This window comes from Podarcis liolepis (genome assembly GCF_965112155.1).
Source record: "Podarcis liolepis genome assembly, chromosome: 4".
Taxonomy (NCBI): Eukaryota; Metazoa; Chordata; class Lepidosauria; order Squamata; family Lacertidae; genus Podarcis; species Podarcis liolepis.
The window spans coordinates 85,701,137-85,773,225 of NC_139558.1; the positions used below are offsets into that span (position 1 = coordinate 85,701,137).

The window sequence follows — 72,089 nt, forward strand, 5'->3', positions numbered from 1 at the left end:
ATGGACTGCAAGAAGATCAAACCTCTCCATTCTGAAGGAAATCAGCCCTGAGTGCTCACTGGAAGGACAGATCCTGAAGCTGAGGCTCCAATACTTTGGCCACCTCATGAGAAGAGAAGACTCCCTGGAAAAGACCCTGATGTTCGGAAAGATGGAGGCCACAAGGAGAAGGGGACGACAGAGGACAAGATGGTTGGATAGTGTTCTCGAAGCTACAGAAGTGCCTGGCGTGCTCTGGTCCATGGGGTCACGAAGAGTCGGACACGACTACACGACTAAACAACAACAACACAAGGATCATGTAGTTAGTACAACCCAATGTGGGGCTTGAACCCACGATTCTGAGATTCTCATGCTCTACCAACTGAGATCACTGCACCTTGCTTGATTGCCCTGACCAGAGATGTATAAGTGAATAGTTAGTTAAGAATCTTTCATTCTAGAGGCCACATTTCTTTTAGTATCTAATCTCATTATGAGTCTACTGATAGATTGGGGAAAGGAAGTAGATTAAATAAATTAAGAGAGAGAAAAGCAGATGATAAATGGCAACAAACGGTATTGATGGAATGATGTATTAAATGTAGACTTTGGGATGTATGCACATTTTGCAAGGAAATGAAGGCAAATCTGTTGGTTTCACAGAACTTGCTTCCAAATTCTTCATTCCAGTGGAAAGGAAACAAAAGGCTTGTGTGGGTTGGAGATAAGGACTTATTTGGGTAAGAGAATCCTCCAGAGCAGGTGTGGGGAAGCTTTGGCCCTCCAGATGTTGTTGAACTACAACTCCCATCATCTCTGGCCATTGGCTATGCTTGCTGGGGCTGCTGGGAGTTGTACTTCAGCAATAAGGCAAATACCTGATCTAGAAACCATGGTGGATTGGTCTAGCACAGGCTTCCTCAACCTCAGCCCTCCAGATGTTTTTGGTCTACAACTCCCATGATCCCTAGCTAGGAGGACCAGTGGTCAGGGATGATGGGAACTGTAGTCTCAAAACATCTGGAGGGCCGAGGTTGAGGAAGCCTGGTCTAGCGGTTCTATAAGCCATGATGGCAAAATGGAGGGAGAAAGCATGTCACTGAATGGCTATTGCCATAATAGCTATATGACAGTGTGGTGCATTATTTGTTGATTGAGCGATCAATTTCATAAAATTTATGATTGTTGGAACCTCAAAGCCATTTACAAAAAGAATAAAACAATAAAATCATCAGTAAAAAGGTTAAAACAACTGTTTTAAACATTAAAAAAAAATAAAACCAGACATTAACTAAAAATGGATGTGCTTTAACACATCAACATTCCACACACCTGAGTCGGCTTGTTTCAATAAAAAAGTTTTTACAGGTACCAAAAAGAGTTCTGTGAAGGTACCTGCCTGATGCCAAGTGTAGGTGCTGCCTTACTAAAAAGACTGATTTCCTACAAATGTGGTAAAAGTAAGAGTGCCAGTTTCACCAATCAAAGCAGTGAAGTGAATTGGTATGGGGTAAGCTGATCTCGCAGGTAAGCTGCTCCCAAGCTGTTTTTAACCAACTAAAAACCTTTTCAGAAATGATACTGATAATGTAGTAATAATCCTTAAGGCTTGGCAAACCACTGTGCCTGACTGCCTTTTCATTCCGAGTGCAACCAGTAGCAGTCATTTTTTTTTTTTGCCATTTAAATTTTTATTAAGGTTTTCCACAAAAAAAACACACACTCAACATCTCCATTTACATATCACATTGTTTGTCTTGTTTGGACCTCCCACAACTTTTCTGGCAATCATTCGTAGTTTAGACCTTATCCACACATTCCTTTATAACAATATTTCCATTATATTTTATATTTTTAATCTTCTTTACCTTCTGGCAATATTCCCTATTATTCACAAAGCTGTTTTAAAACACACTAGCGTTGTACCATCCTCACATATGTTTTCCAAATACTCCGTAAATTTTCCCCAGTCCTTTAAGAATCTATGATCTTTCTGATATCTAATTTTCCCCGTTAATTTGTCCAGTTCTGCATACTCAATTAATTTTGACCTCCATTCTTCCAAATTCGGGACCTCTTCCTGTTTCCACCTTTGAGCTATCAGTGTCCTTGCTGCGGTGATCGCATATTGAAACAATTTGCAGTCTCCCTTACTTATATCCCTTCTTGTTATCCCCAGCAAGAAGGTTTCTGGTTTCTTACCGAAGCTATATTTTAGCATTTTCTTTAGTTCCTTATATATTTTCTCCCAGAACCCCCTTACTTTTCTACAGTCCCACCACATATGCATAAATGTGCCTTCCTTCTCCCTGCATCTCCAACACTTGTTACAAGTCTTGTACATTTTTGATAATTTCACTGGTGTCATATACCACCTATAGACCATCTTCATTGTATTCTCTCTTAATGTGACACATGCGGTGAACTTCAAATTTTCATTCCAAATTTTTTGCCAATCGTCCAAATCTATATTATAACCTAGATCTTTAGCCCACTGAATCATAACTCCCTTCACCTCCTCATCCATTGTATGCCATTCCAGCAAAATTTTGTACATTTTAGAGATTATTTTACAGTCGTTGTTTACAATTTCTGTTTGAAATCTTGAGTCTTTTTCTTTATACCCTTTTTCTTTCTCTTCCTTTTTAAACATTTCGTTTATTTGTCGGTAGTGTAGCCAATCATAGACAAATTCTTTTACTTGTTCATATGGTTTAATCTTCCACTTATCCCCTTCCTTCCTCACCAAATCTGCATAAGTGGCCCAGTCACTTCTCATATTAATTTTCTTAACTCCCATAGCCTCTAACGGGGATAACCAATGTGGGACCCCTGTTTCCAATATATTTTTGTATCTGTCCCAAACTTCCAGTAGCGATTTGCGAAAGATGTGGTTTTCAAATGAACTGTATCCTTTCTTCTTTTCTTTCCAGAGATGCGCATGCCATCCAAACCTGGCATTGAATCCTTCCAAATCTAGGAGCTTTGTGTTCTTTAATTTAATCCATTCTTTTAGCCAGCAGAGACAAGCCGCTTCGTAATAAAGCTTTAGATCCGGCAGGGCAAAGCCTCCCCTTTCTTTTACATCTGTTAGTAGTTTGTATTTAATTCTCGGCTTTTTGCCCTGCCAGATATATCTAGATATCATTCTCTGCCATTCTTTAAAAATCGCTACTCCTTTTAAAATTGGTAACATCTGGAAAAGAAACAACATCTTCGGTAGTACTGACATCTTGATCATTGAGATTCTTCCCCAGAAAGACAATTTAAGCCTGTTCCATATTTCCAAGTCTTTCTTAATTCCCTTCCACACCGAAACATAGTTATTTTGGTACAGATCAATATTCTTTGGCGTAAGCCATATTCCCAAGTATTTCACTTTTTTGGCTATTTCTATTCCCGTTTTTTGTTGCAGGCGCTCCATCTCTATTTTTTCCATATTTTTTGCTAAAATTTTGGTTTTCTTCCTGTTAATTATAAAGCCAGCCACCTCTCCAAATTTTTCAATTTCCTCCAGTATCTCTGTTGCAGTTTCCGACGGTTCCTCCGCCATCAAAACTAAATCGTCGGCAAAGGCTTTAACCTTGTATTGATTTTGGCCCACTGTCACCCCCTTTATACTTTCCTTCTTTCTGATTGAATCCAATAACACCTCTAGAACCATGATGAATAGTAGTGGAGACAATGGGCATCCCTGTCTAGTTCCCTTGGAGATCTTTATCTCTTCCGTGATCACATTATTCACTATTAGCTTCGCTTTTTGCTCCGTATAGATTGCTTTTATCCCATTGAGAAAGTCATTCCCCATTTCCCTCTGTTCGATATTTTTTAGCATGAAGTCCCATGACACGTTGTCGAACGCTTTTTCGGCGTCCACGAACATCAGCATTGCTTGCTTCTCATTCTTGGCGGCCAGATACTCTAAGATATTTATGACGTTTCTCACATTGTCTCGCATCTGCCTGCCTGGAAGGAAGCCTGCCTGGTCTTCGTGGATGATTTCTTGTAGAACCTTTTTTAATCTTTCTGCCATTATTCCTGCGAACACTTTATAATCCGTGTTTAATAGTGAAATTGGTCTATAATTTTTTACTTGGGTTAAGTCTGCCTCATCTTTCGGAATAAGGGTTATAAATGCTTCCTTCCACGTCTCTGGGAGTTCTCTCTCCTTTAATATGGTGTTCATGACCTCTCTCAGTGGTTGCGCTAGGGTTGAGCCCAATTCTTTATAGTATCTAGCTGTAAAACCATCCGGTCCTGGGGCCTTTCCGTTCTTCAATTTTTTAATCGCCGTCATCAATTCTACTGTGTCGATTGGGGTGTTCAGCCTTTCCTGTGCTTCTGTCGGGATCTTTTGCACCTCCTTCTCATTTAAATATCTCTCTATTTTTCTCCTGTTGTTCTTTTCTTTTCTTTTATATAGTTGTCTGTAGAAGTCCAAGAAACCTTTCCTAATGTCTTTAGGGTTAGTTGTCTCTTCTCCTCCCATTACGATTTTGTTTATTGTGTTTTGCTCTTTCCTTTTCTTAGTCTGCCACGCAAGCCATTTTCCTGATTTATTTGCAAATTCGAAGTTCTTTTGTTTCAGTTTTTTAATATTCCATTCCACCTCCTTGTTTATCATCATTGCAAATTGAGTTTGAAGAGCCTTGATGCTTTGTTTAACCCTTTCATTGTTTGGTTTCCTGATTAACTTTTGTTCATTTGCCATAATTTGGTTTAAGATTTCTTTCTTTCCTTTCTCTCTGTTTTTCTTTTTAATCGAATTCTGTTGTATAAAGAAACCTCTCATTACTGCTTTTTTTGCGTCCCAGACTGTGCATATTTTCGTTCCTTTATTGCAGTTATCTACAAAGTAGTCTTTCAATTTCTTCTGTGCCTCCTGGACCACCCTTTGATCGTCCAGCAGGTAATCGTTCAGTCGCCATCTGAATGTCCTTTCTTCAAAGCCTTTAATTTCGAACTTAATGGGGCTATGGTCTGAGATAACTCTCGGTTGAATTTCCACTTGCAGAGTTCTTGGCGTTAGTTCGTTTGAAATCCAGATTTGATCAATTCTCGAGAAAGACTGATTTGGTTCCGAATAGAAGGTGTACTGTTTAACTAACGGGTGTCTTAACCTCCAGATGTCTATTAGATTGCAGTTTTTGACCATTTCAAAGAAGGTTTTTGGTAATTTTCCTTCTCTGGAATCGTTGTTTCTCAATCTGTCCATTTCTGATGACACCACTCCGTTCATATCCCCCATCAAAATTATCTTCTGGTCCGCATACTCCAACAGCTTTTCTTCCAGATTCTTAAAGAAGTCAGTCCTGTTTCCATTAGGCGCATAGATCCCGACTACTATTATTTTTTCGCCTTGCCAAGTAATTTGGATTGCCATGATTCTTCCGTCTTCATCCTTAAAAATTTGTTGGGCCTCGATCTTACTCTTTACATACAGGATCACTCCCCTCTTTTTCTCTTTACCTGAGGATATGAATTCATTTCCAAGCCTCTTATTAATCAAAATTCTTCTGTGTCTCTTTGCAACATGTGTCTCCTGCATACAGATTATGTCTAGGTTCTTCTTTTTCAGCAGTTGTTCCACCTTATTACGTTTCTTCTTATCGTTGAGTCCGTTAACATTCCAATTCCAAATTTTTAAGGCCATAATGTTTCCGATTCGTCAAGTCAGTCAATGAATTTACCAAAATAATTACAATCTTTCTTCCTCCTCTTCCCCACTCTCCCCGTCCTCCCCCCTTCCTCCTCCTGTCCTCCGTTGTTCGTCTTTTCTTCTACCCCTCCTGTTGCACCTTTAATTTCTTCTTCTTCCTCCGCAATTAATTCTTTATATTTTCTCTGGAACTTGCCTATTTCCCCTGGGCTGGTCAATCGATGTCTCTTATTCTTGTACATAAATGAGATCCCTTCCGGGAATTCCCATTTAAATTCTATACTGTTCCTTTTGAGCATTTGAACCAATGGTTTATAGGGGTCTCTCCTCTTTAACAATCTGATTGGTATATCTTTAAATATAATTGTGTAGCATCCATCAATAGAGAGTCTCTTTTCCCTATTTTTTTCCAGGACCAGATTTCTCATGTCTCTGTCCTTAAAGGTTATTAGGCAGTCTCCAGGGTATTTTTTCGCTTTAGTCGTTTTTACCTTCATTCTGAAGGCATTCTGGATTGTGTTTGCCACTTCCACTTCTTGAAGCTCTAACCATTGGGCCAGTTCCATAATTAATTTTTGTCTAATATTCTCATTGGGAGTTTCTGGTATCCCTCTCAGCCTTAGGTTAACTTCCCGTTGTCGGAGTTCATTCATGGAGATGGCATCCCACATATCTTCTTGCGATTTGTTAGTTTCCGTAAGCCCTAGCCTCAGTTTGTCTTCTTCCCGTTTCAATTCTCTTATTTCTGTTTTGGTCTTTTTCATTCCTTCTTCTAACATCTGAGTTTTCTTAGATACCTCCTTAATTTGTCCTTTCAGTTCATTTACCGTCTCATCCATCTTCTTGTCCAGTTTCCCTATTTTTGCATCCATTTGTTCCATTTTTGTTTCTAGGTTCTTTTCGCTCTGCCTAATTTCACCAAACATTTTTAGTATTTCGGCTCTGAAATCTGAGTCCTGTTTGGAACTCTTTCTTTCTCCCGGAGTCCCCACCTCGCCACTTTTTTTCTGGGTGTGCGACATTTCGTACAGTTTAGTCAAATTTAAATCCCTTTCTCCCCACAGCCCAAGTATTTACCCCGCCTTCAAAAATGACAAGCAAGTAGAAAAGCCGAGAATCAAAACGGCAGTAATGTCAGGTAAGGAAGCAAGAAAGCAGGCTGCAACTAAAAAAGGAAAAAAGGAAAAGATGGAATAACAGATGTCCTTCCCCTGACGCAGTCGCAGCTGCCCCTTGAGCCCGTCTATCAAATTGTTTTGGAACCTGTTTTGAACCTAATGCAATTTAGTTTTATAAGTAGTCTCGATAATCAAAATAAACAGGGTCCTTTCTTCCTGCCACCATTTAGGCTAATCCACCAATTATGAATATCAATATTCCGGGCCGGTGATTGTTGCTCCGAAAGCAAAAAACAAAAAGCACGAAAAAAAAGAAAAAAAAAAGGGAAGAAAAGAAGTCCACCCGATCTTTAGACTTGATTCTTCTCACCACCAGTTAGACTGATCCAAAACACAATCCCTGTCAAGTCAGCACACCTAAATGTCCTGGTCTTCTTGCCCTCAATTGGGCTAAATCCCTTCAATATTCAGTGGGGTATTCCAAAGTTCCAGAAAGCTCCAAAAAGAGAAGAAAAAAAAAAAAGAAAGAAAAAAACACGCAGGTTATGAATTTCCGAGAGAGGAAGAGAAAAAAAAAACAAGTTGTAATTTCATTCCCCGCCACCGGGGGTTGTCATCAGCAGCGGAGAGTTCGTGGGGGGGGGGGCAGAGGAGAGCGGCGAAGAGGAAAGAAAAAAAAAAAACTCTTCCCCGCTTTTAAATTGGGGTTCCTTTGAGTACCAAGTGCTTAAAGGTCCTTGGGTTTAATTTAAGTGAAGGTATCAGACTGGCAACGTGCCCAAAGATATTCCCTTTCTTCTGCTTCTCACTCCTGGCACACGGCCGCTGGGGTGAGCGTGATTCTGAGACAATGAACAATGGAGTCTCTGATACAATGTATTCCTTCGTTGCAGAAAGCTTTGAAAATGAAACTAATGATCCTTCTTGCCCCTTCGCTATAGTGAGGGCTAGGGAGTCAGGCGTCTCTGCAGCATTAAAGTGTCTTTTTGCTCCCCTCTACTTTCCTATATCACTGTTACTTAGTTACAAGCTTTCGGGAAAGTTTCCAAGGGGAGAGAAGTTTGACCGCTAGCGACACTTACGTTTTTCTCCGCTTTGCCTAGATCTCTGCGTCCGCCATGATTCCAGATAAAAAGTTGCGCTCCCTTTCAGCTTTCTTTTTGATCGAATTGTCTTAAACGTCTGGTCAGTTTATATCCTCCTTTTTTGCATTCGAATTTCTTTTTTTTTGAGAATCCAGCGCTTTTCCTTCAGGCTCGGGGCTTCGCTCTCTCAGAGGGAGTTATGGCTTCCCTCAGCCCGCTTCTCCCCCCGCCGTTCTCCTCGCTCCGAATTCGGAGTTACCTGATGGCCAGGAGGTCCGCGATTCCGGCCCCACGGGAACCAGTGTATCTGCACGCCCTCCAGATACTTTTCAGGGGTCCGCTGCGCCCTGCGACACCCCTATTTTCCTCCGAGAAGCTCGGGATTCTCCGCTAAGAAGGAATCCCCGCCTGAGTCGGTCTCGCGCTGGACCGGAAGTGGGCCAACCAGTAGCAGTCATTAAATGAGCAACCTAGTTTTGACAGATTGCATAGTGTCCTAACGAGGGCTCACAAAATATCCTGTTTTGCTAGGTTGTTACAGAAATTAGTATTTATTTTGTTTTGTTTTACTAAAAATAAAGCCCAACCAAACTCTGCTGTTATTAGAAAGCATTTCCTCAATCTAGCAAACAACGGCATAGTCTTCTTGACTCAAAAACAATATTTAAAAAGCAAAGCTCGCCAAGGCCACTGGGCTTCGGCAAGGGAGTGCTTTCCATTTTAACAGCCTGGCACTTCCAATCATCTGTTACAAAGACCCACACCTGGGGATGAATAACAAAATGTCAGCATGGGGTCAGTGTGGGGATTGTACACTTCTGCTTGCAAGGCAGGCATACCTGATAGAATCCCCTTAATTACTGTCACCCACCCTGCCTCTTAGTGAATCATATTCCCATTATTAAATATTCAAGGGAAGACTTCGCACTCAGCACAGCGGGACCATTCATTTTCTGGTGGAGGGAGCAATCATGGCAATCTTACTTTCCACTTCCAAAGGCGTAACCCAGACTCTTTTAGGGGTTTGTGTGTGTGTGTGTCAAGCAGCCTGCAGAGCCCCTGTACACAGCCAGGGGCCTGGATGTAACTAAATAGGTCTCAAGTTAAACAGCTCTGGAACAGCTTCTGACACTGTATGAGTGCCAGTGTGGTGTAGTGGTTAAGAGCGGTAGTCTCGTAATCTGGGGAACCGGGTTCGCGTCTCCGCTCCTCCACATGCAGCTGCTGGGTGACCTTGGGCTAGTCACACTTTTCTGAAGTCTCTCAGCTCCACTCACCTCACAGAGTGTTTGTTGTGGGGGAGGAAGGGAAAGGAGAATGTTAGCCGCTTTGAGACTCCTTCGGGTAGTGATAGAGCGGGATATCAAATCCAAACTCCTCTTCTTTTTCTTGAATCAGTTGACCAAATCTAGCCTGGCTTATGGCTTTGTGAGGCAAATAGCCCAGTGATACGTTGCAATGGGAACAAAGATGGCCCAAGAAAGTATAGGTAATGGGCGGAGATAATTTATCAGTATCCCTCCCCCTCCACTTCAGCTAGGTGTTCAGTGCAGTGCAAAGGGCAAGTGCAAGGCTGCATTTTGATTCAGTCAGAGAACCATGGGCTTTGCCAAAGCATCTTGAAGGTCCAGCCTGTTCCACCAAGAAGACCTGAGGTGGAATCAATGGACTTTGGGTGTCTGTCGGAGTGTTTAACCTGCACCTCCACCTATGCTTGACCTGTATTTTTGTACTTGGTGGACAGTCACCCTGTATAATATTCAGGGGAGGCCTTGCCAGCCATGCCATGGTCAGTGGAATGTCACCTTGTGTCTTTGTGGAAGCGAGTCTTCTTGGTTGTGGCACTGAACATCTTCTTTTACACAGTTCAGGTGATGTTGAACTCTGGTGCAACATAGAGAAAATTGGCAATGTTGTGTCTCTGGCAGCTGGCATCCAACAACATCTGGAGGACTCCATGTTGGCTACTCACAACCAAAGCTTTTTGCAAAAGTCTCGCAAAGACCCAGATTCCTGGATAAGATAAAACAGGCAAGTATTTATATGACAGGGTGGATCAGAGACATACACAGATGAATCTATCTCAGTTTTTCTAGCCAAATCCACTTCCACCAGACATGTCTACAGCAAGGGCTACAGTTCAGTGGTAAAGCAGTTGCATTGCATACAGAAGGCCACAGGTTCTGTCCCTGGCATTTTCACATAAGGCTGCAAAAGGCTCTTGTTTGGAATTCTGGGGAGATTCTGCATGCCAGTGTAAACAATGCAGAGCGAGATGTTCTTAACCTGTATAAGGCAGATTCCTTTGTTCTTTTCTGCCGGCCAGCTATATTTAAAACAAAATGTAGCATAAGCAGTTGGGATGTTTCTTGCACACAACCCCAACTCCTTACCTTTTTTAAAAAATAAATAAATGCATATATTGCTGGAAGAATGTGTCGATTTTGTATTTACAGTTACTCTTGTAGTGGCAGGAAATAATATTACCCATTTATTTGCACAACAGTACATTCGTACTTCCTGACACTTTATATAAAAGCTGGGGTTTGGGAGATGCTCTATTTCTATTATGTAAGAAAATGATTCTCTCTCTCCCCACCCAAACTGTTCCCTTCTTCTGTTATCAAGCTGTTCTGTCCTGCAAGCTCACAGGAAAGGCTGCAATGTGGTTGCTATGTGAATTTTGTGGATCGTGCAACCATCTGTGAATTTTAGCTGTTAAGAATATCAAAGAGAGCCGAGAAAGGAGGTGACTGCAATAGACCAACTGCTGGAAGTAAACATTTTGGCAAGAAAGAGTCTGTCATGGAAGACAGTACGCCTTCTCTCTTATCCAAGGATTGTCAATGTGAAGTTATGAAGGTAAGAAGGAGCCCTGGGGGGTGAGACCAAAGGCCCATCTATTCTGTTTCCTCAATGGCCAACCAGATGCTTGTGGGAAGGACATCACTCATGGTCCCCAGCAATGGAGGGATAATGTGAGGCACCAGAAGCATGGTGGGATGGTGTCATGTAGGGGTTCCATATTTTGAAGAGCAAATAAAAAGAGCCGACTTCTACTTTTAAGTAGGAAGTGAGAGCTGGACCATAAAGAAGGCTGGTCGCCGAAGAATTGATGCTTTTGAATTGTGGTGCTGGAGGAGACTCTTGAGAGTCCCATGGACTGCAAGAAGATCAAACCTATCCATTCTTAAGGAAATCAGCCCTGAGTGCTCACTGGAAGGACAGATCCTGAAGCTAAGGCTCCAATACTTTGGCCACCTCATGAGAAGAGAAGACTCCCTGGAAAAGACCCTGATCCTGGGAAAGATGGAGGGCACAAGGAGAAGGGGATGACAGAGGACAAGATGGTTGGACAGTGTTCTCGAAGTTACCAACATGAGTTTGTCCAAACTGTGGGAGGCAGTGGAAGACAGAAGTGCCTGGCGTGCTCTGGTCCATGGGGTCACGAAGAGTCGGACATGACTAAACGACTAAACAACAACGACTTTTAACTATGGATTGCTTAGGATGACCCTACCCATGAAAAAGAGGACATGTCCTGGAAAAAGAGGACATATGGCAAACCTAATCATTCATGCTATGATTTCCCTCACACTTATACGGAGCCAGTCATACGGAGTGGAACTGGGGAAATTCCCAACAGGTCTTGAATTGGCAGCATGCCTTTGGTTTGGTATTTCCAGCACTTCACTAACCTGAAGTGGTACAGCTGATGAAGAAATTGAGCTCTTGGGTTTTTTTTGCAAATTTGTAAACTGGTCCTGAGTCCTTAGATATTATTCCCCCCATGCCTCTACGTTGCCTGACAAGAAAACTTATAATAAAAGTGTTAAGAACAAAAGAATTGAACATAAAGAGGACATAAAAACAAAGCGATCGAAAAGATGACATCAGAGAAAATGTTCCTTTTTACCCGACCTTTGGTTGATTTGATTGACATCCAATGCCCTTTTAAAATGTGTTTTTTTCCCCTGGGGGGGGGGAGTTACTGGGTTGTTGTTTTTATTTTGATTATGTATTTTGTTGTTTTATATTTTGATTTTATTCTGTTAACCGTCCTGAGACCTCCGGGTATAAATAATAAAACAGTTGCAAAAAACAAACAAACTATAAAAGCTTGGAAGAATCAGCTTGGAAGAATTTAGGGTCTTCTTAAAGGCCCCAGGAGATACTGGGACAAGTGGGAACTTTGGAAGGAGGAGGAGGGGATTCCACAAGGAACGTGGAAAAATTTAACATGAGTTTTGCTGGCTTGGGGGTGGGATGGATCCCATCTTCAGCATTCACAGTACTTTTTACCGTACTTGCACCCGGAGAACAGCAGCATGCCCAACTTACACAAATTCACTAGGTGAAGATATTCCCATCACTTCATCTCCATGCCAGGAAATGCTTTAAAGGTAAAGGTAAAAGGACCCCTGACCATTAGGTCCAGTCGTGGCCGACTCTGGGGTTGTGGTACTCATCTCGCTTTATTGGCCGAGGGAGCCAGCGTACAGCTTCTGGGTCATGTGGCCAGCATGACTAAGCCGCTTCTGGTGAACCAGAGCAGCACACGGAAACGCCGTTTACCTTCCCGCTGGAGTGGTACCTATTTATCTACTTGCACTTTGACATGCTTTCGAACTGCTAGGTTGGCAGGAGCAGGGACAGAGCAACAGGAGCTCACCCCATCATGGGGATTTGAACCACCGACCTTCTGATCAGCAAGTCCTAGGCTCTGTGGTTTAACCCACAGTGCCACCCGCGTTCCTGGAAAAGCTTTACTTGCACATTTTAAACATATGTTTATTTTTGTACATCGTGCAGGAGCCATACATTAAGGAAAGTTTCCAATCCTAGACAAGTTGAACATTTCCTTCTGCAAAACTCAGGTTGTTTTTTTTTTAAAAAAACCTGTTGGAGAAGAAAACTGAATGCAAAACACATATATTCCATGCTTGTCTTCTGGTTCCATCATTTCTTACTGAAGCTGCCTTCTGTGACTATCTTAAGGTGTGCAGGCTTCAGAGATCAGAAATAATGTAAGATAAGAATTATTTCTGCCAGAAGTTCTTCCTTAAAGAAATAGGAGCCCCATGAGAGTGCACCATGGACGATTTAATTTATTTTTGGCAGCATATACATATTTAGGTCTGATTCAAATAACCAGCTCGGGGACTTCTTTTGAGATGGACTCTTAAAATACTGTCCCTAGGCCAGGAATTAGGAATGGTCTTATTAATTTCTTGTCCATTGTAACAATTTTTGTCAACCTCGGTTGTGTGTGGTTGAACAATTCACTAGTGAATTCAGATACTGATTTAATGTGGCATGGCCAGCAATCTCCCCCTTCCGAGCTTTTGTTGTGTGAAGCCTTCTGCATACAATGCTCTCCTGTGTGTCTGTGTAGGCGTCCTCTGCAGTATGGGGCTTGGTGAGAGAGACTCCCACATGTGGGCAGGGGCAGTGGGGACAAGAGAAGCTTTGGCAGGGAATTGAAATGCATCAGGCATACCCAACTTCAAGTAGGCTGAGATCTTATATGGTTTTAGCAGAAATGTAATAAAGAATTAAGTAAAAGCTGATTGGTAATGGGCCAAAATGAAAAAAATTAAGGTTAGACTGGTAAGATAAATTATAGAACCAAAATTGAGAAAGATGGAAAGAATTTGCTGAAATAGTTAATTGAACTAGAATACAGAAAAGGGAGGTGTGAGGAGGTCGATGAAACAAGTAAATGAAAGGCAAAGATATGGAATATTGGATGTGTGTTTTAGTGTTTCTGTTTCTTTTTGTTGTGTTGTTGTATTGTTTTTTGTGTTTTTCTTTTTATGTATTATGGTGTGTGTTTTGTAAAAAAATTTATTGTTTTCCTTTTTTCTTCTTTCTGTAATTTTTAAACTTCTAATAAATATCATTAAAAAAAACCCCAAGTAGGCTGAGATCTACTATCCAGCATTAAAAACTGGCAGTGATCTACCACACTATCCCACTGTCATTAGGTGCAAGGGGTAAGGTGTTGGTGGCCAGGAAAAACCCCTTTCTTTCCTTAGCACAGATCCACGGTCGATTTCTTTTTTATAATTTTTATTAATTTTAACATGTAAATTATAAAATGAACCACAAACTTATCACATATACAATCTTTTTAGACTTCCATCTGCACCTCTGATGATCCACCGTTTTGTCCACTTCTTATGCATTTCTTAACTTTATATTGCCTTTAAATCTTTTAACAAATCATCCTTCCCCTTATACATTTTTGCAATAATTCCAATAATACTCCTCACAAAACTTCTTGCAAACCTACGAACACCGTCTGGTCTTCACAAATACTTTTCAAATAGTCTGTAAATTTACTCCAGTCTTCTGTGAATTTCTGGTCCCACTGGTTTTGAATCCTTCCTGTTAATTTATCTAGTTCTGCGTAGTCCATTAACTTCATCCTCCAAGGTCCACGTTCGATTCCATCGCCTTTTTCCATGTATTGCCCAAAGGGAGGTAACAGCTGATCAAACCACAGGTCACTCTGTATGGAGGAGGAAAGAAAAGTGCCCTCCTTTTATCCAGCCTCACCCCGAATGTGCAACATCGGCAGCCCCACACCCCACTTCCCTTTGCTCCCGAGGGGGACTGCTGCACCCTCTGCCCGCCACACGAGCACGGCCCTGCAGCACCCAGCAAGGGCTGCCCAGCCGAGGACGGCAAAAGCGGAGGCACAACTCTCTCCCTCCTGCAGCCGCCTCGCAAACCCCATTCAGCCTTCTGGTGTGTGCTGTGGACCTCATGGGACTGTGGAAGTGGAGGCACAGTTCCCTCCCTCCCGCAGCCAAACCCTGGCTGCGAGGGAGGAGCAAAGGCTGCCTGGCCATAGTGTGACTGATGGAAATCCATCCATCTACCTGTCGATCATGATTGACACGTTGGACATCTCTGCCCTAGTATATTCAGTCAGTCAGTTTTATTGCACATAGCCAAAGGCTGCCACAGTGTACACAGAATCATTCAACAATTAAAAGAAAATATACTGGATTGATACAACAAACTTAAAAACATTTATATTATCTACTCTAAACAGAGCTATACAAGTACCTTATTATACAAGTTAAGACATTAAACAATAAAATTTATAAGCTAAAATTATCACATGGCCACTAATATATTAAAAAATAATGTTAATTAATACAATGTGCAATTATATTCGGAGTTTGGTGATAAAGATAGAATATAGCTTGATGTAGATAGGGTCAAATAAATTCATGCCCTAGTATATTAAATTTGCAGCAACAATCCCTCAGGGGTGGGGTGAAGTGCAGCTTGATATGCACCTCATGCAAATACAAACAATGGCTTAGTGCAAGCGCTGGAGGACCTCACCAGAGAGAAGATTGCAGCCACTTTGCCTCTCCTCTGGCTCTGCTGCTGTTGAGAGCCAAGCCATGGTTTGGCTTGGTTCACAGCAGCATAGCAACAGCAGGACTGGAGGAGGAGGAGGAGAAAAGCAGTTGCAATATCTCACCAGAGAACCCACATGCTGATGCTTCTGCACTAAGCCATGGATTGCTTTAGCATGACATATGAATCACGTGTGTAGAGCTACCAACAATGGATTTGCCAGAAATCTAGCTACCTCCAGAATTAGTGATCCCATGTGAAACTGGGGGGGGGGGGGACAACTTCTCCTGTACTCCTTAAATGGTGCCCTTACACCTGTCTTCTACTGTAGGGTTCAAAAACTAAAGAACAGACATGAAATGTGTTGGCCTGTCAGGAAAGAGAGAACCAAAGAAAAATAATAATTGTCCTCTCACTTCATAAAGGTTCTGAGCCTGGCTCCTACCATTAGAAAAGATTACAGTATCCCAGGGTACGTTGATTTTCAGACCCCCTTTTTTCTCTGGCAGCAATACTGCAGCAAAGCAAAGCCTCCTAGCTAATCTTTTCCATCAAAGGAAAACACTTTAGAGCCACAGATAGTGACTTGTTTTTTCCTACCTCCAAGAAGGACTTACATCACAACGTAAAGCAACACCTTCCTCTTATCTCTGCAACTTTGCTACCCAACTGATAAAAAACTATGACATGCATTTAAGAGAGCACATCTCTAGTTAAGAGGATGTTGAACCACTGGAATAACATTATAAATCACTTCACCTCTTTAGAGCAAAAAAAAGTTTAAATAGTTGACAGAAATAAAATGGTAACAGCTAGACAGGGTGGAAAATGCCATATTCTAATGTAGTCTGAAGAGTAGGCAGAGGTCGAATAAAGAAGGATGTGTGGTTTCTGTTTACTCTGTATATAGGTAAATTGCATTTTGCTGTGAATGAAGAATTGCTATCTTGTCTGCTGGTTTAATAAAGAGGAAAGTCTGGTACCCTGGAGTTGCCATTCTATTGGCTAAGCTCTTGTACTGGCAGGGAATGTTTGTGAATGTTCTGAGTTGAATGGAAGGTTGAAAAGCACAGCCTGTCTTTGAGGGAAGTGGCAGGTTGCTTTTGATGGGGGAATTCAAGGAACTTAGGTATGGTAGCTAGGTGCTATGGGCTGTATGCACGAAGAAGGGGTGTACCTAGGGGTTGACCAAGGTGGCCCCCACTGGAGACACAGGCCTGGTGTGTGTGTGCAATAATTGTGCTTCTGCTGCATCACCCTGGACTGGCTCCTGGATGGAAGGGGTTTTTCTGGGGTGGTATAGGCCACCCAGCAACACCCCTTGGCTGGCAAGCAGTGTGGTGAGACTGTGAGCCAGAGGTGCACACAGCCCCACCACCCACCTACCAGGTAAGGCACTCCACTTTCTTGAAATGGAGGGAGAAGGTTGGGGGGAGTTTTGTGTCCTGCAGCAGCTGCCAGAATGAACCAAGTCAAACTGGAAAGTGGGACAGAACTGAGGTGATGGTGGTGAATTTGTGTGGGGGTGGGAAGAGCAGGGGAAGTCCAGTACCTGACAGAACAACTATGGCGCTGGAAAGTGAAGAGACCTGGGTGCCCATTGTGTGCCACTGAGGTGCTTCATTTGGGAAAGAAACTGTGGGAGATTTGGAACTCAAGGCCGGGAGCAGGAACTCATGGAAGCTCCCGTTGAGGAAGGCTGCAGCTTGGTGTGCAAAAAAGGAAGATGCTAAGGGGATTGGGAGGGATTAGAGGGGTCAATCACTATTTTGGGTGGTTTTGACTGAGCTGGTGGCCAACACTCCATGCTGGCTTCCCTCCTCTGAAGGAGGTGGACGAGTGGAAACTATGGACGGAAGAAGCACTTTGCTCACCTGGGCTTCTTCAACTGGCCAAGTGAAGAGGAGCTTTTGCCTCAGAGCTGATAAGGAACTCAGCAATGCAAAGACGATTGTTCTATCACCAGTTATTTTTATGTTTTGCATACATTTAAACACTAGTTGAATTGTCACAGAAAGTACTTTTTGTATTCCATACCTGACAACTGAAGATTATAACCCATCCAATGTATGAAGTGGGTTCATGCCCACTGACTGATGCTGAAATAGAACTTGTTAGTCCATGGGATGCTATAAGACTCTCTCTCTTTTTTGCTCTTCTTCACGCAACCCTCTCAGGCAGAAACTTCTTAGGAATGTTTTCTTCCCTGCTCTTCCTCTGCCATTCTGTTCCATCTTTGATCCTCCAAGCTCCGCCCACATTCCACAGACGGAGCACACTGGCAGTTGCTTGGCAACATATCTTCCTCCTCTTCTAATTCACATATAGCCTACTTCCCATCTATCTACTAACCTGGTAACAACTGTTTGGAGCTTCCCTTTCAAGGATGAGATGCCAGAGGTGGTGCTTCAAGAGATTCTTTCCTCTTTCTGGCAAAATGAGTGGCAGCCTGGCATGGCTGCTCATTATGTTCTTGAGGAATCTCCTGATTGAGACTGGTGGCCAGACACCACCTCAGGGCTTTAGGTATGCCTCTTATGAGGTGACCATCCCAAGGAAACTGAGCTTCAGGTATGGACTACAGGAAACCCTGGATGTCAGCTACCTGCTGCAGGTTGAGGGGAAGGGCCAGGTGGTGTATCTCAAGCAGAAGAAGGGCATTGTTCCTAAACACTTCCCCATCTTCACGTACAATAAGGAAGGGGACCTCCTGAGTGACTATCATTACATCAGGGATGATTGTTTCTACAGTGGCTTCATACAGGACAAGCCTCTCTCTTCAGTCACTCTCAGCACTTGCTCAGAGGGACTCAGGGGCCTGTTACAACTTAAGAATGAGACATATCAAATTGAACCTGTCCAGCCATCTGCTACCTTTCAGCATGTGGTGTATCGACTGGAAACAGTGGACGGTGCCATGCACATGAGGTGTGGGTTGACGGAGGAAGAGCAAGAGCGTCAAGAGGCCATGATCCAGGAGGCAGAGCATGTGGCTGTCAAAAGTGCTCCAGCAGGACTCTGGTGGCCACACAAGAGACATGCAGAAGTGGCATTTGTGGTGGAGCATGAACGATATGTTAAGTTTAATAAAAATGAAACTGATATTGCTATGAAACTTCTTGAGACCATCCATATGGTAAATTCATTTTTTGAGCCATTTTTAGTTGAAGTGTCTATAGCAGGACTGGAGATATGGTCAGAAAAGAACCTCATAGATGTTGATGGTAGAATAGGTGCCACACTTAAAGCTTTTAGTATATGGAGCCGTAACACTCTACTTAACCATCTAAAGAATGATGCTGCTCACTTAATTGTATACAGGTCGTATGGAAGTACTATTGGACTAGCATATGTAGGACAAATTTGTAGTAAATATTGGGCCACTGCTCTTGAAGTATCAATATATTTCAATTTGTTTGATTTTTCTGTGCTATTTGCCCATGAATTTGGACATAATCTTGGCATGCCCCATGATAGTTCGGACTGTAATTGTGATCGACGTGCCTGCATTATGTCTGCTTGGCACTCACGGACTGATAAGTTTAGCAACTGCAGTTACCATAGGTATTTCAATCGAAAGGACTCACCTTGTTTGTTGATTCCACCAGACCCTGATCAAATCTATAACCTCGAATACTGTGGGAACAAAGTAGTAGAAAAAGGAGAGCAATGTGACTGTGGTACAACTGAACAGTGTCGATTGGATTATTGTTGCAGGCCAGATTGCACGTTGCGTCCATGTGCCAATTGTTCTTCTGGATTGTGCTGTGACAGGTGCAAGTACCGTCCCCCTGGATCCATTTGCAGAAAGAGTATTAGTATGTGTGATCTTCCTGAATTTTGCACTGGAACTTCAGACCAATGTCCAGAAGACGTTTATGTACAAGATGGTGCCCCTTGTGGTGATGGAGTCTATTGCTATCATGGTCGTTGTAGTACTCCGAATGGGCAGTGTGAAAAGATATTTGGCAAGAAAACCGTACGAGCTTCAGAGGATTGTTTCAGAGGACTGAATGTTCGAGGTGATCGCTTTGGCAATTGTGGCCTTGAACATGGTATTTTAAAGAAATGCAATGCTGAAAATATTCTATGTGGCCGAATGCAGTGTAGTAATATCCATAGTGTACCGACCTTGGAGGAACACCAAACCATCATTCAAACCACCATTGGCAAAAGTAACTGCTGGGCTACAGACTACCACAGTGGAATGGAGGTAGCTGATCTTGGAGCAGTGGAAGACGGTACACCTTGTGGCACTGGCATGCTGTGTATTAGTAGGGAATGCAAGAACGTGTCCCTCTTGCAGTATGATTGTAATGTCACAAAGTGCCATAACAGGGGAATATGCAACAACCACAAACACTGCCATTGTTCTTATGGTTGGGCCCCTCCTGACTGTCTAAAGGAAGGATATGGGGGCAGCATTGACAGTGGGCCAATTTCAAAAAACTGGAATGGTGTGATTGGAGGTAATATTGTAGGAAGTGTATTAGTCCTTTCCACGGTGACTGCTGCTGTTGGCATGGGTGTGTATTACAGGTTTGTGCTAAGCAACAGTGTTAGAAGAATGAGTTTAAGAATCTCTCCCTCAGAATCAACAGAGGAATGAAAACCACACTAGATCACAGAAGCGACCAATGCAGAAATTTTCAAAAGGGTATGATTGGTATAATGAGCACTATTACATAACATATATTCGCCTCTGTAAGCATTGGTTCAGTTCATCTGAAAGGGAAATATTCACATATGAAAATATTTGCCTATACTTTCACTTTCTGTTGAGAGCCTCTTTGTTGTTCAAGACAGAAGTCCTATCCTATGTTGAGTGGGTGAAATCTGTCCAGTGGAATGGAATGTTATCATACAGGAGCATTACCATGCTAAAGAAATGCATGGAAGCAGTGCTGGTATTTTGAATATCTCAGATTTTCTCTCAAAGTAACCTTGGTTGTACAGGGATAGAATCTCAACCCAATCCTCTCAAGCCATTGAAATGCAATATTTGTACGTTTGTGAAGTGAATCCATGTCTGTCTAGAAAGCCATTGCAAACGTTATACTGATAACTGTGTTGGCAGAAATGTTAATGTTGAAATGAGACAATATATTAAAAATATTATAAAACCACCAGGACATAATATTTCAAAAAGCTATGATGGAAATAATGCTGAATGTTATGTAAAATATTTGAGGGTGCAATCTTTTTATTAAAGTTTTCTGTTTAGCAGCTTGTTGATAAAAAATTGTCACACAGGGTAATCTTTGGTTTATCCACAAACCACTTTTGCTGCAGCTGATTCCCAGGAAGACTGTGGGATAGAGAAACAGCAAGCTTTTTCAGTTCTGCTTATAATACAATTTGCAGAGAAGAATTCAAGAAGCACCTAATGCCTAACGTTGCCCTGAGTGAAGTTCCACCCCCCTTCTCCGTTACTTTCCTGTTCATCTGACTTCTCCTCCTGCCTCTGACTGTGACTGGTATGAGACAGTTGCCTCTGAGCTCTCTGTTTGACTATTCTCAGCGAATGCCTGGTTTGGGGAGAGAGAACGGGTTCTGGGATACTCTCCAGTGACATCATCTCATTCAACTGCTGCTCAGCCTCCTCCTGCTGAATGCTATCCATGTTCGCCTCCTCCTCCTCTCCCATTTCCCCCCAACTCCCCCCCCCCAACTTCCTTCCCCTCATCTCCCTTACAGGTATGCTCTGTGCCAAACCACTCCTGGAGGTCTATGCTACCTGACCGTTCCTTCTCTCTAGTCAAAGCCTGCAGCGGTGGTCTCCACCATTCTTCCTCCTCTGCCCTGTCCATGACACCACTGGGAAGAAATGGGGGAGTGAAGATCTACATCACAAACAAGGTGGGGAAATCAAATCAGCCTTACCTGGGTGGTTGCCTCACCTTGCCCCATAGGTGGGTTGGCCCTGTTCAGAGACATACTGGCTCCAACATTGGACGTCATACAGAGCCAGTGTGGTGTAGTGGTTTAAGAGCGGTGGACTCTTCCCAACTCCTCCACATGCAGCTGTTGGGTGACCTTGGGCTAGTCACACTTCTCTGAAGTCTCTCAGCCTCACTCACCTCACAGCATGTTTGTTGTTGGGGAGGAAGGGAAAGGAGATTGTTAGCCGCTTTGAGACTCCTTAAGAGGAGTGAAAGGCGGCATACAAGTCCAAACTCTTCTTCTTCTCTTCTTCTATTGTAGCTAGTAAATGTTAATATCCTTATGTGCTACGAATTTGTCTAAATCTCTAAAAAGCAACCAAAGCTGGTGACCATCACTGTACCTTTTGAGAACAAATTCTATAGTTTAAGTATGCACTATGTAAATGGTTCTGTCTGTCATGAATCTTCCATCCTTCTGCTTCGATGAATGTCTTCATGTTCTAGCCTTGTTTCTCCATAGAATCATGGGCTGGAAGGGTCTCAAGGTTCATCTAGTCCAACCCCTTGCAATGCAGGGATCTCAGCTAAAGCGTCCATGACAGAGGGTCATCCAACCTCTGCTTAAAAACCTCCAAGGAAGGAAAGTCCACCACCTCCCGAGGGAGACTGTTGCATACTCCTCTATCATATTCTCTCTTGCATGCCTGTCTTTCTCACACCATCAGCAACTCACACCGAGCAGTGCTGATCATGTGGGAAAGACCAGGAAAATTGGCTCCATGCTCATGGCAACTGCCATGGGTGCCAGTGAAGTAAAATCTGGCTTCAAAGGAGATATGAGCTTCATAAATCCCTTCAGCTGTCCTGAATCTTCCATCCTTCAGCTTCACTGAATGTCTTCATGTTCTAGTCTTGTTTCTCCATAGAATCATGGAGATATGAGATTTATAAAACCCTTGAGCTGGAGTCATACTCAGTGTAGACCTTTTGCAATTTATGCCCATTGCTTTCCTTCGACTCTGAATTTCACTTAGTTGCCTACAATGCCCAGCTTACCCATGATCCCCTGGGCTTTTGCACCCTGGCATACTGTTGTCCAGGATGATTCCTGCCTTGTAATGTATATAAGAAAACCAAACTATTCCATAAAGAAGCTTAGCCTTAAAAACAACAACAACAACCTTGGTTATTCTTACTTTGTTTGCCAGTTTCCCCACTAGCACAATATTCCATATTTTGTTATACCAGTAGGCTGTCATCCCCCCCCCCCCACCATCATGTAATGGTCAGTCTGGCTGATTCTAATAAGTAGCAAATTAGAGTGTTGCTTTTTAGATCTTTGTAGCTTTGGGGAGAAAAATTCCACTAGCTGAAGATCCAGCTCTATGTGCTGATTAGTTCTATCTTTCAATAAGATCTTCTGATTTTGGGGGAAGTTTTCAGAAAATTTTCAAGTTAATCTGAAGTGAGCTCAGAATAACTTGCCTATCTCTAATTGAAGCATTCAGACACAACACAACTGTGAGGGAGAATATTATGGGAAACCAGCTTTCACCCAGGTCAAAAGGTAGCCCTTATTTGCCCTCTGAGCTTATACAGGGTTTACAAATCCCCCTGTATTTAACTCCCAATACACGTAAAACACCAGTGCATATAAATGCAAAATATTTTTTGCACCTCACAGATTAAATATTTTATAAATCTTATACTGGAAAACCAAGTAAAGAGTATTCTAGATTATCTCAAATTCTCAGAGCAGATTTTGAAATAAATTGGGGTATTCCTCAAAATGAACTATATTTAGGGAAGCCAAAACACTTTTGGATAAAACTAGAGGGTAAGATGCACTCTGATAATGCTAGATCCCCTTTCTAAAATGTTTCACATGCCCCTAAGAGTACCTTACTTATTTAAGGATGGGAAGATCAATAGTTCAGGGGTGTACACCATATATTGTATGCAGAAGATCCAGAATGAATCTCTTGTTGTATCTCCAGTCAAAAGGGGCGCATGGAATCTCCCACTGAGGGAGGATGCAGTTTGGTGTGCAAAAAAGGAAGATGCTAAGGGGATTGGGAGGGATTAGAGGGGCCATTCACTCATCCAGATGGTTTTGACTGAGGTGGCGGCCAGCACTCCCTGCTGGCTTCCCTTCTCTGAAGGAGGTGGACGAGTAAAAACTGTGGCTAGAAGAAGCACATTGCTCACCTGGGCTTCTTCACCTGGCCAAGTGAAGAGGAGGTTCTGCCTCAGAGCTGAAAAGGAACTCAGCAATGCAAGGTGATTGTTCTATCACCAGTTATTTTTATGTTTTGCATACATTTAAACACTAGTTGAATTGTCACAGAAAGTACTTTTAATGTTCCATACCTGACAACTGAGGATTATGACCCATCCAATGTATGAAGTGAGCTCATGTCCACTGACTGATGCTGAAATAGAACTTGTTAGTCCATGGGGTGCTATAAGACTCTCTCTCTTTTTTGCTCTTCTTCCTGCAACCCTCCCAGGCAGAAACTTCTTAGGAATGTTTTCTTCCTTGCTCTTCTTCTGCCATTCTGTTCCTTCTTTGATCCTCCAAGCTCCGCCCACATTCCACAGATGGAGCACACTGGCAGCTGCTAGGCAACATATCTTCCTCTTCTAATTCACATATAGCCTACTTCCCATCTATCTACTAACCTGGTAACAACTGTTTGGAGCTTCCCTTTCAGGGATAAGATGCCAGAGGTGGTGCTTCAAGAGATTCTTTCCTCTTTCTTGGAAAATGAGCGGCAGTCTGGCATGGCTGCTCATTATGTTCTTGAGGAATCTCCTGATTGAGACTCGTGGCCAGACACCACCTCAGGGCTTTAGGTATGCCTCTTATGAGGTGACCATCCCAAGGAAACTGAGCTTCAGGTATGGACTACAGGAAACCCTGGATGTCAGCTACCTGCTGCAGATTGAGGGGAAGGGGCAAGTGGTGCATCTCAAGCAGAAGAAGGGCATTGTTCCTAAACATTTCCCCATCTTCACGTACAATAAGGAAGGGGACCTCCTGAGTGACTATCACTACATCAGGGATGATTGCTTCTACAGTGGCTTCTTACAGGACAAGCCTCTCTCTTCAGTCACTCTCAGCACTTGCTCAGGGGGACTCAGGGGCCTGTTACAACTTAAGAATGAGACATATCAAATTGAACCTGTCCAGCCATCTGCTACCTTTCAGCATGTGGTGTATCGGCTGGAAACAGTGGGGGGTGCCATGCACATGAGGTGTGGGTTGACGGAGGAAGAGCAAAGGCGTCAAGAGGCCATCATCCAGGAGGCAGAGCATGTGGTTGTCAAAAGTGCTCCAGCAGGACTCTGGTGGCCCCACAAGAGACATGCAGAAGTGGCATTTGTGGTGGAGCATGAACGATATGTTAAGTTTAATAAAAATGAAACTGATATTGCTATGAAACTTCTTGAGACCATCCATATGGTAAATTCATTTTTTGAGCCATTTTTAGTTGAAGTGTCTATAGCAGGTCTGGAGATATGGTCAGAAAAGAACCTCATAGATGTTGATGGTGGAATAGGTGCCACACTTAAAGCTTTTAGTATATGGAGCCGTAACACTCTACTTAACCATCTAAAGAATGATGCTGCTCACTTAATTGTATACAGGTCGTATGGAAGTACTATTGGACTAGCATATGTAGGACAAATTTGTAGTAAATATTGGGCCACTGCTCTTGAAGTATCAATATATTTCAATTTGTTTGATTTTTCTGTGCTATTTGCCCATGAATTTGGGCATAATCTTGGTATGCCCCATGATAGTTCGGACTGTAAATGTGATCGACGTGCCTGCATTATGGCCGCTTGGCACTCACGGACTGATAAGTTTAGCAACTGCAGTTACCATAGGTATTTCAATCGAAAGGACTCATCTTGCTTGTTGATTCCACCAGACCCTGATCAAATCTATAACCTCGAATACTGTGGGAACAAAGTAGTGGAAAAAGGAGAGCAATGTGACTGTGGTTCAGCTGCACAGTGTCAATCAGATCAGTGTTGCAGGCCAGATTGCACGTTGCGTCCATGTGCCAATTGTTCTTCTGGACTGTGCTGTGCCATGTGCAAGTACCGTCCCCCTGGATCCATTTGCAGAAAGAGTATTGGCATCTGTGACCTGCCTGAGTTTTGCACTGGTACTTCAGATCAGTGTCCAGAAGACGTTTATGTACAAGATGGTGCCCCTTGCGGTGATGGAGTCTATTGCTATCATGGTCGTTGTAGTACTCCGAATGGGCAGTGTGAAAAGATATTTGGCAAGAAAACCGTACGAGCTTCAGAGGATTGTTTCAGAGGACTGAATGCTCGAGGTGATCGCTTTGGCAACTGTGGCCTTGAACATGGTATATTTAAGAAATGCAATGCTGAAAATATTCTATGTGGCCGAATGCAGTGTAGTAACATCCATAGTGTACCTACCTTGGAGGAACACCAAACCATCATTCAAACCACCATTGGCAAAAGTAACTGCTGGGCTACAGACTACCACAGTGGAATGGAGATAGCTGATCTTGGAGCAGTGGAAGACGGTACACCTTGTGGCACTGGCATGCTGTGTATTAGTAGGGAATGCAAGAACGTGTCCCTCTTGCAGTATGATTGTAATGCCACAAAGTGCCATAACAGGGGAATATGCAACAACCACAAACACTGCCATTGTTCTTATGGTTGGGCCCCTCCTGACTGTCTAAAGAAAGGATATGGGGGCAGCATTGACAGTGGGCCAATTTCAAAAAACTGGAATGGTGTCATTGTAGGTAGTATTGTAGGAAGTGTGTTAGTCCTTTCCACAGTGACTGCTGCTGTTGGCATGGGTGTGTATTACAGGTTTGTGCTAAGCAACACTGTTAGAAGAAAGAGTTCAAGAATCTCTCCATCATAATGAGCAGAGGAATGAAAACCACTCTAGATCACAGTAGTGAACAATGCAGAAAGTTTCAAAAGGGTATGATGGATATAATGAGCACTATTATATAACATATATTTGACTCTGTAAGCATTGGTTCAGTTCATCTCAAAGGGAAATATTCACATGGAAATCTTTGTTTATACTTTCACAGTATTTTGAGAGTCTCTTTGTTGTTCAAGACAGAAGTCCTATCCTATGTAAATGGGTGAAATCTGTCCAGTGGAATGGAATGTTATCATATAGGAGCATACCATGTTAAAGAAATGCATGGAAGCAGTGCTGGTATTTTGAATATCTCAGGTTTTCTCTCAAAGTAACCTTGGGTGTACACAGAAAGAATCATAACCCAATCCTCTCAAGCCATTGAAATGCAATATTTGTACGTTTGTGGAGTGAATTCACATCTGTCTAGAAAGCCATTGCAAACGTTATACCAATAACTGTGTTGGCAGAAATGTTAATGTTGAAATGAGACAATATATTAAAAATATTATAAAACCAACAACACATAATATTTCAAATAGCTATGATGGAAATAATGGTGGATATTTTGTAACATATTTGAGGGTGCAATTTTTTTCAATAAAGTTTTTTGTTTTAACAGTTTGTTGATAAAATGTGTCACACAGCGTAATCTTTGGTTTATCCACAAACTATTTTTTGGGAAAAACCTTTTCAGATATTTTGAGACCATCTCTGTACTTTAACGTGGAATATACCAAATCCCCCCCCCCCCGGCATGGAATAAGGGATGGGTGAAGAGCCACATCAGGGACAAGCAGGGAATGAAGTTAGGGTACAGTCGGCAGCTGTGGTCGATTCCCAAGAAGGCTGTGAGATAGAGAAACAGCAAGCCTTTTCAGTTCTGCTTATAATAGAATTTGCAGAGAAGAATTCAAGATGCACCTAATGTTGCCCTGAGTGAAGTTCCACCCCCTTTCTTCATTACTTTCCTGTTCATCTGACTTCTCCTCCTGCCTCTGACTGTGACTGGTATGAGACAGTTGCCTCTGAGGTCTCTGTTCGACTATACTCAGTGAATGCCTGGTTTGAGGGGGAGGGTATGGGTTCTGGGATACTCTCCAGCGACAGGATCTCATTGAACTGCTGCTCAGCCTCCTCCTGCTAAATCCTGTCCATGTTCTCCTCCTCCTCCTCCTCCTCTCCCCTTTTGCTCTCCTCTCCCTTACATGTATGCTCTGTGCCAAACCACTCCTGGAGGTCTATGCTACCTGCCCATTTCTCCTCTCTAGTCAAAGCCTGCAGCGGTGGTCTCCACCATTCTTCCTCCTCTGCCCTGTCCATGACACCACTGGGAAGAAATGGGAAAGTGAAGATCTACATCACAAACAAGGTGAGGAAATCAAATCAACCTTAACTGAGGTGGTTGCCTCACCTTGCCCCATAGGTGGGCTGGCCCTGTTCAGAGCCATACTGGCTCCAACACTGGACATCATACAGATGTGGTGTCGTGGTTAAGACACATAATCTGGTGAACCGGGTTCATTTCCTCGCTCCTCCACATGCAGCTGTTGGGTGGCCTTGGGCTAATCACACTTCTCTGAAGTCTCTCAGCCTGACTCACCTCACAGAGTTTTTGTTGTTGGGGAGGAAGGGAAAGGAGATGGTTAGCCACTTTGAGACTCCTTAAGGGGAGTGAAGGGACGCGGGTGGCGCTGTGGGTAAAACCTCAGCGCCTAGGGCTTGCCAATCACATGGTCGGTGGTTCAAATCCCTGCGGCGGGGTGAGCTCCTGTCTTTCGGTCCCAGCTCCTGCCCACCTAGCAGTTCGAAAGCACCCCTAAGTGCAAGTAGATAAATAGGTAGCAGTTTCTAGCGGGAAGGTAAACAGCGTTTCCATGTGCTGCGCTGGTGCCGGCTCGCCAGAGCAGCTTTGACACGCTGGCCATGTGACCCGGAAGTGTCTCCAGACAGCGCTGGCCCCCGGCCTCTTAAGTAAGATGGGTGCACAACCCTAGAGTCGGCCACGACTGGCCCGTACGGGGGGTACCTTTACCTTTAAGGGGAGTGAAAGGCGGCTTACAAGTCGAAACTCTTCTTCTTCTTCTTCTTCTTCTTCTACTACTACTACTACTACTACTACTACTACTACTTCTATTGTGTCTAGTAGATGTTAATATCCTTATGTGCCATGAATTTGTCTAATCCTCTAAAAAGCAACCAAAAGTGGCCATCACTGCACATTTGGAGAACAAATTCTATAGTTTAAGTATGCACTATGTAAATGGTTTTTTCTGTCCTGAATCCTTCAGCTTCATTGAATGTCTTCATGTTCTAGCCTTGTTTCTCCATAGAATCATGGGCTGGAAGGGACTCAAGGATCATCTAGTCCAACCCCTTGCAATGCAGGGATCTCAGCAAAAGCATCCATGACAGAGGGTCATCCAACCTCTGCTTAAAAACCTCCAAGGAAGGAATGTCCACCACCTCCCGAGGGAGACTGTTGCATACTCCTCTATCATATCCTCTCTTGCATGCCTGTCTTTCTCACACCATCAGCAACTCACACCGAGCAGTGCTGATCATGTGGGAAAGACCAGGAGAATTGGCTCCATGCTCATGGCAACTGCCATGGGTGCCAGTGAAGTAAAATCTGGCTTTAAATGAGATATGAGATTTATAAATCCCTTCAGCTGTCCTGAGTCATACTGTCGGCACATATATTTTTTCTAGAATCATGTAATGGTCAGTCTGGCTGTCTCTAATAAGTAGCTAATTAGCGCTTTGCTTTTTAGATATTTGTAGCTTTGGGGAGAAAATATTCCACTAGCTGAGCATTCAGCTCTATTGGCTGATTAGTTCTATCTTTCAATAAGATCTTCTGATTTTGGGGGAAGGTCTCAGAAAATTTTCAAGATAATCTGAAGTGAGCTCAGAATAACTTGCCTATCTCTAATTCAAGTATTCAGACACAACTGTGAGGGAGAATATTATGGGAAGCCAGCTTTCACCCAGGTCAAAAGGTAGCCATTACTTGCCCTCTGAGTTTATACAGGGTTTACAAATCCCCCTGTATTTAACTCGCATTACATGTAAAAATGGCTCAAGACTTGTGCATATAAATGCAAAATATTTTTTGCACTTCACACATTAAAGATTTTATAAATATTTTTTGCACTTCACACATTAAAGATTTTATAAATCTAATACTGGGAAACCAAGTAAACAGTATTCTAGCATATTTCTAATTAACAGAGAGCAAATTTTGAAATAAATTGGGGTTTTCCTCAAAATGAACTATTTTTAGGGAAGCCAATACACTTTTTGATAAAACTAAGAAATATCAACAACCTCAGATATGCAGATGACACAACCTTGATGACAGAAAGTGAGGAGGAATTAAAGAACCTTTTAATGAGGGTGAAAAAGGAGAGCGCAAAATACAGTATGAAGCTCAACATCAAAAAAACTAAGATCATGGCCCCTGGGCCCATCACCTCCTGGCAAATAGAAGGGGAAGAAATGGAGGCAGTGAGAGATTTTACTTTCTTGGGCTCCATGATCACTGTAGATGGTGCCAGCAGTCACGAAATTAAAGGACACCTGCTCCTTGGGAGAAAGGTGATGACAAACCTAGACAGCATCTTAAAAAGCAGAGACATCACCTTGCCAACAAAGGTCCGTATAGTTAAAGCCATGGTTTTCCCAGTAGTGTTGTATGGAAGTGAGAGCTGGACCATAAAGAAGGCTGATGGCCGAAGAATTGATGCTTTTGAATTATGGTGCTGGAGGAGACTCTTGAGAGTCCCATGGACTGCAAGAAGATCAAACCTCTCCATTCTGAAGGAAATCAGCCCTGAGTGCTCACTGGAAGGACAGATTCTGAAGCTGAGGCTCCAGTACTTTGGCCACCTCATGAGAAGAGAAGACTCCCTGGAAAAGACCCTGATGCTGGGAAAGATTGAGGGCACAAGGAGAAGGGTACGACAGAGGACGAGATGGTTGGACAGTGTTACTGAAGCTACTACCATGAGTTAGACCAAACTGTGGGAGGCAGTGGAAGACAGGAGTGCTTGGCATGCTCTGGTCCATGAGTTCACAAAGAGTCGGACACAACTAAATGACTACACAACAACAAGATGCTCTCTGGTAATGCTAGATCCCCTTTCTAAAATATTTCACATGACCCTAAGAGTTTTCATTTCCCTTACTTATTTAAGGATGGGAAGATCCATACTTCAGTGGTGTACACCATATATTGTACGCAGAAGATCCAGAATGAATCTCTTGTTGTATCTCCAGTCAAAAGGGGCGCATGGAATCTCCCATTAAGGGAGACCACAGTTTGGTGTGCAAAAAAGGAAGATGCTAAGGGGATTGGGAGGGATTAGAGGGGCCATTCACTCATCCAGGTGGTTTTGACTGAGCTGGTGGCCAGCACTCCCTGCTGGCTTCCCTTCTCTGAAGGAGGTGGACGAGTAAAAACTGTGACCGAAAGAAGCACTTTGCTCACCTGGGCTTCTTCAACTGGCCAAGTGAAGAGGAGGTTCTGCCTCAGAGCTGAAAAGGAACTCAGCAATGCAAGGTGATTGTTCTATCACCAGTTATTTTTATGTTTTGCATACATTTAAACACTAGTTGAATTGTCACAGAAAGTACTTTTAAAGTTCCATAGCTGACAACTGAGGATTATGACCCATCCAATGTATGAAGTGAGCTCATGTCCACTGACTGATGCTGAAATATAACTTTTCGGTCCATGGGGTGCTATAAGACTCTCTCCTTTTTTGCTCTTCTTCATGCAACCCTCTCAGGCAGAAACTTCTTAGGAATGTTTTCGTCCCTGCTCTTCCTCTGCCATTCTGTTCCATCTTTGATCCTCCAAGCTCCACCCACATTCCACAGACGGAGCACACTGGCAGTTGCTAGGCAACCTATCTTCCTCCTCTTCTAATTCACATATAGCCTACTTCCCATCTATCTACTAACCTGGTAACAACTTTTTGGGGCTTCCCTTTCAGGGATGAGATGCCAGAAGTGGTGCTTCAAGAGATAATTTCCTCTTTCTTGGAAAATGAGTGGCAGTCTGGCATGGCTGCTCATTATGTTCTTGAGGAATCTCCTGAGTGAGACTGGTGGCCAGACACCACCCACCTCAGGGCTTTAGGTATGCCTCTTATGAGGTGACCATCCCAAGGAAACTGAGCTTCAGGTATAGACTACAGGAAACCCAGGATGTCAGCTACCTGCTGCAGATTGAGGGGAAGGGCCAGGTGGTACATCTCAAGCAGAAGAAGGGCATTGTTCCTAAACATTTCCCCATCTTCACGTACAATAAGGAAGGGGACCTGCTGGGTGACTATCACTACATCAGGGATGATTGTTTCTACAGTGGCTTCATACAGGACAAGCCCCTCTCTTCAGTCACTATCTGCACTTGCTCAGGGGGTCTCAGGGGCCTGTTACAACTTAACAATGAGACATATCAAATTGAACCTGTCCAGCCATCTGCTACCTTTCAGCATGTGGTGTATCGGCTGGAAACAGTGGAGGGTGCCATGCACATGAGGTGTGGGTTGACAGAGGAAGAGCAAAGGCGTCAAGAGGCCATGATCCAGGAGGCAGAGCATGTGGCTGTCAAAAGTGCTCCAGCAGGACTCTGGTGGCCCCACAAGAGACATGCAGAAGTGGCATTTGTGGTGGAGCATGAACGATACGTTAAGTTTAATAAAAATGAAACTGATATTGCTCTGAAAATTCTTGAGGCCACCCATGTTATAAATTCATTTTTTGAGCCACTGTTTCTTGATGTGTCTGTAGCAGGACTGGAGATATGGACGGAAAAGAACCTCATAGATGTTGATAAAAGTATCGGAGCCACACTTAATGCTTTCAATATATGGAGACGTAACACTCTACTTAACCATCTAAAGAATGATGCTGCTCACTTAATTGTATACAGGTCGTATACAGGTGTTATTGGAATAGCATATCTAGGACAAATTTGCAGTGAGAAATTCGCTACTGGTGTTGTAGTATCAAAGAATTTCAATTTGTTTGATTTTTCTGTGCTATTTGCCCATGAATTTGGACATAATCTTGGTATGAAACATGATGATTTTGTCTGTAAATGTGACCGACGTGCCTGCATTATGTCTGCTTGGGACTCAGATGTTGATAAGTTTAGCAACTGCAGTTATTATGAGTATTTCAATCGAAGGAACTCACCTTGCTTGTTGATTCCACCAGACCCTGATCAAATGTATAACCTCGAATACTGTGGCAACAAAGTAGTGGAAAAAGGAGAGCAATGCGACTGTGGTACAACTGAGCAGTGTCGATTGGATTATTGTTGCCGGCCAGATTGCACGTTGCGTCCATGTGCCAACTGTTCTTCTGGATTGTGCTGTGATAGGTGCAAGTACCGTCCCCCTGGATCCATTTGCAGAAAGAGTATTAGTATGTGTGATCTTCCTGAATTTTGCACTGGAACTTCAGACCAGTGTCCGGAAGATGTTTATGTACAAGATGGTGCCACTTGCGGTGATGGAGTCTATTGCTATCATGGTCATTGTAGTACTCCTAATGGGCAGTGCGAAAAGATATTTGGTAAGAAAACCGTACGAGCTTCAGAGGATTGTTTCAGAGGACTGAATGCTCGAGGTGATCGCTTTGGCAACTGTGGCCTAAAACATGGTATTTTTAAGAAATGCAAAGCTGAAAATATTCTATGTGGCCGAATGCAGTGTAGTAATATTTATGTGCTACCTACCTTGGAGGAACACCAAACCATCATTCAAACCACCACTGGCAAAAGTAACTGCTGGGCTACAGACTACCACAGTGGCATGGAGGTAGCTGATCTTGGAGCAGTGGAAGACGGTACACCTTGTGGCACTGGCATGCTGTGTATTAGTAGGGAATGCAAGAACGTGTCCCTCTTGCAGTATGATTGTAATGTCACAAAGTGCCATAACAGGGGAATATGCAACAACCACAAACACTGCCATTGTTCTTATGGTTGGGCCCCTCCTGACTGTCTAAAGGAAGGATATGGGGGCAGCATTGACAGTGGGCCAATTTCAAAAAACTGGAATGGTGTCATTGTAGGTAGTATTGTAGGAAGTGTGTTAGTCCTTTCCACAGTGACTGCTGCTGTTGGCATGGGTGTGTATTACAGGTTTGTGCTAAGCAACAAGGTTAGAAGAATGAGTTTAAGAATCTCTCCATCAGAATCAACAGAGGAGTGAAAACCACTCTAGATCACAGAAGCGACCAATGCAGAAAGTTTCAAAAGGGTATGATGGGTATAATGAGCACTATTACATAACATATATTCGCCTCTGTAAGCATTGGTTCAGTTCATCTCAAAGGGAAATATTCACATATGAAAATCTTTGCCTATACTTTCACAGTATGTTGAGAGTCTCTTTGTTGTTCAGGACAGAAGTCCTATCCTATGTAAATGGGAGAAATCTGTACAGTGGAATGAAATGTTATCATACCATGCTAAAGAAATGCATGGAAGCAGTGCTGGTATCTTGGATATCTCGGATCCTCTCCCAAAGTAACCTAGGGTGTACAGGAATAGAATCACAACCCAATCCTCTAAAGCCATTGAAATGCAATATTTGTACGTTTGTGGAGTGAATTCACATCTGTCTAGAAAGCCATTGCAAACATTATACCGATAACTATGTTGGCAGAAATGTTAGTGTTGAAATGAGACAATATAATAAAAATATTATAAAACCACCAACACATAATATTTCAAAAAGGTATGATAGAAATAATGGTGAATGTTATGTAACATATTTGAGGGTGTAATCTTTTCATTAAAGCTTTTTCTTTCTTTCTTTTTTAAAACTTTTATTTTGCTTTAAACAGGTACATATATATATAGACAACCAAAATTACAAAGGAAAATTCCTTAATAGTAATGATTTTTTTTAAAAAAAACAACTACAAATAATATCGAAGTACATGACACAGAACATAAGCAACTATAGGAAACATAAAAGAAAAAAAAAGAAAGAAAAAGAAAAAGGAAGATGAGCCAAAGCAGGAAAACTCATCTATTGTACACTTCTGTCAAGCTCACAACAGATCATTATTCTTATCAATTACAGTGGTGCCTCGCAAGACAAAATTAATTCGTTCCGCAAGTCTCTTCGTCTTGCGGTTTTTTCGTCTTGCGATGCACGGTTTCCCATAGGAATGCATTGAAAATCAATTAATGCGTTCCTAGGGAAACCGCCTTCAGACCAGGTCCGGGGACAGTCTGTCCCCGGACCTCTTCTGAAGGCTGGGGGGGGGGACAAGGGCTTTTCTTCCCACCCCCAGCATTTTAAAAAACCCTGGGACAGTGGAGGACTTCTCCGCTGTCCGGGGCGATCTTAAAATGCTTGCGGGCGGCATTTTAAAATCGCCCCGGACAGCGGAGGACTTCTCCGCTGTCCGGGGCGATTTAAAAGCCCCTGGGAAGGCAGGCAGGGGGGACAAAGACTTTTGCCCCCTGCCCGCCTTCAGAAGGTGTCCCCGCCCCCCCTCCCCACTTCGGAACAGTTTTCCGAAGTGGGGCGGCTGGGGCAGGTGTCCCCGCCCCCCGCCCCACTTCGGAACAGCTTTCCGAAGTGGGGCGGCTGGGGCAGGTGTCCCCACCCCCCCTCCCCACTTCGGAACAGCTTTCCGAAGTGGGGCGGCTGGGGCAGGTGTCCCCGCCCCCCTCCCCACTTCGGAACAGCTTTCCGAAGTGGGGCGGCTGGGGCAGGTGTCCCCGCCCCCCTCCCCACTTCGGAACAGCTTTCCGAAGTGCGGCGGCTGGGGCAGGTGTCCCCGCCCCCCCCCGCCCCACTTCGGAACAGCTTTCCGGGGCGGGAAATTCGTCTTGCGAGGCAACTCTTGCGAGGCAACTCTTGCGAGGCAACTCGAAAACGAAAAAACCTTTCGTTTTGCGAGTTTTTCGTCTCGCGAGGCGTTCGTCTTGCGGGGTACCACTGTATCTCTATCTGCATTCCAAAGGAATCCCTCATCTTGGTATCAGGGAACATTTCTCTATGCGGTATCATTCTAAACATAGCCAGATCTTTCTTGCTGAGCCCTTGTCCCCTAAATAATTATTTAAACATTCCCATTCTTCTTTCACCAATTTTTTAGGTTTATCTCTTATTGCATCTGTCAGCTTTGCGAGCTCCAAGTACTCGCACAATTTGACTACCCATTCCTCTTTAGTGGGTGTATTTTTATCTTTCCAGTGTTTTGCCACTATAACCTTTGCTGCTGACGTTGCATACATAAATAGCCTAGTTTTGTTTTGGGGAATATTATCTGAAACCATTCCTAAAAAAAATTCTTCCGTTTTCTTGCTAAATGTATAATAATAATAATAATTTATTATTTGTACCCCGCCCATCTGGCTGGGTTTCCCCAGCCACTCTGGGCGGCTTCCATAGAAACCAAAAAACCCCCACTAAAATATCATACATTAAAAACTTCCCTGAACAGGGCTGCCTTAAGATGTCTTCTGAATGTCAGGTAGTTGTTTATCAATTTGACATCTGATGGGAGGGCATTCCACAGGGTGGGCGCCCCTACCGAAAAGGCCCTCTGCCTGGTTCCCTGTAGCTTTGCTTCTCGCAATGAGGGAACCGCCAGAAGGCCCTCGGCACTGGACCTCAGCGTCTGGGCAGAACGATGGGGGTGGAGACGCTCCTTCAGGTATACTGGGCCAAGACCCAGCATAGTTTTTATCAATCTCTTTATCTCTTCATAAATCATGTTGCAAAATGTTGGTATCTCTAGACAGGACCACCACATATGGTACTATGTTCCTATCTGTTCCTTACATCGCCAGCACTTGTTATTATTTGATTTATTTATTTTTGCAAGTTTTACAGGGGTCAGGTACCACCTATAGTACATTTTCATAAGATTTTCCCTTATAAGGAAACAAGCCGTGAATTTTATATTTTTAGTCCATAATTCATTCCAAATATTGGGTTTGATCGTATGTCCCAGCTCCCTCTCCCATTTTACTATAATTTCTTTGATATCTTCCTCCTTTCTTTGCCAATTCAAAAGTAGTTTGATTCCCAGGAAGGCTGCGAGATAGAGAAACAGCAAGTTTTTTCAGTTCTGCTTATAATAGAATTTGCAGAGAAGTATTCAAGATGCACCTAATGTTGCCCTGAGTGAAGTTCCACCCCCTTCTTCATTACTTTCCTGTTCATCTGACTTCTCCTCCTGCCTCTGAATGTGACTGGTATGAGTAAGCTGCCTCTGAGCTCTCTGTTTGACTGAATTCAGCAAATCCCTGTTTGGGGCAGGGATACTCTCCAGCGACAGCATCTCATTCAACTGCTGCTCAGCCTCCTTCTGCTGAATGCTGTCCACGTTCTCCTCCTCCTCCTCTCCCCCTTTGCCCTCATCTCCCTTACATGTATGCTCTGTGCCAAACCACTCCTGGAGGTCTATGCTACCTGCCGGTTCCTCCTCTCTAGTCAACGCCTGCAGTGGCGGTCTCCACCATTCTTCCTCCTCTGCCCTGTCCATGACACCACTGGGAAGAAATGGGGGAGTGAAGATCTACATCACAAATCAAGTCAACCTTACCTGAGGTGGTCACCTCACCTTGCCCCATAGGTGGGCTGGCCCTGTTCAGAGACATACTGGCTCCAACACTGGAGGTCATACAGAGCCAGTATAGTGTCGTGGTTAAGAGCGGTGGACTCGTAATCTGGTGAACCGGGTTCGTTTCCCCGCTCCTCCACATGCAGCTGTTGGGTGACCTTGGGCTAGTCACACTTCTCTGAAGTCTCTCAGCCTCACTCACCTCACAGAGTGTTTGTTGTTGGGGAGGAAGGGAAAGGAGATGGTTATCAAATTTGAGACTCCTTAAGGGGAGTGAAAGGTGGGCTATCAAGTCCAGACTCCTCCTCCTCCTCCTTCTATTGTGGCTCGTAGATGTTAATATCCTTATGTGCTAGGAATTTGTCTAATTTGTCTAATCCTCTAAAAAGCAACCAAAGCTGGTGACCATCACTGCACCTTTTGAGAACAAATTCCATAGTTTAAGTATGCACTATGTAAATGGTTCTGTCTGTCATGAATCTTCCATCCTTCAGCTTCAATGAATGTCTTCATGTTCTAGCCTTGTTTCTCCAGAGAATAATGGGTTGGAAGGGTCTCAAGGTTCATCTAGTCCAATCCCTTGCAATGCAGGAATCTCAGCTAAAGCGTCCATGACAGAGGGTCATCCAACCTCTGCTTAAAAACTTCCAAGGAAGGAAAGTCCACCACCTCCCGAGGGGGACTGTTTCATTCTCCTCTATCATATCCTCTTTTGCATGCCTGTCTTTCTCACACTATCTGACACCGAGCATTGCTGACCACCAGTGGCGTAGCGTGGGTTGTCAGCACCCGGGGCAAGTAATTTGCGCCCCCTTACCTGTGGATTTGCGCCCCCTAACCCGTGGATTTGCGCCCCCTAACCCTAACCCCCAGATGTTGCGCCCGGTGCGGCCGGCCCCCCCTGCACCCCCCACGCTACGCCACTGCTGACCACGTGGGAAAGACCAGGAGAATTGGATCCGTGCTCATGGCAACTGCTGTGGGTGCCAGTGCAGTAAAATCTGGCTTCAAAGGAGATATGAGATTTATAAAACCCTTGAGCTGGAGTCATACTCAGAGTAGACGTTTTGCAATTAATGGACTGGATTATCTTATGCCCATTGCTTTCCTTCAACTCTGAATTTCACTTAGTTGCCCACAATGCCCAGCTTACCCATGATCCCCTGGGCTTTTGCACCCTGGCATACTTTTGTCCAGGATGATTCCTGCCTTGTAATGTATATAAGAAAACCAAACTATTCCATAAAGAAGCTTAGCCTTAAAAAAAACAACCCCCCCAAAAAAACCAACCCTGGTTATTCTTACTTTGTTTGCCAGTTTTCCCACTAGCACAATATTCCACATTTTGTTATACCAGTAGGCTGTCAATCCCCCCCCCCCAATCATGTAATGGTCAGTCTGACTGATTCTAATAATTAGCAAATTAGAGCTTTGCTTTTTTGATCTTTGTGGCTTTGGGGAGAAAATATTCCACTAGCTGAACGTCCAGCTCTATGTGCTGATTAGTTCCATCTTTCAATAAGATCTTCTGATTTTGGGGGAAGGTCTCAGAACATTTTCAAGTTAATCTGAAGTGAGCTCAGAATATCTTGCCTATCTCTAATTGAGGTATTCAGACACAACACAACTGTGAGGGAGAATATTATGGGAAGCCAGCTTTCACCCAGGTCAAAAGGTAGCCCTTACTTGCCCTCTGAGTTTATACACGGTTTACAAATGCCCCTGTATTTAACTCCCATTACATGTAAAGATGGCTCAAGATTTGTGTATTTAAAACACCAGTGCATATAAATGCAAAATATTTTTTGCACTTCACACATTAAAGATTTTATAAATCTAATACTGGGAAACCAAGTAAAAAGTATTCTAGCTTATTTCTAATTCTCAGTTAGAGCAGATTTTGAAATAAATTGGGGTATTCCTCAAAATGAACTATTTTTAGGGAAGCCAATACACTTTTTGATAAAACTAAGAAATATCAACAACCTTCAATATGCAGATGACACAACCTTGATGACAGAAAGTGAGGAGGAATTAAAGAACCTTTTAATGAGGGTGAAAGAGGAGAGCGCAAAATATGATATGAAGCTCAACATCAAAAAAACTAAGATCATGGTCACTGGGCCCATCACCTCCTGGCAAATAGAAGGGGAAGAAATGGAGGCAGTGAGAGATTTTACTTTCTTGGGCACCATGATCACTGCAGATGGTGACAGCAGTCACAAAATTAAAAGACACATGCTCCTTGGGAGAAAACCAATGACAAACCTGCAACCCCCCCCAGGCAGAAACTTCTTAGGAATGTTTTCGTCCCTGTTCTTCCTCTGCCATTCTGTTCCATCTTTGATCCTCCAAGCTCCACCCCCATTCCACAGATGGAGCACCCTGGCAGTTGCTAGGCAACATATCTTCCTCCTCTTCTGATTCACATATAGCCTCCTTCCCATCTATTTACTAACCTGGTAACAACTGTTGGGGGCTTCCCTTTCAGGGATGAGATGCCAGAGGCGGTGCTTCAAGAGATTCTTTCCTCTTTCTGGGAAAATGAGTGGCAGCCTGGCATGGCTGTTCATTATGTTCTTGAGGAATCTCTTGAGTGCGACTGGTAGCCAGACACCACCTCAGGGCTTTAGGTATGCCTCTTATGAGGTGACCATTCCAAGGAAACTGAGCTTCAGGTATGGACTACAGGAAACCCAGGATGTCAGCTACCTGCTGCAGATTGAGGGGAAGGGCCAGGTGGTGCGCCTAAGGCGGAAGAAGGGCATTGTTCCTAAACGCTTCCCCATCTTCATGTACAATAAGGAAGGGGACCTCCTGGGTGACTATCATTACATCAGGGATGATTGTTTCTACAGTGGCTTCATACAGGACAAGCCCCTCTCTTCAGTCACTATCTGCACTTGCTCAGGGGGTCTCAGGGGCCTGTTACAACTTAACAATGAGACATATCAAATTGAACCTGTCCAGCCATCTGCTACCTTTCAGCATGTGGTGTATCGTCTGGAAACAGTGGAGGGTGCCATGCACATGAGGTGTGGGTTGACGGAGGAAGAGCAAAGGCGTCAAGAGGCCATGATCCAGGACACAGAGCATGTGGCTGTCAAAAGTGCTCCAGCAGGACTCTGGTGGCCACACAAGAGACATGCAGAAGTGGCATTTGTGGTGGAGCATGAACGATATGTTAAGTTTAATAAAAATGAAACTGATATTGCTCTGAAAATTCTTGAGGCCACCCATGTTATAAATTCATTTTTTGAGCCACTGTTTCTTGATGTGTCTGTAGCAGGACTGGAGATATGGACGGAAAAGAACCTCATAGATGTTGATCACGGTATCGGAGCCACACTTAATGCTTTTAGTATATGGAGACATAACACTCTACTTAACCATCTGAAGAATGATGCTGCTCACTTAATTGTATACAGGTCATTTATAGGTCCTATTGGACTAGCATATGTAGGAGAAATTTGTAGTGAGTATTGGGCTACTGGTGTTATAGTATCAAAGAATTTCAATTTGTTTGATTTTTCTGTGCTATTTGCCCATGAATTTGGACATAATCTTGGTATGAACCATGATGATTTGGTCTGTAAATGTGATCGACGTGCCTGCATTATGTCTGCTTGGCACTCAGAGGTTGATAAGTTTAGCAACTGCAGTTACTATGAGTATTTCAATCGAAAGGACTCACCTTGCTTGTTGATTCCACCAGACCCTGATCAAATGTATAACCTCGAATACTGTGGGAACAAAGTAGTGGAAAAAGGAGAGCAATGCGACTGTGGTACAACTGAGCAGTGTCGATTGGATTATTGTTGCAGGCCAGATTGCACGTTGCGTCCATGTGCCAATTGTTCTTCTGGATTGTGCTGTGACAGGTGCAAGTACCGTCCCCCTGGATCCATTTGCAGAAAGAGTATTAGTATGTGTGATCTTCCTGAATTTTGCACTGGGACTTCAGACCAATGTCCAGAAGACGTTTATGTACAAGATGGTGCCCCTTGTGGTGATGGAGTCTATTGCTATCATGGTCGTTGTAGTACTCCGAATGGGCAGTGTGAAAAGATATTTGGCAAGAAAACCGTACGAGCTTCAGAGGATTGTTTCAGAGGACTGAATGCTCGAGGTGATCGCTTTGGCAATTGTGGCCTTGAACATGGTATTTTTAAGAAATGCAATGCTGAAAATATTCTATGTGGCCGAATGCAGTGTAGTAATATCCATAGTGTACCTACCTTGGAGGAACACCAAACCATCATTCAAACCACCATTGGCAAAAGTAACTGCTGGGCTACAGACTACCACAGTGGAATGGAGGTAGCTGATCTTGGAGCAGTGGAAGACGGTACACCTTGTGGCACTGGCATGATGTGTATTAGTAGGGAATGCAAGAACGTGTCCCTCTTGCAGTATGATTGTAATGTCACAAAGTGCCATAACAGGGGAATATGCAACAACCACAAACACTGCCATTGTTCTTATGGTTGGGCCCCTCCTGACTGTCTAAAGGAAGGATATGGAGGCAGCATTGACAGTGGGCCAATTTCAAAAAACTGGAATGGTGTCATTGTAGGTAGTATTGTAGGAAGTGTGTTAGTCCTTTCCACAGTGACTGCTGCTGTTGGCATGGGTGTGTATTACAGGTCTGTGCTAAGCAACAAGGTTAGAAGAATGAGTTTAAGAATCTCTCCCTCAGAATCAACAGAGGAATGAAAACCACAGATCACAGAAGTGAACAATGCACTAAGTTTCAAAAGGGAATGATGGGTATAATGAGCACTATTGTATAACTTATATCTGACTCTGTAAGCATTGGTTCAGTTCATCTCAAAGGGAAATATTTACATATGAAAATCTTTACCTATACTTTCACTGTATATTGAGAGACTCTGTGTTGTTCAAGGCAGAAGTCCTATCTTATCTCAAGTGGGAGAAATCTGTCCAGTGGAATGGAATATTATCATACAGGAGGATACCATGCTAAAGAAATGCATGGAAGCAGTGCTGTATTTTAAATATCTCAGATTTTCTCTCAAAATAACCTTGAGTGTACACAGAAAGAATCATAACCCAATCTTCTAATGCCATTGAAATGCAATATTGGTATGTTTTTGTAGTGAATTCACATCTGTCTAGAAAGCCATTGCAAAAATTATACCTGTAACTGTGTCGGCACATATATTTTTTTCCAGAATCATGTAATGGTCAGTCTGGCTGTCTCTAATAAGTAGCTAATTAGCACTTTGGTTTTTAGATCTTTGTAGCTTTGGGGAGAAAATATTCCACTAGCGGAGGTCTAGCTCAATGTGCTGATTAATTCTATCTTTCAATAAGATCTTCCGATTTTGCGGGAAGGTCTCAGAACATTTTCAAGTTAATATGAAGTGAGCTCAGAATAACTTGCCCAGCTTTCACCCAAGTTAAAAGGTGGCTCTTACTTGCCCTCTGTCTTTATACTGGGTTTACAAATGCCTCTGCTTATAACTCCTATTGCATGTAAAAATTGCTCAAGACCTGTGCATTTAAAAGACCAGTGCATATAAATGCAAAATATTATTTGCACTTCACACATTAAAGAGTTTATAAACCCATTACTAGGAAACCAAGTAAGCAGGAGTCTATATTACAGTAAAACATAGACAATAAAAGGATTATTTATAATGAATATCAGTGAACATGGTAGATGCAGAACAACATATTTATTGGACTTGGCTTGATTACATTTGCAGCATTATCCAAGTTGAGTGATTAGTATATACAGCCTTCTCATTTTATGTCTAAATATATGGAATACGGAAGGCCATGTTTCTGTACTGCAACAAGGGGAATGCAAAACGATGTTGAGAAAGTGGCTAGACTATCTAATATAAAATATAGAGGTTTATAAAAAGAGCTTTCAGGGCCTTAAATTCTGGAGGCTGCGAAACTGAGGCATAAAAGCGTATAAATTCCCCCTTACCCAGCCACAACAATGTCATATAATTTTTATAAAGACTCTCAACTGTACAGTTTAGGTTGTCTACTCATTCTGCACTATGAACAAGCATTACGTTCCTTGTACAAATATTAGAGAAATTAATGGAAGGACAGCCTAGGGAAGATAGCTGTTCCCATTGTAAGAAGACAAATACCTCTAATTACCAGATGATGGGAAAACCATCCCCAAATGGCTGTGTGTGTGAAGGGTGTGTGTGCCACTGGAGTAAATCTGAGTTTTTGAAGTACCAAAGTTTAAGGCAGCCATTCTGTGCCCCTGTACCCTGGGAGAAAGCTAGACTAAATTCAACAGACTTGCTTCTGTATACAGTAGATTGTTTGAGGAGCAGGTACAGTGGCACTTCGGGTTACATACACTTCAGGTTACAGACTCAGCTAACCCAGAAATAGTATCTTGGGTTAAGAACTTTGCTTCAGGATGAGAACAGAAATCGTGCTCCGGTGGTGCGGCAGCAGCAGGAGGCCCCATTAGCTAAAGTGGTGCTTCAGGTTAAGAACAGTTTCAGGTTAAGAATGGACCTCCGGAATGAATTAAGTACTTAACCTGAGGTACCATTGTATATGCTGCGGAAGGTCCGCTTCATTTACTTAGGGAATCGTAACTCATTCTGCTCACCCAGTCGCTTTGAGCCCTGAACTTGATAAATTGGCTTGCAAAATCATCAGATCAAGAGAATTATCAGCTGCTTGGAGTTAGGTTCACTGCAAGAACAGGGTGCTGGACTGTGCTGAACTTTTGATCTGATCCAGCCAGGCTCTTCTTATGAAAAATGTAGGAAAATTCGAAGCCAACGTGTCAATGCACTATAGCCTCACAGTGGCCAGTCGCATGCCGGCAGGAAGCCTTCAAGCAACACTTGAGTGCAACAGTGCTCTCCACCACTTGTGATGCCCAGCACCTGGTATTCAAATGCATTTTATCTCCAAAGGTGTCCTGCTTCTGAACTTCCCAGAGGAAGTCATGGTGGCCTACATAGACTTTTGCTCTGATCTAGCATGGTTCTCCTTTTCTAAGCTTTGAGATTGATTGCTCTGCAATTCATCCTTCTCTCACAGGACATTTTGTCAAGATCAGGTGGCGGTTGCTCTTTTTAAAATGCCATTAAGATCCCCAAATAAATTCAAGCACAGCATGCTTACAGCTTTCATGATTACACATTTTATGCATGGAGTTATAATTAAAAACCAGGTTTTTTTTTTCAAAAATGCTTGCAATTATAATATGTAGAACTGAAGCCCTATGTAGGAGGGGGGGAATGTTATTTTGCATATTGAATCGAACAAATGGTTCAGAGAACGAAGACTGGACGAACTTCTGCCAAGTCGGTTTGTAACATATGTGCAGACAGACACCACTGGCTTCTCTAAATGTTTTGGCATAAAAAGGATTTGATTGGGAATATTAAGAATGAGGAAAATATTTCTGTGAGTCTAAGAAATATTTAACGTTGTGAGTCATTGCTTGAGGAATAGTTGGGAAAAAAATGGCTTCATGGTACTGTTGGCAGGAGCGCCAAAGCAGAAAATCAATAGAAATAACAGAAGTATATCTTCAGCAGTGACGGTGAGAGGACGAATGAGCAGGAATGTACAAGTCAATATCACAGAGCTGGCCCCAGGCTTTCGGGACTTACTGGGCACCCTCCTAACTTCACCCTACTAAGCATTCAGTGACCTCCAGCAACTCAGGACTTCAGGGCATCCTAGACTGGTGTTGCTGTGATTGATGTGTGGTGTTTAATGCAGGGATAGGGAATCTGTGGCCCTCCAGATCCCTTTTTTTTTTTTGGAGAAGGACTGTATCTCAGTGGTAGAGCAACTGCTTTGCAGGTGGAAAGTTCCAGCTTCAATCCCTGGCATCTGGAGGTAGGAGGGCTGTGGCCAGTCATGGTATGCAATATTCAGCAATGTGGACCAAAGGTCTGATTCGGTATGAGGCAGTTTCCTATGTTCCTAAACCTCATCAGCCCCAGCCAACATGGTCAGTGATGATGGGACTTGGAGAACAGCAACATCTAGAGGTCTTCCTTCCTTCCTTCCTTCCTTCCTTCCTTCCTTCCTTCCTTCCTTCCTTTCTTTCTTTCTTTCTTTCTTTCTTTGTGATACAGTGGTACCTCAGGTTACATACGCTTCAGGTTACATACGCTTCAGGTTACAGACTCCGCTAACCCTGAAATAGTACCTCGGGTTAAGAACTTTGCTTCAGGATGAGAACAGAAATTGTGCTCCGGCGGCACGGCACAGCAGGAGGCCCCATTAGCTAAAGTGGTGCTTCAGGTTAAGAACAGTTTCAGGTTAAGAACGGACCTCCGGAATGAATTAAGTACTTAACCTGAGGTACCACTGTACATACTTTAATAACACGTATCAAAGCAGCTCACAATATATGAAAGCAGCTCTCTCTCACACACAAAATCAATATCTGTAAAGCATAATTTAATGCATCAATAAAAAAGCAGCAATATGTACTGGTTATGTTGATAATAGTTCAGCTTGCACATATTATTGCACACCACCCCAATCACTGAGCAGTGTGACACCCCTGGGGTTCCAGGCAAGCCCAGGGTTTGGTTTCCTCAGAATGAAGGACAGACTGTGGTGTCTTTATGATACATGTCTTATTTACACATATATACAGCCCATGCCCATGGTGGAGGGGCTCACAGCATTAACACCCTTGCAGGCTTCTGCCTGCCTCCTGCTTCTAGTTTCTAGCTCTCTCACACAAACTCTGCTCTGACCGTCTAACTACCAGCCAGTTGAGAGAGGGGATCCACTCATTTGTTCCCCTTCACAGAGTCACCTCCTTTGTTACCCTAATGGCGCATACTTAGGGGCCATTGATTCACCAAGAAGCTGGCCTGGCTATTCTAACAATGGAATCTTTCCTGGATTCATGAATTAGAATGGGCTCAGGCATACAGCCTAAATGACCCACACCACAAACTCACAACAATATGTATGTCAGTCAGATATACTTCAGGTATTAAGGAAATGGATAGCATGGTGAGGATGAGCCCCACAGAACCGCAGAGAGTTCCTAGACAAGACAGGGATTAGACAACTGAGGTAGATAGTCTTGTCTGTGAATGGTAGGGACACTAATAAGGCATTGGAGGTTAGAACTGAGCATGCTGGGCTCAGTTCCCTCAGATAGCCTGCAGTGGAGGACACTGCCAGTCTTAAGTGACAATCTGGTCATCTCCTGGAGCATGGAATGTGTGTGTGAGGTTGTGGCGAGCACCATTTAGTCCTTTTTCTGAGAAAGGAAAATGTCTTGGGTTTCCATTGAGCAATCACCAAGTTGAGAAGGGTCATGAAGTTAAGCGGTAGACCATTGTTTTTCCATACAGAAGACCTTAGTATCTCCTGGTTGGTCTGAGAGAGGCTCCAGTCTGAAGACCCAATGCCAGTTTCCAAGATGAACCAATAGTCTGACTTGGTATATGGCAGCTTCTTATCTTCCAAGTCTTAAGTGACGTCTGACAAGCCTTTAAAGCAGAGGTTTTCAACCTTTCTGAGTCCATGGCTCCCTTGACCAACTATGTTCTTTCTGCAGTACTGTGTGGGACTCAGGAGCCCAGTTATGTCACCCCTTGCCTTTAGAGCTGGCAGCCCCTCACCCCTTTTTGAGCACCCTCTCTTGTGGAGTGTTCCCTCAGCCTCCTCTGCCCTCTGCTTGGGAGTCCTCTGGGCAGCCACTGCTGCCACCCCTGGTCTCTGAGCTGCCCCCTACCCCAAAGACAGGTGCCTCCTCACACTGCCCCACAGGGGCCGGGGGCTTGTCTGTCCATTCCCAACACCAAGGGCTGGTGGACTGGCTGGCTTGGCTCCCTCCCTTGCTTGCTTGCTTACTCCAAGGCCACCTCAGCTCCTGGCAACCAGCACCCCCTGGCCAGCCCCAGAGGCACCACTCACCTGGAGAGCTTGGAGCCAGGGCCACTGCAACAAACAGCCATGCAAGCCTTTGGGAAGCAAAGAAGTGAGAAGGCATCAGAGCAAGGGAGGGAGGGAAAGAGGGACAGAGGCCAGTGTTGCCCGCTGCACCCCTGACACCCCAAGGTGCCACAGCACATTGGTTGAAAACCACTGCTTTAAAGGGACACAACCTCCTAGGATCTGGGTATGCATATTAGGGTAGGACTTCTACCCTACCCTCAAACAAGGGAACCCAGAACACCTGCCTGAGGATGGAAACCATTGATTCAAACGAAGGACTTTCCATTCAATGTTTGCTATGGCCGTCTCTATGCCTGTTTCCACTTGCTGTTTCTGATCTGTTTTTCTATGGTCCTTTTAACATGGAGAGGAAGGCAGAGAGCATTCAGTGATACAATGCATTTATGAAAAAGAGGTCTTCCTGGGGAAATCTGATTAACTTCCTTGAGTAAGTGTCAATAAGAGTCTACAGGGAAGGGAGCAGCGATATAATCTGGTTGGGCACCAGGTTTTTCATACAGAGCTACATAAAATAAAAGGGCAATATATGTTATCAGTGGTGAAATTCTCAGCTGGGTAAACACTGTTTTAAGTGAGAAAGGTCTCTGTGCAGGAGGACAAAACATAAAAAAAATATAAAGTGAAGAGAAAAGACAGGTCAATTGCAAAATACCAGTGATGGTTATCAGGTCAGCTGGGTGGGAATTTTGATGAAGGGAGGTCAAAAGTTCCTCACCCTTAATTGGGGAAAGGGAATCTGAGTGAGTTTGGAGTTATTCCAAAATGATTGGTGAAATGTCTGGGAGCTCAGAAAGTGCACTGTAACAATGGGAATTACTTAGCACTTATAGAGCTCATTTTTAATCCTTACAGCTCAAAGCTTTTTACAATGAAGCAGGCGACATTGGTCCACCACTCTTTATCCAGGCAGGCTGCCAATGCACTTAAAAGGGGAATCATAAAATCATAGAGCTTTACAGAACCCCATGGGTCATCTAGTCCAACCCCCTGCAAGGCAGGAATCTCAACTAAAGCATCCAAGATTGGCTGTCCAATCACATTAAGTTTACATTATTAAATTTTTTTTTGCACTCCAAACTGCAGAATCTCAAGGCTCAATGGTTTTCTCATATGCCAGGGATGGGGGATTTGTGGCCCATTGGATGTTGTCAGACTCTGGTTCCCATCAGCCAGCACAACCAATGGTCAAAGATCAGCAACTCTGGAGGTCCAGAAGTTCCCCACCACTGACTTACACACTGGATTCCTATACATGTTTAACTGGAACTTAAGTCTGCAATCCTACATATGCTTTCCTGGGAGTAAGCCCCATGGAATTAAATAGAATTGCTTCATTGTATTGTAAATTCCATTGATTCCTGCAGCGCCTACTTCTAAGTAAGTGTGTATAGGTTTGGAGCCTCTTGGTTCATTTGGCATATCTGAGACACTTCTTTTCCAAGTATTTCCTGGCAAACTGTAGCATGATGACATAATGTGAATGGTTCATAAGATAGAAGCAACAAATCAAACTTGTACTGATTCAAGGGCTTTATTTTAATTGCTTGTTCACTTTATTTGGTCATTTCCCACAAAATACCTATGATAATAGTTCATGTGCATCTCACAGCATCAGATTAGGCTTCCATGTCTGAAATATTTGCATCACCAAAAAAAGGCATATTGGAGATTAAATTAATATTGGTTGCTGTTTTAATTGGTGGCCAGAAAACCCACTTTGTCTCTCTTTAAGACAGCTGGACTAATAAGTGAAAAATATGCACAGAGAGATTTGTCTTCTTTGATATCATTCCTGGTACATTTGCAGGACACTTTTCTGTAGCAGGAGAAAACGTTGCAACTGCAGTTCAAGGGCACCATTGTTCACAAATGCTTCTGCCCCACGGTTACCCTTTTCAGGAGCACATCACCTGTTTCAGCCCCACTCCATAAGAAATGGGGTCTCTAGGCTTGTCTGGAAAGGAAGGTGATATATACACATAGAAAAGACAGTGCCCCACAACTGCACACCCTGCCTCTGTTTTCAGGGTGGTCACGGGACCACCTTTGTGAATTGCACCACCACAGAAAAGGTGCTGGTGACTGAACCAGGGACTATAGATGCGGGACTATTGAGCTACAACCCACTGGACTGCAGGATGGAAGCCTGTAACCATAGCAATATAGAGCACCAATGGCACGAGCCCCCTTGCCTTTGAGAGGCAGGGATACAGTTGGTAGTTTAGGCTTGTGGAAATAATCCCAGTGCCAAAAAATGTCTACCTTGCCTCCTTCCAGATGTATAATAGAATAGGATGTTCAGGAGAAAAAATAGAAGGATTTCTTTTAGAATGTGAGTAATATAGAAAATGTTGAGGTAATGCTAATCAGGTTGGAGGGGAAATCATTTCTGCAAAAGATTGCACTCTATATTTTTTTTATTGAAGAAAGCTTTTATCCTGAGTAGCTTTGACTGGTGCTTTAAATCAAGGATTATATATTATTGCTTTCTGCCAGAGAAAATGGTATATGGATGTCTGCACTTTCAAAGATCTCAGGCCACCTAAGAAACATGCCCTGGAACTGGTCCCATTGTCTTTAATACCTGCACTTGACAGCATTGATTCTTTTTGAAGAACGAAAGAGGGAATAAGAAAAACGATGAGTCGAGTTTCTATAGTGCTTTAGGGTTTTCAAAGTGCTTCACATACATTATCTCAGGATTCCTTGCAACAACCCAGTAGCTTCTGACACCATCACTACCATCTCCCCCACTTTTCCTCACATGCAATGCCCAGCAAAAGACTATAGCTCAGTGGTAGAAACCATGGTTTGCATGCAGAAAGTCATGCAATCACATTGTAGGCAATGGGAAAGATCTGTCTTCCTAACTCCCTGGAGAGGCTCCATCAATCAGAGTTTCCTAAAAGAAATTGCTTGCTATTATATTATTACTTGTTGTATACCCTCTGAGAATACTTTGATGGAAAGGCATGGTAGAAATCTTCAAAACAAACGAGTGCATGGTATGTGTTTGTGATTTCATGATGTTCTCTACTTAGCGACAAGACTAAGAAGTTGCACTTATTAGAGGCTAGGAGTAGCTTTTAGCTCCCACCTTAACAGTCTTCCTGAGCATATGCCTTTAGTTAGTCCCACACGCCTGATTTATGTGTGGTTTCCATGGGTGCCAGCTTCAGAGAAGACAGTAGTGAAGTTTCTGTTCTACTAAGTCCCTCTCACTGCTGCTTCCATCCACTCAGTTCTTCTGAAAGCTAATTTTAGAGAGCCTAGTTCCAGTTGGCAGTAATAATATCAATGGCCACAAAGGGTCCTGCCCTGGCTACCAGCTAACAAGCCTGCTCAGGCTCTGATGCACAGTCTGTGGAGCTGTTAGAGCACAGCTGCCAATCCCTGTCTTTGTAGCTCAGGTAGTCGAGGTTTATGTTTTTAAATGTCGAAGTGCCAGGTTCAGTCCCTCCTGAGGGAGTCTCAGAGTGAGAATCCTTCAGGTTGAACTGCAGTACGAAGCTTCCAAATGTAAATACAAAAAAATAGACAAGAACATCTGGTGATAGCTCTCAGTGGTGGAATATCTGATGCTGTTGCCCCAGTGTTGCAAAGTGTCTGCATCCTTGTGCTTATGGAATGCTTCTAGAAATATTACAGAATTCCAAACTTGTCCCTGAAAACCCAGAGCTTTGGGGTTTGTTGAAATGTGTACTTGAATGATGTGCTCCCGATGGATAAAGGGGAATTGATCAGGAATTTGATAGTGCCAGCTAGAATGACTGCAGCGAAGTCATGGAAACAGAGGGTTGTATATGGAATGCAAGAGTGGCTTAGCAACAATTATGCTAAAAATATTGCATTTAGGGATTGTTAGTTTCAGATTAAACCCAGTAAAAGAGTTTGATGAAAGGTCTCCTGGTATGAACATGGGGGGGGGGGATACATATTTTTTTCTGGGTATTAACAACTTCCATTAGAAAAGAAAAAGATGAGCGGTGGAGATCAATCAGATGTTGACAGCCTTTAATTTGCTGGAATTTACCGTAAATTTTAATCTTCTGGACATAAGTAGGGGTCTGCAACAAGAAAAATTGCAGCGATGAGTACTCCTGCTGTTTAGGATTGTAGCCAACCAGTCATGCCCCTTTCCAGGGTACTCCATTTCATTTCTCTTCCTCTCTTGTTCTCAGATTTTCATTATTATTTCCTGAAAGATAGCTAACAAATTTATTAAACAATACTAATAAATAAATAGTCCAGAGGGTATGACCCAAACCAATGAATTCAAATCGCAAGAAAGGAGATTCCGACTAATTGTTAGGAAGAACTTTCTGATGGTAAGAGCTGTACAATTACCTCAGAAGGTGGTGGACTCTCATTCAGTGTATATTTTTAAACAGAGGATGGGTGGCCATCTGTCAGGGATTCTTTAGCTGTGATTATTACATTGCTAGTCACGCTGGCCATGTGACCCAGAAGCTGTCTTCGGACAAGCGCCGGCTCCCGGCCTCTTGAGCGAGATGAGCGCGCAACCCCAGAGTCGGTCACAACTGGACCTGTTGGTCAGGGGTACCTTTACCTTTTACCTTTATTACATTGCAGGGCATTGGATGACAGGACCCTTCAAGTCCCTTCTGACTCCACAATTCTATGTTTCCAGGGAATAAGCCCCCAACAGTCACTCAGTATTTTATGCCCATTTTGTATTCTCAATTATCACTGGATGTTTTGGGGATCCCCAACAGTCAGGCAGAATTCACTGGACACTGAACATGTTCAGTCCTCTTAGACCTATCTTGAGGTTTTCCCCGTTGTCTAAAATGATAGTGCCAGGCAAACCACTTTTATTCAACCGGGCCCATGGCTCTTAATTTTCTGCTTACCTTTTAGTGGGGTGTAATGGAGTTGGATCTCTCTGTGTGTTTTTGTATAAAACTTCTATATATTATGTTGTTTTATTCTTCTTTATATCATTGCTTTTAATGTTCATTTTTGTAAGTCACGCTGAATATCATTTTTAGAGGAAAAAGCAACTCATAAATATAATTAGCAATAATCTTATTAATTGATTACCGTATTTTCTTTTTTTTAATGATATTTATTAAAATTTCAGAAACAAAAAAAATATATAGTTAAAAGGAAAAAAGACAAGGAAAAATATAGAAAAAAACAGAAAAAACATACAAAATACAAAGTATATAAAAAAAATAGAAAACACGATTAACAAATTAATCCTTCGGTATCTTACATTTCATTTCCTTGCTTTCCTGACCTCCTCTCACCTCCCTTTTTTGTATTCCAGTTCAATTGGTTAATTCAGCAATTCCTTTCCCTCTTTGTTTTTGTCTTAATCCTTTAACTTGAAAATGATATACAGGTGGTACATGACACCAGTCAAGCTTGCAAAAATCTATCATTTGCCCGACAATAAATGTTGGAAATGTAAAGAAACTGAAGGTACATTCTTTCACCTTTGGTGGACGTGCCCAAGGATTAAGGCTTTCTGGGAGATGATTTATAATGAAATGAAAAGGGTATTTAAATATACCTTCCTGAAGAAACCAGAGGCCTTTCTCCTGGGCATGGTCGGCCAAATGGTGCCAAAGAAGGACAGAACTTTCTTTATGTATGCTACAACAGCAACAAGAATACTTATTGCAAAGTATTGGAAGACACAAGATCTACCCACTCTGGAAGAATGGCAGATGAAGGTGATGGACTATATGGAACTGGCGGAAATGACTGGCAGAATCCGAGACCAGGGAGAAGAGTCGGCGGAAGAAGATTGCAAGAAATTTAAAGACTACTTACAGAAATATTGTAAAATTAATGAATGTTAGAATGATGTCAGAATGAAGTTCAGTGGTTTTAGCAGTAATGTCATAAAGGTGTATGTAAAAATGGATGGTTAATAGGTGAGAATCTAAAGCTATAAAATATTAAGTTAAAGGATTACCGTATTTTCCGCCCCATAGGGCGCACTGGCCCATTGGGTGCACCTAGTTTTTTTTGGGGGGGGAATAAAGAAAAAAAATTATTTCCCCCCCAGGTGCGGGGCTGGGGCAGGGGAAGCACGGCTAGCGGAGAGCTGCACGAAGCCGGAAGCCTGGGGCGTGCTGAGCTCAGTGCACCCCAGGCTTCGGGGTGCAGGCAGTTCTCCGCAAGCCGTGGGAGAGCTGCGCGAAGTCACACAGCTCTCCCACGGCTTGTGGATAGCTTCCTGAAGCCTGGAGAGCGAGAGGGGTCGGTGCGCACCGACCCCCTCGCTCTCCAGGCTTCAGCGAAAGCCTGCATTTGCCCCATAGGATGCACACACATTTCCCCTTCATTTTTGGAGGGGAAAAAGTGCGTCTTATAGGGCAAAAAATACGGTATATTATTAATATTGTGAGTCAGTGTGGTGTAGTGGTTAGAGTGTTGGGCTAGGTCCTGGGAGAACAGGGTTCAAATTCCCACTCAATCCTGAAGCTCACTGGGTGACCTCGGGCCAGTTACTTCCTCTCAGTTTAATGTGCCTCACAGGGGTGTCATGAGGATAATATGGGGAGAGGGAAAAGCAAATACACAACCTTGGGCTTCTTGGGGGAAAGGTAGGAGAAAAATGTAATAGATAGATAGATAGATAGATAGATAGATAGATGATAGATAGATAGATAGATAATATGCAAATACTGTAAATAATAACCTCTGCAAACCTCTAGGTTCCTTCCTCCTAAAAGCAAGCAAAAATTCAGATCAGACTATAGGTTGATGCTTCATTGATTACTTTACCTTTCGACCTACTAAACATTTCGCTTGGATTTCTGGATGTAGTAGTGCGGTAAGAATGTAAGGAGATGATTTGAAGCTTGCTAACGACAGACAAAGAATAATAATAATTACAACGAAATGGCTCAATCAGAAACTTCTTGTACTTAAGGAATGGGTTACAAATGCCCACAATGGCAACTTGGACTGAATATGTGTGCTTAAGAGATGGCAAACAATGAACAGAGACATTCCATCATTTATGGTCACCCTTTATTAGGTTTACAAATTCAAGTCAGAATTCGGATATTAATACTTAGATGACATTTCCCCCTACTGTACATTAATTTTACTAATAAAGTTAAAACTTGAAAACCTCTATTTGCAGAAGTAGCTACAGAATCATTCTGAAGATAGAAGGCTGTGAAAATATCTGGAGACCTTTCACTATCTGTAAAGAATTGGCTTGATTTGGAACTTGGGTAGTAATTATTTTTTATTCGTTTTTGAAACAAGGCTGCATTTGGAAAGGATGGTGGGAGGAGAACCAAAGGTGGCGGAGGCGACATTTCCAAATCCCTGATGGAACAGAAGTGCGGAGGGCTAACATTTTACATTTCCCCATCCTTTTTGCCAGCTCCAGGGCTGCATTGCGAAATCCAGAGTTGTGCACAATACAATTGGGAGTTGCACAATGCTCCACAAGCAAGTTTGGGGCTGCCAAATTGGGTCAACCCACTGTGAAAAACGTACTGAATAAATTTGACCTTTATCCCTACTGAAAAGCCAGCACAAACACTTGTACCAGATACAGATAGGTAGCTGTGTTGGTCTGCCATAGTCAAAATAAAAAAATTCCTTCCAGTAGCACCTTGAAGACCAACTAAGTTAGTTCTTGGTATGAGCTTTTGTGTGCAAGTTGGTATCTGAAGAAGTGTGCTTGCACACGAAAGCTCATACCAAGAACTAACTTAGTTGGTCTTTAAGGTGCTACTGGAAGGAATTTTTTTACTTGTACCAGAGGAACTGTTTGCTGTCCATGGTCCTGAAATTTCAAAGGCGGCCAAAGATAAGCATTTACTATGTTACAGGTGACTTTTAAAAAGCTATTAATGACGCTGCTATCCAACTTATACTAAAATAAGAATAATCTTATCTTGTTGTGGTCCTGGTTTAATTATGGACTTGAAAGAAAGAAAAAGAAAGAAAGAGAGAGAGAGAGAAAGAGAGAGAGATTAAATTAAAACAAATTAAATTAAATTCAGTGTATGTAGCAGGAAATATTTGGAAACATGCTTCAAACAGGCATATGTATGCAGAGGGACAAATAACAAAAATATGAAAAAGTGGGGCTTTGGTGTGGAAAATGCACACCTAAATCTGTCTTGACTTTACAAAAACACATTGGGCTTTTACTCATCCCATTACAGAAATTACTCAGAAATTTGACAAACTGAAACCCGTGTTTTAATGCAGGTATTATTTCATTGTCTTGCTAACAACCTTTCCACATCTGTCATTTTCAAATTTTATATTCATTGTGTCATTAATTGCCCTTGTCTTCCAGAAATATAAGTAAATCATTTAAATGATACACTACATGTGCTCTGCAACTGAACAACATTGGCGGACCAGGAGGCAGCTTCATCTAAAGCAGGGATGGAAGACTTGTGAGTCTCCAACTGCATTGGGCTTCCCCTCCCACCAACCCCAGACAGAACAGCCAGTGGCCATTAATGAAGGGAGATGGAGACCATCAAACATCTGGACACCCAACCCTGATCTAAAGGCAACTTCCCTTGGGACTACTATGCAGAGTGAAATGAAGCCATGAGAATCTCCACCCTGTGCATGAAAAGAGTTCCATTTATTTGAAATGGTTCATATGGTTCATTTTTCGTTGGGTGAGAATTGTTGGCAATGAGATGGAAGACCATGCTACATAGGAGGCATTGGGACATAAAGACATTGACACTGATTTGTCCTCCCCATAAGTAAAAGGTTATGTTAAGTGGAACCGTCAGGGGACTCTGAAGGCCCTCAGCATCTGCCCAATGATAGAACTGGTGATGAAACTGGAGTGTTATCCAAGGTAGGAAAAGTTCCCTGAGTACAAAGTGACTCTTGTTCACCCAGGGTGGCAATTGATTCTTTTCTTCAGGAAGGGTTACACATTCTGGTGCTTCACTAGCTCTCGGCTTAGTATCTGTTTTCCATCTCTCAGTTCTCATCTGATCTAGCTTTGGGTTTCTGGCTCCTCAGTTACACTTGCTGACTATTCACCGATGACTCAGTTCCTACAGAGAGCCAGTGTGGTGTAGTGGTTAAGAGCGGTAGACTTGTAATCTGGTGAACGAGGTTTGCATCCCCGCTACTCCACATGCAGCTGCTGAGTGACCTTGGGCTAGTCACACTCCTCTGAAGTCTCTCAGCCTCACTCACCTCACAGTGTTTGTTGTGGGGGAGGAAGGGAAAGGAGATTGTTAGCTGCTTTGAGACTCCTTAGAGTAGTGATAAAGTGGGATATCCAACCCAAACTCTTCTTCTCCTCTTCTACACCACCACCACCCATTTTAGCCCTTTCCCCCTGCCCAATAACTTTTGCCTGGCACTTGATTCTCCTAAACATAAAACTGATTTGATCATGCCTGGGCTAGCTAGGTTCCCTACCAGCTAGGTTCTGAGACACCCCCATTGCCTCTGAGTACACCAGAGGGAATCTATCTTACTTAAACCAGCACTGAAGACGGTGCAGCCAGTGCTTGCAATTAAGGACCTGATTGTGCAAAGTGTCAAGTGCCTTCTATTGCCACTGAAGCCAATTTCCCACAGAGTGGAAGTAGATGCAGGTGGAATCTAAATGTAGGCTCAGTGACAAATGAGTTCTCGGGAACACCTACTCTGCACCGAAAGGAGCTCAATGGCCCTTTTATTGCAATTACAATGATAAATGCAAAGGGGGGGGGGCATTAGCTAGTGTTTATTGAGTGCACCCCTCCCAAGTGGTACTACCAACTCACAGTGTAGGTGGCCAATGCGAGACCATCAGCATATTCAATACTGGAGGTGGAACTTAAACCATTCAGTATGCAGACAACTCCAGCAATCTTAGTAGTAGGAAAGAGGATCCTTCTTGCTTTATGCAAAGCTGCCCTGTATACATGTCTTGAGAAGGAAAGGAATTGTTTCCCCTACAGAAGAAAGAGAGAAAAACAGAGAGACAAAGGGAAGAGCCTGCCAATGACATAGCTAGTTCTGCATTTTGTTCTCACAGTGGCTAACCAGATGCCTATGGTATGGGAAGCCCACAAACAGGGCCTGAGGGCAACAGCACTCTCTTGTCCTGTTGTATCCAGCAACAGGTAGTCAGAAGCACACCATGTCAATTATTTTCCTTTTTAACAAATTAACCAACGGAGACCGAAAAACTGGGTGAAGAATGGAATGGAGTATGGCTGGCTACTGGAATTCTGAACATTACCCTGCAACAGGGTTGACTGCAGGTATGATTTCTAATTATTATTATTATTATTATTAATTATTATTATTATTATTATTACTTGTACCTCGCCCATCTGGTTGGGTTTCACCAGCCACTCTGGGCGGCTTCCAAAAAGATTAAAAATACATTAAAATGTCACACATTAAAAACTTCCCTGAATAGGGCTGCCTTCAGATGTCTTCTAAATGTTTATCTCTTTGACATCTGATGGGAGGGCATTCCACAGGGCAGGCGCCACTACTGAGAAGGCCCTCTGCCTGGTTCCTTGTAGCTTTGCTTCTCACAATGAGGGAACCGCCAGAAGGCCCTCTGTGCTGGACCTCAGCATCCGGGCAGAACAATGGGGGTGGAGATGCTCCTTCAGGTATACCCTTTATAATAATAATAATTTATTATTTGTACCCCGCCCATCTGGCTGGGTTTCCCCAGCCACTCTGGGCAGCTTCCAGAAAAACCAAAAATACACTAAAATATCACACATTAAAAACTTCCCTGAACAGGGCTGCCTTAAGATGTCTTCTGAATGTCAGGTAGTTATTTATCGCTTTGACATCTGATGGGAGGGCGTTCCACAGGGCAGGCGCCACTACCGAGAAGGCCCTCTGCCTGGTTCACCAAGATCGGATGTCCCAGTGCTTCCCCCCCTGTGGAACTTGTCCCAGCCATCATGTCAGCTAGGGCCCCACTCCCAGGCAGCCCTGATCCCACCACTTAAAAACAAAACACAAACTATACAGAACCAATAAAACAACAACAACAACAAAGGAACAGAACAATTATACTAAAATTAATCCCCAACCAAATATCCATCCCACCCACCCACCCCCAACAAAGGAAAAAGGAAAAAAGAAATAAAAATTTAAATTGCCACCGACTGCTTGAGGACATTTTAAAGCACATTAACCACCTGGAACAGGGAAGCAATGGCAGAACACTTCCCACACTTCCCCAAAAGTTTGTTCCAAATAAGGGTCTGGGCCACGCCCCCTGGGCCAGTTGGAAAAGGCCTTGGAAGGGAGCAGGCCCTGCAGTCCTCCCCATAGCCGATGGTCCGAGGCCTCACTGCAGCAGGAGTCCCTTTATAGCTGGGAGAGAGGGCCTGGGCCACGCCCCCTGGGCCAGCTGGAAAAGGCCCTGGAAGGGAGCAGGCCCTGCAGTCCTCACCCAGCCGATGGTCCGAGGCCTCACTGCAGCAGGAGTCCCTTTATAGCTGGGAGAGAGGGCCTGGGCCACGCCCCCTGGGCCAGCTGGAAAAGGCCCTGGAAGGGAGCAGGCCCTGCAGTCCTCACCCAGCCGATGGTCCAAGGCTTCCCCGCAGCAGGAGTCCCTTTATAGCTGGAAAAGTGAGGGCCTGGGCCACGCCCCCTGGGCCAGTTGGAAAAGGCCCTGGAAGGAAGGAAAGGGCCCTGGAAGGGAGCAGGCCCTGCAGTCCTCACCTAGCCTTTATCCTCTAATTGCAACTGAAGAGCCCCAAGAGCTAAGAAAGTGTTCTGAAGATAAAAGATCTACTTGTAGGGAAAACAGATCTCTGCAGGACAAGGACTGTTTGCAAGTGCATTTAGGATGTCAACCTCAAACTGGAGCCTGGTAGATGAGACTGTGTAGACTTCTGCATCTAAAACTGGCTGCCCATTTATTGAACAGTCTTATGAGTTTGGCTTGTCTCTGAAGACTACGCTGCTTGAGCATGATTTGCTACTTTAAAAGCATGAGAGATTTTTCTATTAATACCGTCTGCGTATTGGTGTACAGCACACCTGCTCAGATTTCACAGAGAGGGCTTAAATGAATAAGCATGGCAACCGCAGGCTGTCACACGGTGCCCGCTCTCAGACAGCCAAAGGAGTGTCATCTCTGGTTCCACAAATGCCATTATTAGAATCTCCAGTCAACCATAATGAGCATACCTGAAAAAAGGCAGATAGTTAGAGATGGGAGATCTTTATCCAGGACACGTAGGGCAAAGAGAAATGAGCTAATATTTAGCTGCTAACGCTAGCTTGATTTGGAATCTTGAAATAGTAATTCATCAGCTATGGAAGACTTCCCCAACCTGAGGCTGTCCAGATGTTTTGGAGTCTGGACTACAGTTTCCTTCAGTCCTAGACAGCACTGTGCTCCTGGGGCTGATGGGAGATGCAGTTTCAAATGGCCAGATGGCATCAGGAAGAGAAAAGTTGAACTATGAGTCACAGTATCAAAGGCATTGGTGTAGCCAGTAACATGACCGGATTCGTATGATGGGATAATTAAAGATGCTAAATGGACTAAACTTAGTTATGCCAAGTAAAACTGGAAAAATATATATGGGGTGGGCCTACTTCTTCCTTTCGCTGTAGCAGTTACCATCTCATAATCCTCAGCTATGACACCAGTGCAGTTAAGATCACTTTTATGTGGGTCTTTCTTCTCCTATAAAAGAGAGTCTTCACCCTGGTCCTCAGCAATATGGGACATAAGAGGGTTAGCATGAGCCTCCTGCTACTCAACTCTCCACTACTCTGGGCCATGTGGGTTTTAGAAGAAGAGTGTGCATCAAAACTTTGGGTCAAAACATCTTGGGTAGCAATGAGGAGGAAGACAGTCACAGAAGCAGCTGAGGGAATGGAGGCGCCATGGAGGGGACCTTACTCAATGGCTCTGCAAAACCTGGAGTCAGCACTGAAATTGGGAGGCACAGGACAGGGTGCCGACTTCAATAAAAAATTGTGGAGGCCCAGGTATGACCTGCTCTACATAACTGATCACAAGATTTAGTGCACACACACCATTTGAATGGCAATACCAATTAACTTGGGGGGCAGCCCCCTCAAATATTTTATTGCAGGGGCCTAAGAATAACTTTTACTAAGGAAATAGATATTTGGGTTCCATTTCAGGGATAACAGAAGTCAACCAATCGGTCAATTTATTACAGTCAATCCACCAAAAATAAAAAAGAAGCATGCAGTATGCAATAATTTCAGAGCAAAACAGATTGTGAATTGCCCTTTTAGAACAATCTTATAAAACTAAAATAATCTTGAGTTAGTTCCTGCTCCCATTTTTGGTGGCGAGTTGTTCTGTTGCTCTCACTGCTGCCAACAGAAATCTAGCTACTGTCAGTGATGTTTTTCTCTTCCGTTAGATTTTTAACATAGAATTGAACTGACCTTCTTGGGAGTATGGTTAGCAAAGGCTGCTGAACTCCAAAACAGAGGACATGGCTCTATAGATTCAATTATTACAGGGGCATGTCCTTAAGGAAAGAGGCGTGCCAACATACCTGTCCGAAGTGCAACAGAAGTAACAGAAAGCTTGAGCTATCTGTGCATCCTTTCGAATTGTGATGGTGTTCTCAGTCATTCAGTCAAAACTGTACTGCTGAAATCAAATGTCTACACCAAAAATGGGGGAGTGTTTAATCTAGGAAAATAAACCCCAAGTGGGGCTCAGCATGCATGTCTAAGATCAACATCATTATAAATAGATAGCTCATACCAATCCACCCTAAGAGTGAATTCCTGCATGTACGCCATCCATTTGACAACTTCCTAGTCAAATGACGTCTTGCCAGCATGAAATAAATATCACAAATCAAACACATATAGACACAACGGTCAGATCAGCTCTCAACTTTTCAAGCAGAGTGCTTATCAATGAAGGCAGCCCATATGTTCAGCTCTCGGTTGTTGAGTTGCGCATGAGTGATGTGCATACATGTGTGAATACTTGGATATCTTTTTAAAAAATTAATTAAATAATTTACAGAGCTTCCAGGACAGATTACAAAGACACATCATGTGTCTGCCTTCAGTTGATCCACCCTGCCTCTCCCTGCCCCTGAAACTCCTGAAATCCTTGGATGTCGATCCATACAATCAAACCACATGCTATCTGCCTGTGAATTGCATTCCTTTTTACCAACTCTACTTTTAGGAGAGCCTACAAAATGTCTCAGCAAATATTCCCTCAAAAATCCACAATGCATAAGAGACTGTTTGCTCTTCCTGCTCAGTTTCCCATCAGCAACGGCTCAGCCTCCCCTACACTGAAGCCATTAAGGCATGCTCTCACAGCAGCCATTTTGTGATATGTCACATGCCTCGTGGCAGCCATTTTGTGACTGGTGCCCATAATACTTTCTCAGATTCCAAGTGTGTCCACTGCCCCCAAAATGTTGACAACCCCTGGTGTGTGTGTGTGTGTGTGTGTGTGTGTGTGTGTGTAAAAGAATATATGAAGATGAGAGCCCTATTGAATCAGATCAAAGGCCTAGGTAGCGCAACGTTCTGCTTCCACAGTGGCCAACCAGATGCTTAGGAGAAGCCCTCAGGCAGGACAGGAACACAATGGCACTCTCCCAGTTTGGATCTGCAGCAACTGGACTGTTGTGTACCCATTAACAGTCCTTTTCTCCACAGACTTCTCTAATCCCCTTTTAAAGCCATTCAAACTTCCTTTCATTTCTACTTCCTTTCTATTTCCATTCTACTTCCTTTCGCCTCTCCCATTTCTCCTAACATTCAACTTCATTGAATGATCCCTGGTTCTAGTATCATGAAAGCAGGAGAGAGAGAAACATCTCTCCATCCATTTTCTTGACACTTTGCATAATTTTATACACCTCCATCCTGTCCTCCACTTGCTCATCTCCCCCCAACCCCCCCTAAAAAGCCACAAACATTGTCAACTTTCCACACAGAGGAATTTCTCCAGCCCCATGATAATTTTGATTCCGCCCCCTCCTCTATTATCAACAGCTCTCCTGACTTGCTATAGAACTGCAAGGCAATGATATTTGCTGTCACTGCTGCCATCACAGTGATGGCTCAAAACCATCTGTCTAAGTCCCACATTTTGCTACTATGACAGCAAGACTGACTTCCCAGTCTGTTATGTGTGGAAATATATGCCGAGACGCTGCTTGAAAAATATTTAATGCACAAAGGCACTGTTACTGGGAAAGGTTATAATTTCAGGAGCAGTTTCTTTAATGGTGAATTTTCACCTACACGCCACAGCACAATCTAATAGAAGTGGTAATTCAGATGTAGGGAAGAAGGCAGGTCCCATCTGACTATCTCAATATGCAGGGATTGCTTATTCCACTGTGTGTATTAAGCTGTTTACTTCTGGTCTCTTTGTATAACATGAAATCACTTGGGCAGGACTGTGCTTAGATGGCTCACCTTCTGATAGCTAAGCCTCGGATTCTGGCAAAATATCTGTGCACAGACAGACAGAATCTGGAGGGTTAGGAGAACCTACAGAATACATTTAGGGGATTCATGGTGGAGAGGAGATGGGGGGGGGGGGAAATACATTGCACAGGCAGAATCCTTGTGCCGGTGGGACAGATTCTTTGGATAGTTAGATTAGTTTCTTCTTCAAACTCTTGAAGTGCCCCCTTTCCCAAAAACATCTGGTTCATTGGTCTTTCCTCCCAGATCAGAGTTTTGCTTTTGCTTTTGGAGGGAGCCAGCCAAGTGCTTCGCTAACAGTCTGACAAGTCAAGGGAAGCAGATCACATTAGTCTCTCAGTGGGAATCTAAATTTGGCCAAACCTTAAAGGGACAGGGCGCACACATACCATGTCTATGTATTCTCTGCTCAGGTGTTATCGATTCATTGGAGCTAGCCACCTAGTGTTTGGAACACCTCTTCATCTCAAGAATCATGGATTGGGAAAAGAACAGAATAAGAGATATGTATATGCACCTTCCTTTTTTATGGCCTTGCTTTGCTTCTCAACAGCCATCCCATCAAGAATTGTCTGACTACTCTTTTTTCTTGTGGGCTACCCCATGCCTTAAATCCTCTTGTATTTGTCCTATTGTGGGGGGCCAGTTTCCTAGCAAGGAGTACAGCACTCTTGTGATTTTGTTGTTGCTTATATCTGTTTATTTGCAAATATACATGTTGGTATATATGGTGCTGGAGGAGACCCTTGAGAGTCCCATGGACTGCAAGAAGATCAAATATGTCCATTCTTAAGGAAATCAGCCCTGAGTGCTCACTGGAAGGACAGATCCTGAAGCTGAGGCTCCAGTACTTTGGCCACCTCATGAGAAGAGAAGACTCCTTGGAAAAGACCCTGATGTTGGGAAAGATGGAGGGCACAAGGAGAAGGGGATGACAGAGGACGAGATGGTTGGATAGTGTTCTCGAAGCTACCAGCATGAGTCTGACCAAACTGCGGGAGGCAGTGGAAGACATGAGTGCCTGGCATGCTCTGGTCCATGGGGTCACAAAGAGTCGGAAACGACTAAACAACTAAACAACAACAACAAGTTGAGGATTTTGGATCAGGAAAGTGATCAGGTTGTACTAGTCTCTGAACCAGCCCTAGCTTTTCCATTACTTCCCCAGTGTTTTTGGAGCATGTTAGAACTGCTGCACAGCTTGCAACCTTACCCAACCAAATGCTGTCCACTAGCTGTATATCCTCACCTGCCAGATACTTGCAACCTCTGTGTTTCTGTAGCTTTGGGAAAGCAGCAAAAATGGGTGTATTGAGATCACCATTCATGGGTGGTGGGGATTTATTAGGATTGGTGGGTACGTGTTATGCAGACCCGAATTGGTACTTTGTTTTATTGCAATTCTAGCCCAACCTTCCTCAAAGACTTACACTGCTGCTCTACTCATATTATCCATACATCCACCCTGTGAGGTAAGTTAAACAGAGGTCTGGTTAAAGGTCACCCAAGGACTAGTGCTAGGCTGAACAGTTCTGCATCCTCCCTCACCCTCCACTGTTCTCCCTCAATTAATGAGAAAAGAAATGGCATTCTAAAACACCAAAGAAGAGAGACAATTTTAGTGCAATTCTCTTGCCTGGGGAGCAGGGCTTTTGATGTACTTACCTTGCTTCTGAGGTGGTGAAAGGGGTATTTGTGTGTCTACAAATTCACTCTGCAGCCTTGGCAGGTTCCTGCACTCCAATTAAAAACCCAGTGGAAGACATTCTGAGGTAACTTCTCTCACTGGAGATCAGCTGGAGAGGTTGTGGAGTACTGAAGAAAAGTTTACTGGAAATGAAAATGTGCACACCTGTCTTGGCCACCTCACAAGCTCCAAGCCCCAAGAATGAGGTGGAAAACCAAAGCCTCATTCTCAGAGGAAGAAGGAAAAAAAAGAGAAACTGGAGGACAGATTCTGGCACAGTGCTACCAAGAACACACAGCAAACACCATGGCTGAAGATGAATTTGAGCCCACTCACGGTCTAATAGTCTATCTATTACACCAAGAATAACTTCAGCTGATTTCAGTTGATTACTTTCTGTTTCCTTTCCTTGCTTCCTATTTTAATCACAGAGCTCCCATTTTCCCCTCCAAAAACAAGAGTCTCTCTGACACACGCAGACACCCCAGAGTGTATCTTGCTGCATGGCTATTTGATGATGGCATGCCTTATTTTTAGAATAGCTTTCATTTTCAGCACTGGCTTTCTAATAACTACCCAGGCCGGATATTTATCATTAAAGACATGCTTTATAGCTGAAGAGTTAGACAAAGCAGGGTCCCCCCCCCCAATGCTGAAATTCTCACTTAGGTGGGGGAGGGGGGCAGCAGGGACTTTTAGCTGGTAACTTTCACACATGGAGTAATAATGAGAAACAGTATGTTCTCACTTGAGTAATAAATGGCAATTTGGAAATAAAAAAGCAAAAACGTTACAATATGAGGAGCTAACCTATTGCATCAAATTCCTTGACCACTGGCCATGTTGTCTTCGGGATGAGGGGAGTTAGAAGTCCAACAACAACTGGAAGGTACCTCAGTTTTACTGCCATTTCTTCCCTTTGAGTTTCTCTTCACTGCCACCCCATCCCCATTGACATTTCATGGCTTCTCTAAATTAAACAAAATTAAAGCACCGGCGCAAAGAAGACTTGTGCAACAGCAGATCCATGCTCAATCTAGACCAGTGGTGGCCAAACTTGGCCCTCCAGCTGTTTTGGGACAACAACACCCATCATCCCTAGCTAATAGGACCAGTGGTCAGGGATGATGGGAAATGTAGTCCCAAAACAGCTGGAGGGCTGAGTTTGGCCACCACTGATCTACACTATATATGGGCATCTGTTGTGTCATGTCTCATCTGAGGAAGTCCTCATCAAAGGAGAACCAGGAGGCCCCAGCCTTACACCATGCCCTGGGTCATGCTCCATCTGGGGGGCAAGGAGCTGGGCACCTGCAATGAGGCTGAGGGGGTCTGTCCACACCCAGTGTGAGTTCAGCTTCTGAAATCAAGGCCAACTGGGTTCCAGGTCTGAGGGGAAGCGTGTTAGTTTCTGTTTTGCCGCTGAGCAGCTGCTTAGAGTCACAGGACTCTGTTTACATTCTAGTAATTCCAGGCTGTTAGAAGTCTCACGGGAAAGGAGATGGGATGTGTGAGGGGAATGAGGTCTCCTAACAACTCTTGGCTGTCTTAACAAACTACAGCTCCCAGAAGTCTTTGGGGGGAAACCATGACTGTTTAAAGTGGTGTCATAGTACTTTAAATGTATGGTGTAAGTGGCCATAGCTGATAGGGAAGTCTTGTGCAGCAAACCCTCTTCTCCGAAAGATCTGATTTTGCTAAAGGAAAGCGATGGGAAGATACACTGGAGAGTGTGGGGTAACACTTGCTTTGCTGCAGTGTCATCTAACCTCTCTACAAATTAATCAGTGCTTGGAATGAACAAATTCGCTTTAACAAAGAGAACAATCTCATACACAAGAAACTGGCATAAAGCAAGCTGTTGTAAATTACACCAGATCCAAACTCCGTTCAGCAGCAGGATTATTGCTTACTGCTACTGCTATAAGATTGATCCCAAATTCACTGAATTTATTCAAAAATATCCAAATTTCACCCGAAAGTTTCCTATCATTTCAGAGCAAACACAACACAAATTAAGTTACATTTGGGCAATTCCTAATTCAATTCCATTTCAATTCAACAATTCCTCTGTGTGTGTGTGTGTGTGTGTGTGTGTGTGTGTGTGTGTGACAAACCCTCCAACATTTCTCTGATAAAAATAAGGACGTCCCATTCAATAATGAAAATTTTACTATTTATACCTCACACATCTGACTGGGTTGCCCCAAGCACTCTAGGCAGCTTCCAACATATATAAAGACATACCGGTAATAAAACATTAAACATTTAAAAAAACTTCCCTATACTTGCCTTTAGGTGGCTCAGCGGTCGGATAACTCCACACCCTCCAGCATTTCTCCAGTGAAAACAGGGACAACCTAAGGAAATGAGGGACATTCCAGGATCAAATCAGAAACTGGATCGGCATCTTTAAATCAGGGATGTGCCTTGAAAATAGGGACACTTGGAAGGAACTTCAGGTGAAGTTTTCAGTTACTGGTACCTGAAAGTCCAGTCGCTAATGACTCTGGGGTTGTGGCGCTCATCTTGCTTTACTGGCCGAGGGAGCCGACATTTGTCCGCAGACAGTTTTTCTGGGTCATGTGGCCAGCATGACTAAACCGCTTCTGGCGAATCAGAGCAGTGCACGGAAATGCTGTTTACCTTCCTGCCAGAGCAGTACCTGTTTATCTACTTGACTTTGACGTGCTTTCAAATTGCTAGGTTGGCAGGAGCTGGGACCGAGCAATGGGAGCTCACCCCGTCGCAGGGATTTGAACCGCCAACCTTCCAATTGGCAAGCTCTAGGCTGTGTCCAGTTCTGGGCACCACAGTTCAAGAAGGACACTGACAAACTGGAACGTGTCCAGAGGAGGGCAACCAAAATGGTCAAAGGCCTGGAAACGATGCCTTATGAGGAACGGCTAAGGGAGCTGGGCATGTTTAGCCTGGAGAAGAGGAGGTTAAGGGGTGATATGATAGCCATGTTCAAATATATAAAAGGATGTCACATAGAGGAGGGAGAAAGGTTGTTTTCTGCTGCTCCAGAGAAGCGGACACGGAGCAATGGATCCAAACTACAAGAAAGAAGATTCCACCTAAACATTAGGAAGAACTTCCTGACAGTAAGAGCTGTTCGACAGTGGAATTTGCTGCCAAGGAGTGTGGTGGAGTCTCCTTCTTTGGAGGTCTTTAAGCAGAGGCTTGACAACCATATGTCAGGAGTGCTCTGATGGTGTTTCCTGCTTGGCAGGGGGTTGGACTCAATGGCCCTTGTGGTCTCTTCCAACTCTATAATTCTATGATTCTATGATTCACAGCGCCACCTGAGTCCTAAGTTTTCAGATTTTGGAAATAATTCAGTAAATTTTGTTAAAGCAAACTAGCTCATTCCAGTTGCTGCATCTGAAGGGCACCAGATTTGGGTAAAGCAAGATGGTTGGATAGTGTTCTCGAAGCTACCAGCATGCGTATGACCAAACTGTGGGAGGCAGTGGAAGACAGGAGTGCCTGGCGTGCTCTTGTCCATGGGGTCACGAAGAGTCGGACACAACTAAACGACTAAACAACAACAACAAGAACAAAGTCTTGTCTTACAGCCCTTCCAGTTCCTGGGTTTCCCCGCTGAAAATAAAACACGGCCTCTAAGCTTTGACAGATGGCAACACATTCACTTGTACTACAAGAAATAGATTTTGAAGGGAGCTGCTTTGAAAGCACAGCTTTTCCTGCCATCTCTCCTATCTCTTCCTTCTTCACCCACTTCAGAAAGTCTAAACTGTGAACATCAAGTGTCGGCACTTTGGTATAAAGCGCATCCACACATTGAGGTACATGATGGCACATTTCCCATCAAGCTAAATATAACCTTAGAGCTCAAATGCTTTATCCCCATAACACTGGCAGATGCTAGGGCTGATTTACCGTAAGGTAATACATGTGAATCAAATCTGATTTTTAAGGTAATTTGATTTGGAGGCAAATGTTTTGTTACACGTCACCCCGATCTCCAAGCTTCCCCCAAAGCATTCTTGTCCCTAATGAATGGACTTCAGGAGAAGACATATTTGGGTATCTGTATTGTTGATTTTGATTGTATAAATCTTAGTTTTCAAAGTGCTCAGTTTTCATCTTTCTCCAGGGTGGTTTTTAAAGGAGCTCTTCTTTCAAAACAGATTTGCAAGCGGCAGCAGAATTCACACCATGGCAACTCTCTGCTCTACGAGCTAGACTGAGATGTTTGAAAGCCATTATAAGCTAGTGTGAAAGACAGATATTTTGAATCTATCATTACACTGTGACCTGAAAAATGAAGCTCTCCCCCCCACCTCCCACTTCAACAAATTGTTATTTTGAAGAGGAGTTGTTGAGCCAGGTCTAGTGCCTCAACGTCTAAGTAAGAACAGCATTGTGACTTTGTGGTAAGTGGAGATGAGGTTATGTGACTTGGGAGGAATGTACTTTAAAGGTGGCAGGGAGTTACAGTAGAACATTGCTGTCTGCAGGAAAGTTTCTCCAGCAACTTCCAAAGATCTCAGAAACCTGCCATGCAGCAACTTCTAGCGTTCCCTGGGAAGAGTGATTGACTGTTAAACTACTCTGGGTCTCCTAATAACTTCCAGAACCCTTAACAAATCAGAGTTCTCAGAAGATACATCTAGGAACTTCTCACCCCACATAAACCAACCCAGACTCTGCATTCATCATCTGAGACTCTTCTATGTGTGCCTCTTCCACATGAGTGGCTGGAGATTATTATTATTATTATTATTATTATTATTATTATTATTATTATGAGGTCCGGAGGGTGGCAGCACAAGAGTGGACCTTTTCTACAGTGGCTTCCCATCTGTAGAATGGTCTCCCCAGGGAGATTCGTCTGTCAACTTCATTAGATATCTTCAGGCACCAGGTAAAAATGTTAATCAGCCTTTGGCTGATTAATATTCTACAGCATTTCAAATGTGTGGAAAGGGGGAAGGGTATTCTGTTGTTTTTGCTTAAGCTATTTATTTTTGATTTTACTTTATATTTTATCTTGTGAACCACCCTGAGATCTTATGATGAATGACAGCATATAAATCAAATAGATAGATAGATAGATAGATAGATAGATAGATAGATAGATAGACAGATACTTTGGGTTAAAGCGGCATCATAGCACTTTAAACATATGGTGTGAATGCAGCCTGAACAGAGAAATGAGCTGGAACTAGCTGTATGGGCTGCAATCGAAAAGGCATTTCACATCTAGTTTGGTCCTGTTACCACCCCACCAAGGGAAAAAGAGGATTTTACCACCCATCTGAAACACAGGAAACTCCATTGTACTGAATCAGGTTGTTTGTTCATCTAGTTCTGTACTGTCTACACACTGACTGGCAGGAGCTCTGCGGTGGTCTCTCCCAGCCCTACCCAGGGGTAGAACCAGGGACCTTCTGCATGCAAGGAAGATGCTACACCACTAAGCTACAACCTTCCGCTGGTCCAGCTGTCTGTAAACCACAATGTAGACTGCAGTAAAATTGTCATCCGTCTCCAGCCTTGCCCATGCAAGACACACAGATGAAATATTCAACAGTTTGGCAACCTGACTCCTTTGGAATTGTTGGATGTCTGTTCAGCGGTATTATATGTTATTTCAGAAGGTATATTTATGTTAACCTCATTTCTAGCTCTTACTCCTTCAAGCTGCATTCAATTTACCTTATACATAAGCTGAGCCTGAGATATATTTCAGAGAATCCCTCCCTGCTTCATTTCCTTTGCAGAAAAGGTTGTGTGTGTGGTTGGTTTGTTTGTGGGTGGTTTTTTTTTGCTACCACTCTTGATGGATGAATACATTTGTGTACAGATTGAGAACATGCACACTCGATGTGAGACGAATAAAGAAATACTCAGTCCTGGGCTTCTGTTTCTTTCTGAACTGTCTGCTATTTCTGCAGCAGAATCCATGCCATTAAGCATTTCAACTCCGGCCCATCACACAGTCTTCAAGAGAGTCGCCTTTTACCTCCAAGTTAAGGGCAGCAAAGTGGAGGGTGGAGGTGGTGGTGGGCAGAGATACAGCAATGTGAAATTCTCTTTGAATGCTTGTCTGAAATATTTTCCACTGTACCGGGAAGAAGAGCAGAATGACGAGGGCACTGAAATGTTACCAAGCAAATCAATTGTTCACCGTACGAATGGGATGGGTGATGGTGGTCTATGTGCATGCTGACAAGAGATTCTGCCAGTGACAGAACCTGAGAAGCCTAAAAGCATAGCATGTCTCGTGTTTAATGAACGAAGCGGAAGTCTATTAAAAATACATAGAAACATTTTTGAAAACAAGAATAGGGATCGCATCAAGGGGGCCCATGACATGCCTCTGTGTGCGATGCTGGTGGGCTCTTCACATGCTCAACAGAGTTTTGGGGGACCAGTTTCAGCTCAGCACTGGAGCATGTGCTCTGCGTGCAAAAGGTCCCAAGTTCTGCAACTAGTATTGAAATATACTCAGAGTCGAGAGTGGATTTCATGCTCTTTATTCAGCTCATAGTGGTGAGGAGGAATGAATGCTTCCACAAAGTATCTGCTTTATATACATTATTTACACAATGGGCTTCACATGATTGGCTAATTCCGGAATTCTCCTGTAGGCCAATAAGATTGTGGATTCACTTCCATCTGGAGCTGGATTGGGTGGCTCCTGCAGACCAATCATACTGCTGCATTGTTCAAGGCCAATCAGACTGCTGCATTCTGAATCCTGTTGTTCTAGAACCAATCAGACTGCTGCATTTTGGATCCTATTGTTCTAGGACCAATCAGACTGCTGCATTTTGGATCCTATTCAACTCAGTACACAACAAGTATCTTTAGGTAGGCCTGAGAACATCGCCTAAAACCCTGGAGAGCTGCTACCATTCAGTGTAGACAGCAATGCACCAATGTTCAGTCTCAGTAAAAGACAGCTTCCTGTCTTCCAACAGATAAGATGCTTCAGGCACCTGTGAGTTACTTGATCTTCTCCAGCCCACTCTGCCCTGCAAAGCTTAGTCCAAAAGGCTTCCGGGACCTCTCCTGTGGGCTGCCGAGAACACAGTGGGGCTAAAGCTGTTGGCAGGCTGGAGGGAAGATTCTGGATGAGTCCAGCAGAGCTTGAGAAGGCAGCTCAACCGAGAGTAGGGATGAGGGAGGAATTGGTTTGGACTGCTTTCCACAATCCATGAGTGGAGTTGTGCTGCAACGTAGGAAAGCAACAGAATTGTTTTGGCCTTCTCCCTGAAGCCCCAGTACTAGACCCAGCCATTCCTGACAGCCACAAGCAGTGCAGTCACACAGAGCTTCATTGGTGTCCTTTCAGGTGGGTTGCTAGTAAAGGGGGGAGCACTGTAATGTATCCACACACCCGTTTCATAAACACCTCTAGTTTATCCCCTTCCATTTTGGTGTAAGTGGCTGCTGTTATTTATCTGAGACTAGGACTTCCTGTTATGGGCCTATCTCCGCATCTAAGATAAGATGTTCCAATGATTGCTCGTACTGCTGATTGCCTGTATTCCTTACACAAAATGACTGAAAGGCTGAGTTTGTTCTGCAGTCAAGCTTTCTTGCTGAACGCCGGAAAAAGCCATCTGATTATAATGAAACTGGATGCTACTCTCCAGGCTCATGGTTGACCCAGAAGTGAATGCTAATCAGAATGGAGCCTTTCTTCTCAACCATTAACCTTTATACCCAAAATATTTTTTGCCTCCTCAGTGCTACTCTTATCTTCGATATAGAAATGAGGAAGGTTGTCACTGAGCTGGAAGTGCCCCCTCCCCCTTCTTACCAAGCTTGTCCATTTTTGCCTATTTTTATTTCCTTAAGTACAAGCTCCTTAGTGTGTGAAGAAGTTCCCCCACCCTCGCTTCACTTCTCCTTCCTTTGAACTACCAAGGATGTGTCATTAACATTTTCTTTCTCATCATCAGGGAAAAGATGACAATGCCAGCCTTGCTCCATTCATATTCAGAATCAGCTGCCAGAATTATCCATCTAACAATATGCTGAAATAGTCTCTTATTATTTGGTCTTTGAAAATCATTGGGAGCAAAGCATTCTCTCCTGCAACTGTTACTGTTATAATTTTCCTACCTCCCATAAGATCATATGAAAATGCCTATTGTGTGTGTATATTCTAATTTTCCTCTAATCCTCCTTTATTCATTTTTATAAGCTTTTATGTGTTTACATACTGATTTTTATTGGTTTTAGTTTGTTTTTGTTCCTGTTTTAACATTTTAATGATATATTATTTTTAGGCAGTATACAGCTTAGGGATTTTTGAAATGTTGAAATGTACTTTAATATGTACTACATAATATTGTGTGTGTGTGTAGGGTTGTGCTCAACTACCC

General features: G+C 43.4%; 3 protein-coding genes across 3 annotated transcripts; all 3 read left to right on the forward strand.

Annotated features, from left to right (window-relative positions):
- Nucleotides 1-17,101: 17,101 nt before the first annotated feature.
- On the forward strand, nucleotides 17,102-20,581 carry LOC310705113 (disintegrin and metalloproteinase domain-containing protein 20-like). Its single transcript, XM_083499559.1, has one exon. The coding sequence runs from the start codon at nucleotides 17,611-17,613 to the stop codon at nucleotides 19,831-19,833; it is 2,223 nt and encodes a 740-aa protein (XP_083355685.1). The 5' UTR covers nucleotides 17,102-17,610; the 3' UTR covers nucleotides 19,834-20,581.
- A 2,701-nt stretch (nucleotides 20,582-23,282) lies between these two features.
- On the forward strand, nucleotides 23,283-33,433 carry LOC310705395 (disintegrin and metalloproteinase domain-containing protein 20-like). Its single transcript, XM_083500096.1, has 2 exons — nucleotides 23,283-25,978; nucleotides 33,202-33,433. Exons 1-2 carry the CDS (start codon nucleotides 23,877-23,879, stop codon nucleotides 33,269-33,271), a joined length of 2,172 nt encoding a protein of 723 aa, XP_083356222.1. The 5' UTR covers nucleotides 23,283-23,876; the 3' UTR covers nucleotides 33,272-33,433.
- A 5,589-nt stretch (nucleotides 33,434-39,022) lies between these two features.
- Nucleotides 39,023-41,915, forward strand: LOC310705684 (disintegrin and metalloproteinase domain-containing protein 21-like). The gene has a single exon (XM_083500432.1). The coding sequence runs from the start codon at nucleotides 39,144-39,146 to the stop codon at nucleotides 41,364-41,366; it is 2,223 nt and encodes a 740-aa protein (XP_083356558.1). The 5' UTR covers nucleotides 39,023-39,143; the 3' UTR covers nucleotides 41,367-41,915.
- The last annotated feature ends 30,174 nt before the right edge of the window (nucleotides 41,916-72,089 follow it).

Bases quoted from the DNA above. Each gene is read 5' to 3' on its own strand.
- LOC310705395 (XM_083500096.1), top strand. From the start codon at position 23,877: ATGAGCGGCAGTCTGGCATGGCTGCTCATTATGTTCTTGAGGAATCTC. The intron at 25,979-33,201 runs GTTTGTGCTAAG...TGTGTATTACAG, and splicing joins GGCATGGGTGTGTATTACAG to GTTTGTGCTAAGCAACAAGG.
- LOC310705684 (XM_083500432.1), top strand. From the start codon at position 39,144: ATGAGATGCCAGAGGCGGTGCTTCAAGAGATTCTTTCCTCTTTCTGGG.
- LOC310705113 (XM_083499559.1), top strand. From the start codon at position 17,611: ATGAGATGCCAGAGGTGGTGCTTCAAGAGATTCTTTCCTCTTTCTGGC.